We start from the raw sequence: 72,089 nt of genomic DNA on the forward strand, positions 1-72,089 counted from the left end.
TGCCAGTTACAAACCAACCCGTGAACAAGGAGCAGGAGCTCCGAAATGCGTAGGGTCAGAGAATGAAATGTCTGGAAGCAGTTGCTGGTTTTAAAATAAATACATGACCCTGCTGTGCAAGCCAGGTTGCATGTCAGCGTGTGCGCCTTCAATTTGTGGACAACCTTTGGGTGATATATACTATCAATATCTTTGATCTACATATACTTACCTCCTTTATGTATCTATATTCTTTCAATGTACTTATGGACCGATATATTTATCACTTTCGTCTAATTTAGCATTTCCAATGCACTACCCTATTTGTCAGCCTATACTTCACTCAATATATCTTCTAGCCCAACCATCTCACTCATCTCAAACTTCTTTCCACTACTTTTTCCAATACACTACTCTATCTCTCATCCTATACATCTATCAATATATCCTCTACATTCACTCTCTCTTTTATCCCAAACCCCATGCCAGTACTATGATCGCCAACATAACGCTTTCTAGACTCCCTCCTACCTTACCCCTCCTTGCATCATCTGACACCTCTTTTTACTATACCGTTTTCCTAAAACAAACCTTTCTAAACTCTTGCCTCTGACTCCTCCCCTTCAAAACACCTTTTTACTCATTCAAAAGCCTCCTCCTACTGCTAAGACATAAAAAAATCATTCACTCTTTTATTCCTACACTATCCTTTTTAATCAAGATTAACAGAATAACATGTTCACTTCTCAAATTCCATATTTAACTATACTAATTCACCACTAATCCTTTATTGGGACCCAGAGTTGCGTGCTACTCGCCAATAAAGAGTCTCAACACCCCATCAGGGTTACAAGTGCTATATAAATGCAAACCTTTCCTTTTCTACCTCTCCCCAACCCTCATGTTTTACCATACTAATTCAATACTAATCCTGATGGGTTCCAGAGTAGCGTGCTACTTGCGCTTCAAAACTCCATCAGGGGTAGCAAGCGCTATATAATTATAAACCTCTTTCCCTCTTCTATCCTGCCACCTACCATTTATTACCCAAATAACTGAATAACATATCCACTACTCAAATTACTTAATATTTTACTATACTAATTTTCAACACTAATCCTTTATGGGTTCCAGAGTGGCGTGCTACTCGCCAGAAAAGCGCTTCAACATCCATAAGGGGTAACAAGTGCTATATGAATGCATACCTTTCTTCCCCTTTTATCCCTCCGCTATCCTTCTCACTCTAAATAATCTGACTAAATATCCACCACTGAAATTACTTCATATTTCACCATATTAATTCACCACTAATTCTTTATGGGCTTCCTGAATAGCGTGCGTCAAAAGCGCTATATAAATAAAACCTTTTTCCTCCTCTATCCTTCTGCTATCATTCCAAAACCAAATAACTGACTAACCTATCCACCACTTAAAACGTACTTGCATGTTTCACAATAATAATTCAACACGAATCCTCTATGGGTCCCGAAGTAGCGTGCAACTCGCCGAAAAAGCGCTTTGACGCCTCGTCAAGGGTAGTAAGCACTATATAAATGCAATTACATACAATACAATACAATACTTTTGCCTGAATGAGGAATATGCACAAGTCGCGGAAGATAGATAAGGAAGTTCTACTACTGAAGGCTGAATGATGTATATAGTTCATAACAATGAACTGTTTAAACTGAAGACATGTCAAGAGTGGTGAGATTCAGATACCCCTTGTTTTAGCCAATAAAATGCTTTCTCTATGGGGGGTGGATAGAATAGGGGTTGGACTCGTAGTGATTTTTTTTTGGGGATAATTAACTGTACAAAGGGGAAGGAAGTGTGAGCGCGTTTCCTACAGTGCGAGAGGAGAGAGCTGTGACACTGTTTCCCATATTCTATGTTCTGGCTACAGTTCTGCTTACCCTGACTCTTTAACTCTGCTCCTTAAATCCTCTTGAGGGGCCTAGCTTACTCTCATGGCCACCGGGTAGATTTTCAGATTTCTTGAACCTTGTATTATCAGTTAGTAAGATATTCTGAATTTGCATAACTTATTTGCAAATGACGTATTCTTTATTCTTTTGTCTTTATGCCTATTCACTCACTCTTTGCTCTGGCATCTCTCCAGGGCTCACGTCCTTACCGATGATATACCTTGGAAGTCACTCACTTCCAAAAGTGATTGCAGCTCCCCTTAGAGCCTCATTAAACTCTGCAGCAAGACTCATCACTGGCTCGAAAAGAAGTTCCCACATCTCCCCTGATTTAAAATCCCTGAACTGGCTCCCGCTTGAAGCAAGAATTCATCTAAAAATAGCTTGCATGACACATAAGGCCTTACACCACAAGGCACCTAACTACCTCCCACAGAAATTGACAATATCTGGTGGCTCAAGGTCCTCTAGAGGTGCAGACAACCTACTTCTGAAACCTCAAAGATTCAATAAAAAGAAAACATATAAACGAACCTTCTCCGGGGTGGCGCCTAGGATTTGGAATACTCTTCCCTCAGAAACCAGACTGAATTCCTCTACCGTCTCTTTCAAAAAGGAAGTAAAAGCGATTCTCACGGCACAAATTTACTTGACTACTTTACTCTGCCCGGGACTTTATTCAATCGAGACGCTCCTGTTATGTTTTTCGACGACTTTTCTGAGTTTTTGTCCTGTTATCCCATGCTTCTCTACCTTAGGACTTTTCCTGTGTATTCGTATTTATATCCCATGCTTGTTCTTTCCCTCATATTCCTACATGGATAATGTGTCATGCTATTCATTATGTATAATCAGCTTTGATCATTGTAAAGCACTCTGATATCTGTTAGGATCTTGTTCGCGCTCTATAAAACCTTTAAAAAAAACAACATTAAAAAAACTGAATCGCTGAACGGAATTACACCAAATTTGGCAGAAAAATATAGAAGTTGGTCCAGAGAAGTGCCTTTTTCTGATTTGGTGTAAATCTGTTCAGTCGTTGTGGCTCCTCCTCAGATTTGCATATCTACACACTAACAGCAATGCCATGATTGGCTGGCTGCAACCTGAGAAGAAAGTTGTGGCCACAATTTTATTTATTGGGACTCGGTTCCCTGCATGCCAAATAAACTTAAAAAGTGATAGAAGGGATCAGGGTAGAGGTACCCAGAGCCCACGGGAAAAATAGAGGGGTCTGTTAGGGACCCCTTGTGGGTAAGAAAGTCGTAAAAAAAAAAATTATTTACCACACCAGTCACAGATCCTCCCCGGATCCTCATGGATTCGGAGAGGAGCTGGGTATCAAAAACCCAATTTAAAAAAGCATACTCACACACAGATCCACTCACCTACTCACACACTCACACCCACCTACACACCCACACAACCCCCTTACACCCACTCATACACCCATACATCCACTCCCACTCCCACTCACATACACACAACACCACTCACACACCCACTCACAGCCTCACACACCTACTCAAACACTTACAAAACTACTTAAATACCTACACAGCCACTCACACACCCATACAGACTCACACACCCATGCAGCCACTCATACACTCACTCACAGACCCATACAGCTTTCACCCACCCACTTACACACCCTCAAAACCACTCACATACCCACTCACAGACCCACATAGCTTTCACACACCCACACAACCACTCACACACCCATATAGCAACTCACACACCCACTCACAGCTCCTCAAAACCACTCACATAACCACTCACAGACCCACACAGCTTTCACACACCCTCTCCCACACCTACTTACATAACCACACAACCACTCACACAGCTACTCAAACAGCCAACCAACCACTCACACACCCACTCACAGACCCACAAAACCACTCACGCACCAACACAGAAACTAACACACCTATACAGTCACTCCCACAACCACTGAGATACCCATGCAACCACTCACAAACCCACTCACACACACCCTCACACACCCAGGTTGCAGTTAGGAAATAGCATTAAAAAACATAGAACTTTATTGGGGAAAAACAATGGTTACAGGGATGTGACAGTTAGGAAATACAATTTAAAAAACCTTAGTAAGTCACTGAAAAAAACAAAGATTACAGGGACATTATAGTAAGGCTCAGATTTCACTCATACCAAACCACTGAAATTCAGCAGATAGAGTCATTACCTCAAGTAACTATAACTCGTGCCCTAAGGTAACTATAACTCAGGCCCTCACCATGCGTTGCTTATTACCCCACATATTTTATCAGTCATGACATCTTCTATTACATCCTTGAAATTGAATTGTCCTTGAAATTGTTTTAAAATTATTGATGAGAAAACTGTGCATGGCGAGGGCATGAGTTATAGTTACCTTAGGGCATGAGGGCAGGGGAAGAGATGAAACGATTGCTCCTCCATGGAGGGAGCTGCCTTTCCAGCAGCTCCCTCTGTTCAGCAGAAATGCTGGATCCCACAGGAGACTGGGGCTGGCTGGGATCGTGGGGGCCTTGAGGCTCCCCCATAGTACCAGGGGGAAAAGAGCAGCAAGAGGCAGAATAAAGGTAAAAAACGAGCGGAAAGAAGCAGAATAAATGTCAGCAAAGAGCGGATAGAGGCAAGATAAAGGTCAGAAATGAGCATAAAGAAGCAGAATAAAAGTCAGTAACGAGCAGAAAGAGGCAAACTAAAGTTGAGCAACGAGCAGAAAGAGGCAAAATAAGGGTCAGCAACGAGCAGAAAGAGGCAAAATAAATATGTGAAACGAGCAGTAAGAGGCAAAACAAAGGTCAGCAATGAGCAGAGAGAGGTAAAATAAGAAATATCAGATGGGAGCACAAAGAGGCAAAATAGAGGTCAGAAACCAACAGCAGGAGGCAAAATAAAGTGATAAACGAGCAGAAAGAGGCAAAATAATGACCTGTAATGAGCAGAGAGGGGCAAAATAAAGGTGAGAAACGAGCAGAAAAGGCAGAATAAAGGTCACATGGGGGCAGAAAGAGGCAGAATAAAGGTCAGAAACGAGCAGAAAGAGGCAGACTAAATAAAACAATCAGAAAGAGGCAAAACAGAGGGCAGGAAAAACAAGCAGAAAAAGAAAAACAGAGGCAGAAAAACAAGCAGAAAGGCAAAACAGAGCAGATGAGGGCAAAACAGAGAGTGCGTAGACACTCACACACCCACTCACAGACCCACTCAGACTCTCTCACACTGACTCACATACCCACTCAGAGACTCACACACCCACTACAGACTTACAGAGACACCCATGCACTCACTCACACACTGACTATCAAATGTTAGTGGTTACATTTGGGAAATGCATTTTTAAAAACCTTTGACATTCACTTAAAAAACCAAAGGTTACAGGGATATTATAGTTAGGAAACAACATTAAAAAAGCTTTATAAATTCACTGAAAAAGACCAAAGGTTACAGGTACGTTATAGTTAGGAAATAGAATTTAAGAAATCTTAGAAATTCACTGAAAAATACAAAGATTACAGGGATGTTACAGTTAGGCTCCCATTTCACTCATACAAAACCAGTGAAATTCAGCAGTTATAGTTAGCTGAGAAGTGTGACACAGGGTGTAATTCGGAACATTAGGGAAAATGCAGACTTTGGTGAAATAAGGTATAGCTGATGTTTCGCCATAGAGGGCCAATAGTTGTCAGTTTATTCCTTTTTCTGCACAAAGCGTGGCAACCTTTATCTGCCGAGCCGATAGTGACAAACTATCAGGCTCACTTAGCTCTGCGTAATACATGGAGCATCCCCTCTCCTTGCGCCTTATGCGCTAGGAGGGAGCAAAACGTTTTTGGAACAAAGTCAATGTTTTTCTGCCAATCTCTTTCTCTCTTAGCCTCTTTTAGATTGTTTTCTATTTTTACCCATTTGTTGATGTTTTGGTGCTGTGAAATTTTGAAATGTACTGCATGTTTAAATGTTATGTCATGTTAGTAAGTCCCTGTTTTATGAAATAAGGTTTATTGCTACAAATCAACTCATACTGCTCTGAACTAACAATTGCGTTCTGTTTCAGGTTGTTACTATTTCATTGCATTTGTCTTTTGTTTATAGAGCTTATAACCAGTATATTGTTTTTGTTCCCACCCCATATATACTGTTCCCCAATATTAGAGTAGAATTTGTAATTATTTGAAGAATCTTGAGTCAACCCTAATTAGCAGAATCCTGAAAACAAGCTCTCCAATCCATCATGGGGACTCCACTAAGCCTCATGCAAGCGTAGTTCCCCAAACAGGCTTGGAGCCTAGAAAGACACTGCCTCAAGTGGCACAACCATTCCAAAGCCCACACATTTCCTTGACCATTCAATATCAATATCATAGAAAACACCAAAAATGTATATTCAGGCCAGACATGTGGGCCAAGAAAGAGATATGAAAATATCCCTGTTAAAACTATGGGCTGACCGCAGGTGGCCCCGTCACACAACAGGTACAGACCTTGCAATATCCTGAAGAGAGATTCCTCAGAATCTTACAGTGAGGGCGAAAGCATTGTGTGAGTCCCGCAAAAACAGGGAAAGGCAGTGTGCGCACACCATGGACCGCCCAGGTACTTAGAGAGGTGCTCACCTCGCTGACAGTCCAGGATGACCATGAGGAGGGTCCGTTGGTCACAATGCCAATAAGTGAAGCACCATACCACTTTCTGGTGGATACAAATGCAGCAGGATCAGGCTAACGAGAAGGAGCAGCCCATATATCGAAGACCACCATCAAAGTGCAGAGAATCTCGGGTTCCGTGTCCCAGGTCCCCCTTACTTAACCCCTCGAGCTGGAAGAACTAGGGAATAAGAATCGGGAACAGCTGCTGTAATACCCATCCTGCCTGACTAATATATTGGGACAGTATCTATTGTCCAAACTCAGGCTGTCCATCCACTTCCCTGAACATGGAACTTTTGCCTATTCTTCCCCTGGAGCCTTCACTCTAGGGCACAACCCAGCAACATCCTCCCACGCCACATGAAGGCTGGCCAGAGTGGTCCCGGGCTGTCGAGCTCCTGTCAAGAAGGTAGTCCTGGACTACACAGTAATCCTCTTAGAATTGTATGAACTAGCGCAGCAGTGGACCATGCATGCACACCATCTTTCCCAGAAAGCTGGAAACACGCCGAACTCAGCGCCCTTCTGAAGAAACCCACAGCTGACCCCACCGAACTCAAAAACTACCGCCCCATCTCGCTCCTCCCATTCCCTGCCAAAGTCATTGAGAAAGCCATCAACAATCAACTCGCCGCCTTCCTCGAAACCAACAAATCACTCGACTCCTCACAATCTGGCTTCCAAGCCAAACACAGCACCGAGACCGCCCTCATCGCAGCAACAGACGACATCCGAACTCTACTGGACAACGGAGACACAGTCGCCCTCATCCTCCTTGACCTCTCTGCAGCCTTCAACACAGTCTGCCATAGCACCCTGATACAATGCCTCAGAAACATCGGAGTTCAAGGAAAAGCATTGGACTGGATCATCTCGTTCCTCGCTGGAAGAACTCAGAGAGTCCGCCTCCCCCCTTTTAAATCAGAGGCCTCCGCAGTCATCTGCGGCGTCCCGCAAGGATCATCACTCAGCCCCACCCTCTTCAACGTCTACATGAGCCCCCTCGCAACCATCGCACGTCAACACAACCTCAACATCATCTCCTACGCTGATGACACTCAGCTGATCCTCTCACTCACCAAAGACCCAAACACCGCCAGAACCAACCTACATGAAGGGATGAAAGAAGTAGCCGAATGGATGAAGCACAGCCGTCTGAAACTGAACTCGGACAAAACGGAAGTCCTCATCTTAGGTGCATCCCCTTCCGCCTGGGACGACTCTTGGTGGCCAACGACCCTAGGAAAAGCCCCCATACCGACTGACCACGCACGGAACCTGGGCATCGTCCTGGACTCCTCACTCTCGATGACCAGACAAGTCAACGCCGTCTCATCATCATGCTTCAACATCCTACGCATGCTCAAAAAAACATTTCGCTGGATCCCCATCGAACCAAGAAAAACGGTCACCCACGCACTGATCACTAGCCGTCTAGACTACGGAAACACCCTTTACGCCGGTACCACCGCAAAACTGCAGAAAAAACTCCAACGCATCCAAAATGGTTCAGCCAGACTCATACTAGACATCCCTTGCAAAGACCACATCTCCGATCACCTGAAAGACCTGCACTGGCTCCCCGTCAACAAAAGGATAACGTTCCGTCTCCTCACCCACGCACACAAAGCCCTCTACGAACTTGGACCGGATTGCCTCAACACGCGCCTTTCCTTTTACACCCCCACCCGCCAGCTGCGGTCGTCCAACCAAGCCCTCTCCGCCGTCCCGCGCATCCACAAAGCCACCATGGGGGGAAGATCCTTCTCCTACTTAGCGGCCAAAACCTGGAATTCCCTTCCCATACACCTCCGCCTTACTCAAAACCACCTATCCTTCAGAAAACAGCTTAAAACCTGGATATTCGATAAATAACCCCCCCCCCCCTTCCTCAAGCGCCTTGAGACCCTCTGGGTATGTAGTGCGCTATATAAATTCTGACTTGACTTGACTTGACATCTCTAGGTAGAAATGACCCAACGAGTAGCAGGTAGGATGTGTAGGAAACTGGAGACTTACGAATACGACACCCACAAACTCACTACACACGCTGAGGATGAGTGGGATACTGGGCCAAGGTGTAAAGTGGCAATGGGGGTAGCAACAGGAGCATGCAAACCCCTCCCAGCCTACCTGGTCTAGCCTTTGTCACCACACTGGCACCTGTTTGAGGAAGTGGTATGAGTCAGGTGGTACTGTGGGGTGGTCAGCATTGGGAGCCCCTACCCCCTGTCACCAAGCATGACGCCCAGGTGAGTGGCTGCAGTAAGCAAAACGTCATGCCCGACTGACATAGCAACTTCCCAAGGAAGTATCCTAGTCTGCCACTTGGGGATAGACCCTGGGGTTAGGATGGACAAGCTACCGACTCAATTTTCTATGCCAGGACTACCTTGGAGAGACCTAGGAAAAAATGAGAGCTCCCCCAAAGAGGCTGAAGTAATCCATGATGTATAAGGGGTGCCCAGCTGGGTGAGAACTCAAACACAAGACCCCAAAGGGATCCAACCGAGTATCCGCACCAAGAAGCCAAAGACTGGCAAACTCCAAATGCTCAAGAATGTTACTATTGTCACCAAAGAAATCACAAGCATTGTCGCCTAAAAATATACCATGAACAGAATAGAATATTATCAAGAAAGTTTCCACAGAATACCTACCCACCAGAGCTGAGCTGCGTGTGGGGAGAGCTCACCGTGACCTTGCCAGGCGACCACAGAGGTCCTGCTACTGTCCTGTCCTGTCTCCCTCCCGCCGCCGCAACTACCAACGCGGCTGCCGAGCGGAGGGAGACTACGTTTCCCAGGTGCCCCAGGTCCAGGAAGTGAAGGAGGAGCGCCCGGAGGCGCGTTGAAAAGTCACCGGCTGTGTCGGTGGAGCGGGGGCTGAGCTGCGTGTGGGGAGAGCTCACCGTGACCTTGCCAGGCGACCACAGAGGTCCTGCTACTGTCCTGTCCTGTCTCCCTCCCGCCGCCGCAACTACCAACGCGGCTGCCGAGCGGAGGGAGACTACGTTTCCCAGGTGCCCCAGGTCCAGGAAGTGAAGGAGGAGCGCCCGGAGGCGCGTTGAAAAGTCACCGGCTGTGTCGGTGGAGCGGGGGCTGAGCTGCGTGTGGGGAGAGCTCACCGTGACCTTGCCAGGCGACCACAGAGGTCCTGCTACTGTCCTGTCCTGTCTCCCTCCCGCCGCCGCAACTACCAACGCGGCTGCCGAGCGGAGGGAGACTACGTTTCCCAGGTGCCCCAGGTCCAGGAAGTGAAGGAGGAGCGCCCGGAGGCGCGTTGAAAAGTCACCGGCTGTGTCGGTGGAGCGGGGGCTGAGCTGCGTGTGGGGAGAGCTCACCGTGACCTTGCCAGGCGACCACAGAGGTCCTGCTACTGTCCTGTCCTGTCTCCCTCCCGCCGCCGCAACTACCAACGCGGCTGCCGAGCGGAGGGAGACTACGTTTCCCAGGTGCCCCAGGTCCAGGAAGTGAAGGAGGAGCGCCCGGAGGCGCGTTGAAAAGTCACCGGCTGTATCCGCGTCGCGGGAGCGCGCGGGGCAGCGCCGGGCTAAGCCCGGGCAAAGGGCGGGCCCTCTGTGGCCCTCAGAGGCACAAAGAGGACGGGACGGGCCACCACTCTTGGTTCCATCATAGGATAAGGTATAGTTAGGTTCTATTCTTTTAACCTCTAGCGCTTTGAACTAATTACTGTTGTCGTCCGGATCCAGACTACAAACTATAATGTCCATCTGGGAAGAGCTGAACGATCTGTGTGGCACAAACTATATCCCAGATGCATTAACACCCCCTATAGTGGCCAGAGACACTGATTTAGTATATTTCTCTCCCCAGGCATCTCCCGATATAACCCTCTCTCTATCCAATAAATGCAGCTCCTCTCTACTTGCTCCCACCCCAGCCACATCTACGTTGGATAAAGCAGAGACTCGTCCAAATGACTCTTCATCCCCCCTACAAGTGACCCTCCTGGCCCAAATAGAGCGACTGCTCATCACTGCTCTATCTCCACTGGTAGCAAAAGTAAATGACTTGGGGGACAGGCTGGCCAGAATCGAAAAAACTGTAATTGGGTCATACCCAGTAACTGGTAATACTGTTATACCCACACGTTCTACCGCTTCTAATATCCACCATAACACCCGAGAAAGGTCTAACAATGGTCCCAGGATAATTCAAACTTGCAACTCCCCTCTGATACCACCCACTCACACTGTTCAAAAAGCGACTTGTAATTCTGAACATGCCCCACATAGAGCTCATATGATCCCCCTAGAAAGAAGACATCGTATTGATCTACCCCCCGAAGCCGCCCCATACGTCACTGTTCTCTCTGGGGTCCCTCCTCTCAGTCCGGGCAAACGCGAGCTACACCAGGACCTACTGAACAAAGTCATCTTTTGGCTCAAAAACAATAGATCATTACCACCTACGTTAGACGGCGGGATAATGAGCGTCAGAAGAGTGGGGTGGCTTGGTCATCTACCCAAAAATGTTTCGGGGGACTTGATCTTAATTAAATTTAAATACAGGAATATTGCCCCCTATTTGAGATCTACCAAACCCAAACCTGGAGATGGTCCCATCTGTATCTGGGACCTGCACGATTTCTATCCTGGTCTCCGACCACCGATTCACCATAACATCGGGTGAAATAGGGGGGATTTTGTGTATCTTGGGTTATTACTTTGAATAGTAGTTTTTGTTAAACTATTTTAGTTGGGTTCAAATTATTTCCTATTTTAATTATGAAATGTATTGTTGAGATATTTTTGTATGAAATGCACTTCATTTTGCTGCTTTTATGGTTTTTAAAATTCAAAAGCCGAATAAAGCTTATTTTGATCCTTTGATCCTACCTACCCACCATACGAACCCTAGCATAGGTAATGCATACAGTGAATCCAAGACCTCAGTACAGCACCCTCTCCAGACCCACTCGAGAATGGTCAGTACAACAATAAGACCGGGCGACACAGCAGTAGTAAGGACTCAAACTTTTATTTATGTGCAAGAAAACCTCATGGCAGATGTACCATGTCGACCAGGAATCCATGCTAGAGCTCGCCATCCAGATGCCCAAAAGGGCCAGGTGCTTCCACTGCTGTTGATCCCCCGGGGAGAGGTTGGCTGAACAGGTTTCCAGGGAGAGGGAATTCTAACGAGGGAGCAGGGGGCCCCCAGCTGGTACATAGAAGCAGGCACCCAGGCCCCTTCGCCCAAGTCACTAGGGCATGCCCCTGATAGAAAGAACTTTATTCTTTAACACTCGAGGCAGACTCTCTGGTGAAGGAAAACAGGGGTCCAACGCACTTGGGAAGCAGGGGTTTAAATGACCACAGAGCCCCGTCGGCCATGCAAAAACTTTGCACCAAGTCAATACAGAAGATTCACCAGGGTGATCAGTCAGTTTTAGGTCTCCCACACACAGCACTCCCCAGTGGCACACCTGATCCCCTTGGTGAGCTGGAAACTCAAAAGCAGTGAGAATAATGTCCCATTGGACAAATCACCCCTGATCTCGGCCGAAGGCAACAAGTCCGAAATATCAGAGACTTCAGGAAGAGGATATCCCTCGATGACCTTCACGACCTGGGCACCAATTGCAGGGATAGACAGAACAACCGCATCCCCACTGATCAATTGATATTCCTGGTTCTTATAAAACATCGTCCTAGGAAGCGAGAGGCCGTGCCCCAGTCATGAGGAACATCCTTTACAACGCAACCGCTACAACGCGGTTGCGTTACGACGCAGCTTTAACAACGAAAGTCGTTAAAACGACTTTCGCTGGAGGGCGCTCTAGGATAGGGGATAGTTTAATTTACTATCCAACACCTTCCCTACTATCCACGGGGACTGGTGTTGGAATAGTAAATTAAACTATTCACTATCAGCGCCCCCCAACGCAAGTCGTTGTAACGACTTGCGTTGTTAAAACTGCGTGGTAAAGGGACGCGTTGTAATGGTTCGCGCTGTACCGTCATACATCCCCCAGTCATAGCCGATCCAGATCACAGGAGCCACAGAACAGCTTTCCGGCAATCACATGACCCCAGTCCATAGCACAGTCCATTGAATTAATTAAAGCCACTACTATCAGGCCAAGCACATAAAGTCCCAATGAGGCCCCTAACTCTTGCCAGGAAAACACTGCAAACAAACCCAGTTCCAACCATTTCCCTGCAGGTTATAATGGGGGTCCGCACACAACCTTCTAACCACCTCCAGTATCGTTTGTTAAAATTAGCAAACGCCCAAAAACACAGGTAACCGCCCACCATGGACCCGCACAAACCAGCCTTAAAAACAGTCCAAAGATTGTCAATCTTTCCATAAGAAGGGCGAAACCCAGTAAATCAGCTCATTTAGAGAAAAACCTTGTTCTCTGCCATGTGCTGAGGCCCAAGGGACATACCTGTGTCAACGAAAGCATTAACCTAAAATCCAAACACCCACTACCCTTCACAATTGCACGCAGCACATGCAAGTCAATAGGACACCCCTGCCCCAATCGAAGCGTCACACCTTTAAATGGAGCAGCCCACAGGAAAAGAGTACTGACCCCAACTAGGAGAGGGGGAACCCAGAATACAAAGAGCATTAAAACAGTTTTATACTCACTGCTCCCCTAAAATTCGAGCACTTCTTAAAACAGTTTAAAACTCAATATCCCCCCAAAACCTTAGTACTTCCTATTCAGTAACCCACAAAGAAATGTTTGCTCACAGTTAAATCATCAAGCGCATCTGTAAAATGTAAACGCCGGCATTTTCCAGACAACTGCCTAATTATGTGCTTTTCCAAGCTAACCTATAAACCACAGCTCTTTTCCTACAGATCCATGGTTGAACTGAATGTGCACCAACACTGTAGTTGCCCGCCATTACTTCGACTAAAGCTCTCAAAATAGACATTCTTTCATAAGGACAATGGCTCAAGTAATACAGGATACAGTGACTTTTGCAACAACCCCTTGGAAGACATTGTTTGCACTGCATCAAGACAAGACACACCTGGCTCCCAAAAGACAGACACCTCATCTGAAGTATGCCTAATCTTGCAAATTCTGCTTCTACATTCTTTCAACGCGCATGCGCAGAGACTTCTCTCCCCTCCCATACACCTGCACTGAACCAAACGCTAGTATCCTTCATGCACCACACAGTGCACTCCTAACCAGCACCTGGTTTCAACACATGACCACAGTAGGCACACAGACTATGAACAGGTTATGTTATATATGTTAATTAAAACCCCACACTGTAGGAGCAGACAGGCTTTACCTATCCCAGAAAATAGCCCATGAAAGAGCAAAATGCCTCGTCCATCTGTATGTTTGTAGAGTCAGGGTGAAGATCCAAACCCATTGAGTAGAACCCCGTAGGACACTAGTAAATATCACCTGATATGAGATCAACCCCACTGCATTGTATCTCTTCACCAAGCCTAGCTAATCCATTCTGAGATAGACAGGATGCACAGAAGGGGCACCATAGGGAAGGACACTGGCCATGGAACTTTGTAGAAAAGAGGTTCCTGGAGGTAACAAGACCACTGTACCAGTGCACAAATACATCCACTCATGCATCCGTCTGTGGTCCCAGGGTGGCCCTTCTCTTCTTTGGGGCCACCTTTATTAATGACAAGTGAACCCTGGACATGGAATTCCAGTGCAGGTCTACTCATCTCAATCACAAAGGGGGGAAAGGAGTCCCAGGGGAGGGGTTACAATGCTAGCATAGACAACCCATGCCAGGAAATCTGGGATACCAAGATTAATAGTTATACATATGGTTGAAGGGGAAGGGGCAGCCCCTAATTGTATGGAAACTTATACTGTACTCTTTATGTTTCAAAGGCAAAGGAACCATACAACTGGGCAATATTGAGAATTGCGACACAATACTGTACGTACCGGACATGCAATGAGGGACCTCCACATTGATCGGTTTCTACTGGCAATGTGGTGACCTTGCCTATACCCAGCTCGTCCCCATGCAAATAACCAGACAGGAGTTGCTGAAGATGATTAATGATACTGAGCTCTGCCTAAACGCTATTTAGGCAGTTCACAGAGACTCAAGTAAATGCTGGAGGATCAATAACCTTCTTCACCATGTAAACAAAGGCAGACACCCGCTGGTTGCAAATAACCAGACGGGAGTTGCTGAAGATGATTAATGATACTGAGCTCTGCCTAAACACTATCAAGGAAGAACTGGAAGCTATCCGTCTTATGGTGAAGCAATATTGGTACTTTTGGACTTGATGACCGTGTGGCAAGATTGGTGTTTCCTGTTGTACTTTAATTCCCAGAAATGACATGGACAATGGGACATTAGCTTGTGTCATCCAAGAACTGCATCGTCTGCAAGCTGGCATGTAGAAGGAGGGAGATCTACATGCATAGTATTTTTTCGTGGAACACCTATGAGTGTCCAAACTATTCACGTCACTGATGCTCATTATTGTATTTCTGTTATGTGGTTTCCTGTTGTAAGAATGCAGTCCCCAAATTAGGTAGTATGCACATAGCTAGGGAAAAAGTAACAGACACTACAGAAACACACACATGTTCGAATAATTTAGCTGACAAGGCTTATGAGGAGGATAGAGTAGTTGAATCATCAATTAAGGGGGAGTGTTGGAATGGGTAAATACATTGTTAATGAGTACCAAGATATGTGCAGGCCCAACAATGGCAAAACCAATAAATGCGAAGTCGTCATATGCCACAACCTGTGCCTGCATAATAATGTGAATACCCATAAATGCAATCTCAATGCATGTCATAATCTATGCCTGCACAACTGGGACGATAGTGGCAGTGGCAATGTCAATGTATGCCATAATCTATTCACAAATGACAATTTTGTTTGTCAGTAAATGCAATATTGATGTACACCATGATTTAGGAATGCATGACTATGTTAATATAAGTAAAGAAAATATGTGTGTACGCTATGACAACTGTACGTACAATGTTGAGAAAGTTGATAACAATGATACCAGTGACTGCCATATTATTTTCAGTAGTTCCAGTGAACTCGCATCATTGCTTTCGGATTTACCCAAGGTGACCCCCCATCAACTCCTTGTCAGATATAGTGGTCGGACAGGTCCTATGACCCACGCCTATTGAATAACAGGTCACAGGTGGGGTCTCTCTTAACACAAAGACAATCACGTGTCCAGGGAAAAACCTGTTTGATCCCACAGATAGATAGTTGCACCACAAACGGGTCGAGGCAAATGGCCCCAATAAAACATGTTTGGCTAAAGGCTTGTGTTCCCCTAAACTACCACAAAGCTAGATACCACTTGTCGATAGAAAGACTCAGCCAACCAGGGCACAACATGCACACCACACATAGTGATCATGCGCTTCTCATGCCGGACATCTGGACAAATGCTATCCCCGAGGTCCAAAGCCATCTGTGTCCTTATCTTATGCCCGAGCTTGTTAATTTATGACTGAGATGCTTTTCAGGAATGCAGAAATTACTTTATTGTACCACACGAGATGTATATAATACCAGCCAAAACTTTATACATGAGACTTTTCTCAGAAGCATTCTGTTGAGACTCTCCCAGTTGCTGCGATTGTAAAACAATGTAGAATGTAGCGGTGTCCCACTTATAGGTGGTTTATCACACACTGGCATTGTAAGCATATCTCTAAATGTGTATGCCATTGTGCCATCTCACACAGAGTTTGAAAGAAAATCTCCCATAGAGGCAGTTACTGCGAATTAGGAGAAACTGCACGGAGTTATCAGACTATGAAAATCACGCGACATCCTTTTGTAATAAAATGATCAAGAGAGGTTATCCTAAGAAATTACTTAAGCACTCTAAAAACGTGCTAGATTTACACCACGAGAGAACCTGTTACAGGTTAAAGAAAAGAAAGAATTGGAAAGATTAGTGTGTGTCACGACATTTGGCCCTGAAACGAATACATTTAGACAGATTATTCTCAAAAATTGGCATCTTCTTGAACATCTTGAATATCTTTTCCAAAAGCCAATATTTGCCATGAGAAAAAATCCAAGCATTGGCCGACAGATTATTCGCGCTGACATCTCATTACCAAAACCAAAAAGTTACCTACTTTCGCAATAGAATTTAAAACCAATACAGGGTCACTATAGGTGTGGCAATTGTGTGGCTTGTAAGAACACCATAACACCATTGAAGGCACTGAATTCAATCACAATGGAGTAAAGTGGAAACAAGCTAACTTTACCAATTGCACTAGAAATTTAATTTATGCCGTATTGTGCCCCTGCAAAAAAATATATATAGGCAAAACGAACCAACAGGCAAATACTAGAATCAGACAGCACAGGTCCAGAATTAAAAGGAAGGTAATTACAGCACCGATGGTGGAACATTTTCTTAAGAAATCTCATGGTGAGAATGATTTCCAATGGACTATTTTAGCGGTAATACATGCCACAAATAGACCCATTGACTTAGAAAACGCACTGCTTCAAAAGGAAGCTTACTTGATAATGAAGTTCAACAGCATTAGCACTGGATTGAACAGTATGAGCGAGCTTAATAGGATATGGCACTACATACTCCAGAATGCACCAGTCAGGAGCTAAAAACATGCATGTCCACAATTGGTGACTTTAAATACTGATTTATCGATTAGTGAAGCTTTCTGTCATTTAAGGAAGTTCACTTGACAATGTAGCTCAACATCATTAATACAAGAAGACATCTTTTTAATAAGCGGCAGTGGTGAGTACTTTTCCATAAGTATTGATGCATGTGTGAGTATTTCGACTAAATATGTGTTGAATGCATACATACGCATGATACATGTGGAAAAACACCACCTACCCACTGCCGGAGTCGGACCTATATGTGGCCAGTCCTGGCAATGGGTATGCGGTACAAGAAGGACTTTCCTGTAGATCGCCGCAGACAGGGTCCAATTCCTCTGGGTGAAGATGCTGCTGTGAAGGGGGAACCTGCAGAAAGGCATCCAAATTGTAATAAGTTCCATAGTGCAGATTGTTGGAGGTGTCTCCATGTGCTTTGATTAAAATGATAGTAGCAGCCTTGTATGGCTGTGTGGGGGTACATTTCTAAAATCGTTTGATTAATGGCTTGCTCAAAGTTTATGATTATTTTTTGGGAGAGTACTTATTTGTTTTATGTTTAATGTGATTTAACATGGCGTAGTAAGTGCAGATTTTTTTTCTGGAAGTAGGACATATATAAATCAGATATTTGTATTTTGAGGTATTTTGATATTCACCATATATGGTGTATATCTGAGTGAATGGTTAGGGACACATTTTGAAGGTCCCATCAATCACCCACATTTGACATTGGATACGTTTTAGTAAATTATTTGCTGTAGAGAATATTAGGATTCTTTTCTCATTATTTAGGTCGTCATGTGAAAGGAAAGGTTCTTCAATATATGTTATTGTTAAATGTCCTGGGATTTGTATGCTTTGGTATCTTCTAGGGGCGGGAGGAATATTCCTGGTGGCTTTTTTATTTTCTGCAATTAAACATTGTAAAGTGGGTATAAGTTATGGTTGGCATGTGATGTGTTCAGGGACTTTAGGTAGTATATCTTTAAAGATTTTGGTAGTGGGTTCCTGAGAGCTACTGCTTTTTGCTCTTCTATCATGCAATATCTCCATTGCTTTTATTTCTGTCACATGTGGGGAGTGTTTGTTTTCTCTTACATGAATTACAACATCATCTTTTTTAGTTGCATGATTTAGAATAATATGTGGTACATTTCCAATTTAATTTTTCTGTTGATGCACTTTCTTGTCTATAGGTGTAGCAGATGTGATTTAGGAACTGCTTTCCTTTCTGTGAAGTGATATACTTTACTGCCTCTCTCATTGTATCTAAAGGTAGTGCAATAATATAAATATATACAATATTTTAAAGTTTCTACATTTGTTACTTACATGTAAAATTAAGCAACTATTTAGTTTACTTACAGGCATGTTCTGTTTAGATGTTTCACAATGTTTTGCACGGTTCACGGGTGAGTAGTCTTGCTTTCTAAGAACCCTGATTGATTGATTAAGGTGGGGTAGGTGCTTTATTTTAAATATTTATTTGTTAGTAGTTTGTAGAAGTTAAGGTTGTTGGGGTTACTTTTACTTGCTATTTGGTTTATACTTTCTAAATCATTTATGTATATTTGCATTTTATATCTTCTTGATGGGCTGTGGTAGTTGTTGTGTCTGGCAGTGTATTGCTTCTTCAAGTCATAGTGTTGTCTTTCAGGGAGTCTATATAAAAGAGAGAGGGAAGTTTGAGAGAGTGTCTTATTATTTGTTATTTTACATGTTTAGGTTTATTAACAAGTATGTTTTAGATGAAATATACGTTTTAGTTACTTGGTTAGGTAGTTGTTGAGATCTACATATTTTTTCTTTAATGGTCTGCTGAGAGAGTCTGGCAGATTTTCCTCATCTTGCATTATTTGTCATTTTTGAAGTATTTAGTTGTTTACATTTGTGTGCCTTTTATATTGTTGATTTAATTGTTTGCCTGAATTTATTGGTTAAAGTTTATACTTGTATTTTCTTGGTTGGTTTAGTTTTAGTTAAAATGTTTTTATGAGTTATGTCCTTCTATGGTAAAGGCTTATTTTGTTTTTGTTTTTAATGTATGATATATAGTTTGATAGTTTTAAATATAAATGTATTTATATATATGTATGCATTATAATTTAGGTTGTTGTTTAGATGTTTGTAGCTAATGGTAAATTTTTTTGGGTTGTATTGGTATGATTTTAGGTATATAATTTTTTAGGGTGAATTATAAAATGTTTGTTGATGTAATATATTTTTATTTAGGAGTCGATTACGATGTTGTGCAGAAACTTTCTGCCCGACTCTGTCTCGAAATCAGAACTGACTGACCTGCGGTTGGTGGTTCCACCCAACTGATTAATATGCAACCGAACACTGTTCGGTCGTAATCCCATCCCATTGACTTCTATTGGAGCCCGTGTTCCGCCCGACAACACAGGCTCCTATGGGGAGATCGGTGTGTGCAGAAAACCCTGCACCCTGTTGCAAGCACCCCAGTGTACCTGCCAAACAGTGCAGGGTTTAACAGGGGGGTCCCCTAGGTACTCCCAAAACCCCAAACCTGACGCCACAGGATGAAGGGAGGGTCCTGTCATGGGCCCCCACAGTAAGTTTCTGACAGCCTTTCTGTATCAGATGGGCTGACTTGGAAAGATAGTTGGAAAACGGCATTGTAAATGCTCGGTTGTAAACGCTGTTCATAGAGCTGTACAATGCGGTTCCCACCGACACAAATTCTCCGAGAGCCGTTCAGAACCGATTTGTAAAAACCATGCGTTTTACAATCCGACCACGAACATCGTAATCGGTCGGGCGGATTGTAAACTGACTGAGTCGGTCGGAAGCGTTCTGACACAGCCTAGGGGAATCTGACTGTCTGAAGGAAGCTTTCCACCCGACATCGTAATCGGCCCCTTAGTTTAAACATGTGGATAAAAAGTGTTAAGTTTATTTCCAATGATTGGTTTATGTAAAAAAAATTTTTTTTTACATTGATTGATAATTATTTAATAACTTTGGCACTAATATTGTAGTCAATATTCTGTATTTTCGTTTTGACATATTATGTTTATTTAAAAGTAACAATATTTATGATTTTTATATTTGTGTTCGTGTTGTTTGTGATTTTAGTAATTAAGTAGAGGAAGTCGATATTTTTGTTATTGATATTTAATTTCCAACATTTTTGTGTTTCGATATTGTATGCATAATATTATGTCAGTGATCCGATCTAGGCACCATCTTTAACACACTACATGATGAGACCCTCCTTCTTAGTCTAGAAGAGATGGGCTTCCAAGGATGCCCCCTGGACTGGATATCCACCTATTTTTAAGGAAAATCGAGCATCATCTTGCTGTCCCCTTGTTGACCTCATTCTTGTTGCCTACTTTCACCACTGACTGTGGTGTACCTTAAGGTACCATCTCCTTTTCAACTTCTACCTAACCACCTCATTAAGTTATTCAGACCTCATTAAGTTATTCAACATAATCTACAGCAACTGCACTGAGGTTACACATATTATTATGAAAAGAGGTATTCCAAAGTTGCTAGACTCATCAGGACTTGAAGACTGCCTCCAGGTCATCAATGAATAAATGAGGAGTAACAACCTTAAACTGAACGCTTGAACTGAATTTGTGGAGAATGAATCCACTACCAACCATCATATTTCTGGCGCTATTCACTTTACACCCCAATATTGACATTACATGAAATAGGAAATCTGTGAGGGGTCATAAACTCCATTCTTTCTATGATCTCTTACGTGAAACAGGTCATAGGATGTGCTTTCTACACCATGCAGACCATCAACACAAATATCCTCATCTGGGCCACCCACAGCAACCGCAGCCCACTATCTCTCTTATAATGTCTCAAGTTGACAATGCAATAGTCTTCATTCAATGGCCCTAATGTCTCTAGCCTAAAAACTCAAAGCATCCAAAACAGTGCAGCAACACAACTCAGCACCTTCACCCATTGAAGCACATCACACCTGTGTTCTGAGTGTTAAACTGGCTCCCTAAAGCTAGTGACTCTGCCAGTAGGGTACTCTTCATCTGTCTTCTGAGGTAGCCAAAGTAACTGCAAATTGCTCATCTAAGCAATGTTTGCAAAAGATACACAAAACATAAAAGTTCTAAACCAATATATGAATGTGTATTATTTATCACTCCATTTGACTTCACTACCCACTTATGTGCAGCCACCAGTGTCAGGATGACAGTATCACCCTGGTCATCATGCAAAATAACAAAACCCCGCTGGGTTTTATCCCCTATTTGAAGGGGCCGACTCATGCTAAGGGGCATACGTTGGACCAGGTTTTTTCCACTTCACCTTTGGTGGTGAAAGAGATTCTTCCGGTCTTGTGGTCGGATCACTGCCTCGCCAAATTTGTTATCAGTGGCACGGTCAGGCCGTCCATCCCTGTCCCTCAGCAACGGGTTTGTGCTGCTAGAGCTTTTAATAGAGTGACCCCTGAGATGTTGGCTCAGGCCGCTTTGGATCACCCCTGTCCTCTTGCCGGTGAGCTGGAGAGTGATTTGGAGTCCCTGCAGGAATGGCTTGTGGATAGGCTTAATGACCTGGCCCCGGTGCTGCCCCCCCGCTTAACATCTAAGCGGGCCTCGCCCCCTTGGTTTACTGCTGCACTGTGGGCTACGCGGCAGCAGTGCAAGGTAGCCGAAAGGGCCTGGCGGGCACACTATGACAGCGGGGATAGGTCCGCCTATAAGGCCGTGGTGAATGCTTACCATCGGGATATCCGCCTCGCAAAGAAAACCTATCTCGCGGGCAGAATTGAAGCAGCCTCTAACTCTAGTAAGGAGATCTTTACTATTGTTAGAGAATTCATTGCTCCTCGGACCTTCACGTCAGATGAGGTGCCCTCAGAGTCCTGGGCGGCGGATCTTGCCGGTTTTTTTACGGGCAAGATAAAACTTATACAGGACTCTTTTCCATCGGGTGCACCTGAGGTAACATCGCTTACTTCCGAGGCTGGCCTGTCCCCTCCTGCCCGGCAGGGTGCCATCTTGGCCGAGTTTCCATCTTTGCCTGCCTCTGCCTCCTTAGCGCTTATGGGCAATTTAAAATCTGGGTCTCCACTTGACCCCTGCCCAGCTAAGCTTTTGGGCAAGTTGGCGGAGGTGGTCAACCCACTGGCGAACCCTCTTCTCAATCTTTCGTTGAGTCAGGGAGTGGTTCCGCCAGTGTGGAAGCAGGCAATGGTTATTCCATTGCTTAAAAAACCGGGGCTTGACCCGAAGGTCCCAGCCAATCATAGACCGATTTCGCTGTTGCCGGCCCTCGTTAAAATCTTGGAGAAGCACGTTCAGTCGGTGCTCTCCAATTTCTTGGAGTCTCATGAGATCCTACACGACTCCCAGTCTGGCTTCCGTACAAATCGTAGCACCGAAACCGCGCTCCTTGAGGTTTCTGAAACCATCAAAGGAGTGTTGGACACCGGGGGTAAAGTCATGCTGGTGTTGTTGGACTTGTCGGCGGCTTTTGACACCGTCCCCCATGATGGCCTCCTTGCAAGACTCTATGAGATTGGCCTGCGGGGGACGGTGCTCAAATGGTTTTCATCTTTTCTTGCCGGCCGCCGGCAAACGATCTGGACGCCGCCTGACACCGCAGTGATGCCGCCATTGGGAGTCGGGGTCCCTCAGGGCTCTATTTTGAGTCCGACCCTCTTTAACATCTTTATGACCCCCTTGGCGGCGGTCGCGGAGTCTTTTGGTGTCCGGATCGTGTCGTATGCCGACGACACCCAGCTCCTCTTCTCTTGCGAGAGAGGGGCTGACTTTGACGGGGAGAGTATCCGGAATTGCCTTGGGGCGGTGTTCTCATGGTTCCAGCTGAACAGCCTCAAGTGAAATTCCGATAAGTCCGAGGTACTCTTCTTCGGGTGCGATACGGAGCCTAGCTGGCAGGCCTGGTGGCCCATCGATATGTTCCCTCCGTCCGGCTCTTCCCCTATGGCCAAGAACTTGGGGGTTAAGATGGACAGGGGACTGTCGATGAAAGCCCAGGTCTTTGGGGTGACCGGCACCTGCTTCGGTCTTCTAAAAATGCTGCGGAGGTTCCTGCCGCTCTTGTCGGAGGAGCATAGGAGGCTGACAGTGCAGGCCCTGATAGGCTCCAGGTTGGATTATGCCAACATTCTTTACCTGGGCCTACCAGAGTACCTGCTGCAGCGGCTTCAAGTTGCGCAGAATGCGGCGGCAAGGGCCATATTTGGTCTGAACAGACGCACTAGCGCCTCGGGGCTAATGCGGACTCTGCACTGGTTACCGATCCGTAAACGGATCGCTTTTAAAGCCATGATATTGGCCTATAAGGCACTCCACGCAGTGGGAGCAAAGCATCTCCAAAAGAGATTGGTCTTTTACCAGCCGGGCCGCTCTCTGCGGTCTGAATCTTTGCTTCTGGCGGCTGTCCCTCGTGTCAAGCGAGCTCGCTTGGGCGGCCGCTCTTTCAGTCTGCTGGCCCCACAGATGTGGAATTCGCTCCCACTTTTACTTCGGGGAGCTACTACTCTTTTGGATTTTAGGAGAGGTCTTAAAACTTGGTTGTTTACCCAGTAGGCCTCCCTAGCAGTCCCTCTCTGGTTTTGTGTGTGTTGTGCTTTCTTTTTAATTGTGTTATGTTACTCCGAATTAGTTCCCCTTACCCAAAGCGCCGGGACACTCTTTTTGAGTATCCGTTGCGCTATATAAAAGTATAAATAACATAACATAACATAACATAACTTCCTGCACAGGTCACAAGGCAGCTAAACATTCGTACACCCAAGCACACCAAACGATGGAGACAGGCATTCTTTTGGTAAAGCGATTTGGCACCTTGTCAGGGGTATAAAGCTATGTAAATGCAAATACAACAGAATGTACTGTGGCATTCTCCAGTGGCAGTGTGGGTAGCATACCTCTACATTTCCCTGCGAGTCAGCAGAGTTACTTGATGGATTGCATGGCAGGATTTGAGTGACAGTTATTTAGAGTAGGAGTTTGGTTGGTCAGGGCGATGAAACATTACAATGATCTTTATGCCCTTAGCATTGGCATTGGTCTGACAGAGATGCCACAGGGTCCAGGAGTCAGAGTACTATGGTGTGAAAGCAACCCAAGGGAGCAGTCCCTTGTCTCGTTAACCTAGTCACGTGCGCACAGAGACTATGGGACCAGTACAGATGATTTCTGGGTGTGGATATTTATTTTGCCTGACAATCAACAAATTTCAGAAGATCTTGGTAGGCCTCATCTCCCTCCGAATATGTTTTTTTCTGGGGGAGTGTAATGTCCTGCTCCCCTCTAGTAATTCCCCTGGAAAAGCAATTGACAAATAGAACAGGTGTCCTTGGTCCTGGGGGTGGGGGAATTATGTTTTGAGTCTGTTGCGATGCAGGTAGAGCCGCTAGACTTGGTCACTGGAGTCACGGGAGACAATGCCCATGGCATACTTCCATCTACCAAGAAATTCACTTCTCCTTGTCAGCGCAGGTGGCACTACCTTTCATATCACCTAGCAGAAAGAGGTCTACCTGAAGATGTCATGCAGAGGACAGGTTTTATGATAATCTTTCCCACAAGAAGTGTGTTTGGTTAATGTAAAACACATATATCAAAAACCATTTTCCTACATCATTTGGAAATGCACTCAAATGTCATCTCACTCCTCTCTATGATATCGCAGTTATTCGACCCTTTGCCCGCCATGATTTCTAGCGGTTGCCTTCATTTTTGGCACTCAGTCTCACAAACACTGGCCGAGGCACACTCTAGTGCAAACAATAACCCACTTCTCTATATTGTGCCTTCAGCAGGATTCAGAGAGTCCAGCCCATATTAAATATTTAGTAGCAGCTCTTCCACAATTGCATTATGTCTGAGGTCTTGTCGCTTATAAATGGTGGGATTGTGGTGAATACAAACACTTAGATGGCAAATGGGGCTCATGCATTATTGAGGATCTATACTTCATTTCTGCTTTTGACTCTTTATTGTTATTCCTTATTTCTGAAGACCACGTAGATTTTAATAGAAAGTATGTGTGTGTGCGCGTGCACACGGGTGTTTGCGTGAGCGTGCTTGTAATGTATCTGGAGCCATTGCTCCTTGTAAAATGACAAATATTCGATTGACACCATTGAATACTACCATTTAAGACTGACTACCATTTAAGACTGCTCATAACGAAACATTTTATTTTTGGCATGCACAGAAATGTTAAATGGTTTGGAAATGTATTACCAAGTCAATACTTAACTTTCATTTAGTTGTGTAGTGTTTTACTTCCTTGAACAGCAAATGCAAAGAGAACTACAGTAATGGCAACCCTGTAAACGAAGTGTGCAGTACAAGCAACCTTTTATAAAACAATTACCAATATTAAAGTGAATAATGTATTATTTGGTCCTCTTCACGGAATAAACAAGTAGCTTGAAGAAGACTAGGCGGCATAGCTCTTCAATAACAGTCAACATAATCACTAAATATGTGCATCCATTAGGGGGGAAAAATCAATGTTTTCTAAGATTACTCGATTTGTGTATACAGTTGTAGTTTTCAGTCATCCTGATGGTTCAACTTGATACAAATACAATTTTGCATTAATTGGTTATAGATATATATATATATATATATATATATATATATATATTACCTACTGGCGGTCGCCAGTAGGTATATATAGTTAGGATTTTTTCTCTATGGGATTTTTGAAAATTCTATGTCTAATAACTTTGGCGTTTGTGGACGGAATTGGCTGAAATTTTCAGGAAAATGGAACATTTTGTTTCTGAGCAGCCCTTGAAAATTTGGGGGGTGTTCGTCAAGGGGGGGCTGAGAAAAAAGGGGGGTCCCAAAACGTGTTTTTAACATTGAGTTTTCCATAGGGCGGTTGGCCTCACTTTTAGCCCGAACGGCTGAATGGATTTGCATGAAACTTGGCAAAATTGTAGGGACTGGTAGCCCGATGTGCCTTTTGTAGGTCTCAATATATGTGCTACAGTGGATTTTGAGAAATTAACGTTTAAAAAAAGATATATATCTGTAACAGCGGACCGGGCAGCGCTCCAGGACGCGTACTTTTTGCGCAACGGAGCTTTGTGAAGCGAAGCTGATTGGTTCTCCGGCGTCTGTCAACATTCCAAACAGTCCGTAGCGGCCGCCATCTTGTCTCTCGGTAGGATTGAGAGACAAGAGGAGGCCAAAGCGAAGGGGCAAATGACCATAAGGGGGAATAGTAGATCCTCGCTGACCCCGTAGGTTTGATGTGGAGGTTTTAAAAGTGCCCCGCGGGGCAAAAAAATAAAATAATAATAATAATCGAACGGCTGAATGGATTTGCACGAAACTTGGCAAAATTGTAGGGACTGGTAGCCCGATGTGCCTTTGCTAGGTCTCAATATATGTGCTTCAGTGGATTTTGAGAAATTAACGTTCAAAAAAAGATATATATCTGTAACAGCGCACCGCTTCGCGTACTTTTCGCGTTACGGAGCTTTGCGAAGCGAAGCTGATTGGCTCTCCGGTGTCTGTAAACATTCCAAACAGTACGTAGCGGCCGCCATCTTGTCTCTCGGTAGGATCGAGAGACAAGAGGAGGCCAAAGCGAAGGGGCAAATGACCATAAGGGGGCATAGTAGATCCTCGCTGACCTCCTAAGTTTGATGTGGAGGTTTTAAAAGGGCCCCGCGGGGCAAAAAATAATAATAATAATAATAATCGAACGGCTGAATGGATTTGCACGAAACTTGGTAAAATATTAGGGACTGGTAGCCCGATGTGCCTTTCGTAGGTCTCAATATATGTGCTTCAGTGCATTTTGAGAAATTAACGTTCAAAAACAAGATATATATCTGTAACAGCGCTCCGCTTCGCGGAGATAAAATTATATCTGTATTACCTAGCTGTTGCTAACACCAGTTAGCGACGGCTAGTAGGAGATAGCGACCATCTTGGGCCCCACTTTGCATGTGAGTGATGTTTATCACTAATGACATGCAAAGTGGGCATGCCAAGATGTTAGCGACTGGAAACAGTCGCTAACATCGCTATCTCCTATTATCAACTTTTGGAAATATTCGAGATAAGCGCGAATATCTCCAAAAAGTAACAGCTGCCCTGAGCAGTTCTTAGCCATGTTATCCAATGGGAGGTGGATAACATGGCTAAGAGCATTAGCTCGGTAATGCATGAATATCGCGGAGTTTTCAGCGATATTAATGCATTGCGGTCGTTTTTTATCGTATTTGCGATAAACCTTGATAATAGCAAGGTTTATCTGCGATAATTTCTGACGGTAAAAAAATCTTTGCAATGCATCGTTAGGGATAAATATCGTTTAACTTTGGTAATATGCCCCAACGTCTGTTAACGTTCGATTCGAAGGAAATCAGGAAGTGTTGAAAAACATTGTCTGCGCCATCTTGTCTTTTTTCAAATGCCACACTTTTGTCGTGCACGGCAGCCATTTTAGATGCCTTGACCAGACCCACTCTGTGCACGCTGTCGATCCTTAGCATGGCTCCCCACCCTCGCAAGCATCTCACCCAGGCAGTGGTCACCCCCGCTGTCTGTGTTATGCATGGGTAATAAACCTCCCCCCATCTGCGCTGCTCTTCCCTGAGAATCACACCCTGTGCCCGCCCGACACCTCCCTTTCGCCCTATTCACTACCGCACCCTCTGACACTCCTTTTCCTCTGTGTCCGATTGTCCAGGCCGGTCCTAGGCTATCAGCTAGCCCTGCAGATGTAGTTTATGGCCACAGCTGTAAAGAATCACCCCTCTTCAAAGGAGTTATAGTAGATCAAGGTCCACACTCGATGAGATCCGTCACAGCAGAAGCGTTGCTATTATCTGAAAACCATCCTGTATTGTGATTGGGGAGGGGACCGAGCGTGAAGCGGAAGATTCCAGGGATGACTCTTTGTACATCAAAGTTTTTACAATTATGTGTCACATTAAAAATATATAGCACTCCGACAAAGTAGTAAGATTATAAAACTTTAATAATTTATAAATATATACAAGAAAACAAAAATAGTAATAACATATAAACATTTTTAGGGAAAAACAACGAAGTAGCGTTCGGCTGTGCGAATAGTCCCAACGCAGCACAACGTCCAGATTTCCGGCGTGGGGCGTCGCGGGGGGTGGGTCATCAGTAGCAAACTGTTGTGCGAATAGTTCCAAGGCAGCAGAACGCGCCGAAATCTAGATGACACGAAAGTGATGTCTAGTAAGTTGCCACCCAGCAAATAACGGCGTGGGGCGTCGCGGGGGGTGGGTCATCAGTAGCAAACTGTTGTGCGAATAGTTCCAAGGCAGCAGAACGATGGCACCAAGGTGATGTCCAGTAAGTTGCCGCACTGGTTTTGGTATCCTACAATGCTGCTCCGAATAACGGCGTGGGGCGCCCCGGGGGAGGCGGCGTGAACGGGCCTCTCCAGGTGGAGTCTCATCTGTTGTAGTGGGGCGCCCCTTTACCGTTTCAGTTGCCATTCCGTCCGTTTTTGGTCCACTGTGTCAAAAGCCGCAATTCAGCTGAGTTGCGCCCACTCTTGCGGTGCAGCGATAGGCGGCTGTCACAGGACTCTCAAAATGGCGGCAGGCTCTTTCCTTTTTGGGCCTGGTGCACTGAAATGGCCCTGGGACACCTTGGAAATCGGACGCTTGTCTGCTAGGTCTTGGACCCCATTCTCGAAAGCGTCCCCTCCGCCTTGAGAATTCATCAAAAGTTTTGGGGGCCCCGACTCCTGCAGGCTTCTGGTGGGGAGCGGCTGCCATGATTGCTCGCGGAATGACCACGACGGAGCTACGAGATGGTGGTGCTCTCATGCTGACGCCAGTTTAGTCTGAAACATCCAGAAACAAGGTGGGGCTTTCATCGTTTGGGGAAAAAAAAAAGTTTTCATCCAATGAAAAGTGTTGTTTTTAGGTCATATGATCAAGCCTTCCATCATTAGGAAACCAAAAGTAAAATGAACCAATGAAAAGTTTTATAAACAAGTCACATGACCTGTTATGCGGCATAGGGTATAAAATGCGGAGAAAATACGTTGGCACGTCAGGCGGCGTCAGTAGCGGACCGATGTGCGAATAGGCCGAAGGCAATACAACGCGTCAAGATCCGGATGGCACCGAGGTGGTGTCCAGCAAGTTGCAGCACTGGTGTGGCCATCCTACAATGCTGAAAGTCGGCGTGGGGCGCCCCGTTGGCCTGTGAGTTTGCGTCAGTAGCGGACCGATGTGCGAATAGGCCGAAGGCAGCACAACGCGCCAAGATCCGGATGGCACCGAGGTGGTGTCTAGTAAGTTGCCGCACTGGTGTGGCCATCCTACAATGTTGAAAGTCGGCGTGGGGCGCCCCGTTGGCCTGTGAGATGGCGTCAGTAGCGGACCGATGTGCGAATGGGGCCAAAGGCAGCGCAACAATATTTTCTGACTGACACCACAAGGCGCTGAGATGCCAAGATCCGGATGGCACCGAGGTGGTGTCTAGCAAGTTGTGGCACTGGTGTGGCCATCCTACAATGGTAAAAGTCGGCGTGGGGCGCCCTGTTGGCCTGTGAGATGGTGTCAGTAGCGGACTGATGTGCGAATGGGGCCAAAGGCAGCGCAACAATATTTTCTACAATATTTTCGGAGTAGAAGACATCACAAGGCGCTGAGATGCCAAGATCCGGATGGCACCGAGGTGATGTCTAAGTTGCGGACTGATGTGCGAATGGGGCCAAAGGCAGCGTAACAATATTTTTTGTATGGAAGATACCACTAGGCGTTGAGATGCCAAGATTCGGATGGCACCGAGGTGATGTCTAGCAAGTTGCTGTACTGGTGTGGTCATCCTACAATGCTGAAACTCGGCGTGGGTCGCCCCATTAGCCTGTGAGATGGCGTCAGTAGCGGACCGATGTGCGAATAGGCCGAAGGCAGCACAACGCGCCAAGATCCGGATGTCACCGTGGTGGTTTCATAGTTGAGAGGCACTTCATCTGCAGTGGGGCGCCGAGATCCGGATGGCACCGAGGTGATGTCTAGCAAGTTGCTGTACTGGTGTGGTCATTCTACAATGCTGAAAGTCGGCGTGGGGCGCCCCATTAGCCTGTGAGATGGCGTCAGTAGCGGACTGATGTGCGAATGGGGCCAAAGGCAGCGCAACAATATTTTCTGAAGAGAAGACACCAAAAGGTGCTGACATTCCAAGATCCGGATGGCACCGAGGTGGTGTCTAGCAAGCTATGCAGTTGAGTTGTGTGCGCACTTGCGGAGAATAGGTCGAAGGCAGCATAACAATGTTTTCTGAATAGAAGACACCACAAGGCGTTGAGATTCGGTTACCACCGAGGTGATGTCTAGCAAGTTGCCGCACTGATGTGGCCATCCTACAATACTGCTCCGAATAACGGCGTGGGGTGCCCGAAGGGGGGGGGAGCCGGCGTGAATGGGCCTTCCTAGGTGGAGGCTCGTCTGCTGTAGTGGGGCGCCCCTTTACCGTTTCAGTTGCCATTCAGCTGAGTTTTGGCTGCTCTTGATGCTACAGCGACAGGCGGCTGCAAGAGGACTCTCAAAATGGCGGCCTGTTCTTTGGATTTGGGCCTGGTCCACTAAAATGGCCCTGGGACACCTTAGAACTCGGACGCTCGATTTTTTTTCCTTTCCTGTACATGCAAAAAAAGGTAAATGCCCGGTACGTTACACGCTTCATCTGCCACGATGAACTCTCCAGAGGAACCGAAAAAAAGATATAGTTGTGGTAACTATAACATGCATCGTCATATGGAGAGGTGGCACCAATTAATTATAGTGCTGCATAAAAGAGAGATTTGGAGGAGAACCCCTGACCTGCTAGTACATTCATCAAAGAAGTGGCACTGAGAGCTTCAGAGGCAAGGGAAACGGTCCCAAATATTTAGAAGAACTTTGGAAAGATTAAAATGACATGTTTAGATTGTGGCAAATTAATTTCATGTGGACAGATGAGTGTTACTCTAATAAATACAGCATATGAACATCATCATAGTCGATGGTTGGTAGAGACATTTTGACTATATCCTGGACCTGCCCGTCCTCGCCCAAAATGGCGCCGGAATAAATGGGACTCGTAACTCCTTGTTGTGTACTGGTTGCAGAACCTTGAAATCACGAGATACGTATGCAGTTTTGAAGCACATGGCGGGCGGGGACGAGAATTGATTGAATATTTCGACATCCCTATTGATATTAAGTTCTGATGTGTTATTGATTACTGTACTGTTGAAAGTTCGAATTAACGTCACCCATGGTACTTGCCCGCAAATGTATATCTAGATAATTTTATTGTAACTGGCCCTGTCGTATTTTAATTATAAAATGTACGTCCACCGATTCCGTAACTGTTAGACACCTTAGTTCTTGCAACCTAATGGCCCGCCCGTTACGTTCCTCTACAGTGTAAATGTCTATTCATCATATACGATTACAGTTTGCTCTGTGGCAGGCCCACGTGGTTATAGGCAAGTATTTGTATAATGAAATTTTCACAATAAAGGTTTTTAAAAGAAAACATGGTAGTAGTATATACATTGGTAAAGTTTTTAATAATAGTGACTGTTTTAGAATCATTAAAAGGCAAGTGAAATAAAGCAGACCAATTACATGAAGGGTAAAAGGTATAATACGAAGGAACGCAGTAAAGATAAATGGTCAAGGGCTGTTGTGTTTTCTATTCCTGCAACATAAAGTGATCGATAAGAATCTCATATTCAGGCGTATCGGCGACTAAGACAGCAGGTCGACCCTCTTTTGCTCAACGGCTCCGTCACGGGACGAAGAAACGCTCTTTTTCTCGAAAAAAGAATATATTTTACTTGCAGGACAGTTGTAAAATTTCCGGGAAAGTACATTAGCCTGGAACATTATAACATATATTTAAGAAAAAATAATGTTCGGAAGTAATGAAAAGCGTAATTTTTAGGTCATATGACCAAGCCTTTCATCATTACAATAAGAAAAGTAAAATGAACCAATGAAAAGTTTTATTAACAAGTCACATGACTTGTTATGCTTACGTTACGCGCTGCGCGCCCCGGATGACTTCCGGATGCGCTAACGCGGCGCGTCATATGACGCATTACGCGACAACGCAGGTACAGAATATAGTCAAAATGTCTCCACCAACCAGCGGTCGGAACACAACCCCTTTCAGCAGGCTAAATAGTTCTGTTAAATGACAACAGAAGGGACAGGCAACAAGAACCATCAGTCAAAGAGGGGAGGGCTAGTTCTTCTCTACCGGGTTACATTGGGGCGCTACCGGAACTGATCGAATTGGTAGTCTACAGTGTTTCTGGATGTTTCAGACTGAAGCTGGGGTTAGCATGAGAGCAGCACCATTTTGTAGCTCCGTCGTGGTCATTCCGCAACCAATCATGGCAGCCGTTCTTTATCGTTATTTTGGGCGGGGTGGGTGGCGGAGCCGAGCTGTTTTGCAGCCATCATTGTGTGGAGTTCAGTTCATCTCACTAGTTTTGTATTTGTCATGAGGGGTTGTTCCTAATGTTTCTATTTTAGCGAGGTCAAAAAGAGATCCCATTAGTGGCCTACTGATTTTGCTCGATTCCTTTTCTTTTTTTTTACACGATTTTTCGTTATCTGCAAAGACTAAACAGAGTATTGCGACTCTGTGTTTGTTTGTAAATAGAGAATGAACCAAAGAGAACTAATTCTAAAACAGTAAATACTTGGATAACAATCAATCAAATGGAGAGAGAAGCAGGCACAACGGATTACAACGGGGGCAAAGGCCTGCGTTAACTACCTTTCACTATCTGCAAAGAGAGAGTACTCCTAATAGAAATGAGGGGGGGGGGCACCATTCAAAGCAGATCAGTGTGCATAAACGCGAAAATGTTTTCACTTACCACGTACTTGACATTCGACAGCTTATGATATTTGCTATTAAAAAACCATTGAAATTCACTGAAAAAACCATAGGTTATAGACCATATATAGTTAGGAATTAGCATTTACAAAACCTTGAAAATTCACTGAAAAAACCATAGGTTATAGACCATATATAGTTAGGAATTAGCATTTAAAAAACCTTATTTTACTCACACAAAACCATTGAAATTCCATATATAGTTAGTTGCACTAACTATATATCGCGCACCCGCAATCCACTGCTGATCATGTCACATATTACATCATTCATGACATGGTCAGTGACATCACTGATGACATCTCAAATGACATCATTCTTGTGCTAATACGATAAACCTCTTCAGACTCTAATATAACCTTAGATACACTCAGTGTATACAGACACTCACACACTGCCACTCATCCATGGAGTTACTCACACACCCAGTCAGTCATGCAAAGAAACAATCTCACCTCCATTTCTTCAACTATACAGTTAAACACACCTTACTTATTGAAACATATACTAACACATATTTACTCTCTTATACAATCCCTGATACAAGTTCACAATGATCGATACAACCACTCACTCATTCAGTGGCTCTCATGCACAGTTATTTATATATGCCAACTCTCACATGTACTGTGTTTTACATATGTACTTACTATGACATGTAGCATTGAGATATCCATTCACTCATGCACACAGTCAACTGCCTATGTAGCTGTTTCCACATGCACTCTTGAACTCATACACCTAGTGAATAAACTGCTCACACATCTATGCATAGAGTCACACACCTTCCAGCCACCCCCACACAAACTCAATCTCCCATATAAATACTTGGGCAACCAATTAATAACACATATAGCCTCTCGTATAGCTAATGATCAACACATGCAGCAGTTTACAGAACAACAGACATAATGATGCACAAATTAAGACAGTTTAGTCACTAACCCATGCATTCAGTGAGACACATTTAATCACTCACTCATACAGTCAGTCACGCACCTACTAAATCCTTCATCCAGACACTTATACATCCACTCATTCTTCAATATGTAAGACATATTTTAACTTTACAGAAACATACAGTCACTGGATGTTGTCATCAGTGATGTCATCAGTGATGTCATTTGAGATGTCATCAGTGATGTCATCAGTGATGTCACTGACCATGTCATGAATGATGTAATATGTGACATGATCAGCAGTGGATTGCGGGTGCGCGATATATAGTTAGTGCAACTAACTATATATGGAATTTCAATGGTTTTGTGTGAGTAAAATAAGGTTTTTTAAATGCTAATTCCTAACTATATATGGTCTATAACCTATGGTTTTTTCAGTGAATTTTCAAGGTTTTGTAAATGCTAATTCCTAACTATATATGGTCTATAACCTATGGTTTTTTCAGTGAATTTTCAAGGTTTTGTAAATGCTAATTCCTAACTATATATGGTCTATAACCTATGGTTTTTTCAGTGAATATATATATATATTCACTGAAAAAACCATAGGTTATAGACCATATATAGTTAGGAATTAGCATTTACAAAACCTTGAAAATTCACTGAAAAAACCATAGGTTATAGACCATATATAGTTAGGAATTAGCATTTAAAAAACCTTATTTTACTCACACAAAACCATTGAAATTCCATATATAGTTAGTTGCACTAACTATATATCGCGCACCCGCAATCCACTGCTGATCATGTCACATATTACATCATTCATGACATGGTCAGTGACATCACTGATGACATCATCCAGTGACTGTGTGTTTCTGTAAAGTTTAAATATGTTTTACATATTGAAGAATGAGTAGATGTATAAGTGTCTGGACGAAGGATTTAGTAGGTGCATGACTGAATGTATGAGTGAGTGATTAAATGTGTCTCACTGAGTGCATGGGTTAGTGACTAAACTGTCTTAATTTGTGCATCATTATGTCTGTTGTTCTGTAAACTGCTGCATGTGTTGATCAGTAGCTATATGATTAACTATATGGGTTATTGATTGATTCTCCAAGTATTTGTATAGGAGACTGAGTGTGTGTGTGGCTGGCTGGGAGGTGTGTGACTCTGTGCAGATCAATGTGTACTTGTATCAATGATTGTATAAGAAAGTAAGTATGTGTTAGTATATGTTTGAAAATGTAAGGTGCTCTATGTTTAACTGTATAGACAAGAAAATGGAAGTGTGATTGATTCTTTACAGGACTGACTAGGTGTGTGAGTAACTCCATGGATGAGTGGCAGAGTGTAAGTGTCTGTATAGGTGTATGAGTGCATATGATAGTGTTGTAAAGATGAGTGATTGTATGTATGAATGATTGTATGGGTGAATGAGTGAATGTGTGTGTAGACGTAGGAATCAGTGAGTACGTATGTAGTAACTAGTATTGGTGTGTCAATGGTTTCAAAAATTATACTCTGTATTTAACACTGGGTGAAACAGAGGTTATATTAAAACGTGAGGAGATGCATTGTATTGTCACATGAATGATATCATCAGTGATGTGGTCATTGATGTCAAATGAGATGTCATCAGTGATCTCATCAGTGATGTCATTTGAGATGTCATCAGTGATGTCACTGACCATGTCATGAATGATGTAATATGTGACATGATCAGCAGTGGATTGCGGGTGCGCGATATATAGTTAGTGCAACTAACTATATATGGAATTTCAATGGTTTTGTGTGAGTAAAATAAGGTTTTTTAAATGCTAATTCCTAACTATATATGGTGTATAACCTATGGTTTTTTCAGTGAATTTTCAAGGTTTTGTAAATGCTAATTCCTAACTATATATGGTCTATAACCTATGGTTTTTTCAGTGAATTTCAATGGTTTTTTAATAGCAAATATCATAAGCTGTCGAATGTCAAGTACGTGGTAAGTAAAAACATTTTCGTGTTTATGCACACTGATCTGCTTTGAATGCTGCCCCCCACCCCTCATTTCTATTAGGAGTACTCTCTCTTTGCAGATAGTGAAGGGTAGTTAACGCAGCCCTTTGCCCCCTTTGTAATCCGTCGTGCCTGCTTCTCTCTCCATTTGACTGATTGTTCTCTTTGGTTCATTCTCTATTTACAAACAAGCACAGAGTCGCAATACTCTGTTTAGTCTTTGCAGATAGCGAAAAATCGTGTAAAAAAACAAAAGGAATCGAGCAAAATCAGTAGGCCACTAATGGGATCTCTTTTTGACCTCGCTAAAATAGAAACATTAGGAACAACCTGTTGAAAATAGCAATGCGTATGTACATAAGCGGCGTTCATTTCTGTTCACAGTACCCCTTGTTGATTGTTTGAATCGAGCATTGAATTGTTCGAAGTTAATTCTCTTAAGGATCTTCTCTGCCTGCAAACGAGGAAGAATAGGAATATTCTCTCTCCCTTTGCAGATAGTGAAGGGTAGGTAACGCAAGCCTTTAACACGTCGTACCTATTTCATTCCTCATTGATTGATTGATTGTCCTAACATTGACTGTTTGGGAATTAGTTCTTTTTGGAGGTATTCCCTGTTTGCAAATAAATGTAGGAAAATCTTTGCAAGTAGTGAAAGGGTACGTAATGCGGACCTTTCTCCCCCGTTGTAATCTGTCATGCCTATCTACTCCCCACTGATTGATGCACCTGTTTCACCCGGACCATTTACTAGAGATACGTCATCTGGCCCGACCAGAGAGCACCCCTAGTGAAAAGGACATATGCAATAATAACGAAGTGATCACTGTATCCTGTTAACAGAAACTTTAGCATGAAACAACCTGGAAAGAAAAGAATAGGAAAACGAAAATCAGTAGGCCACTGATGAACATGAACTTTTATTAAACAACGAACAAAGAAACGATAACATAACGTAATGATAAAACCTATTAATGTCCTAGAAACAAGAAAACGTTAAAATATGCCAGTGGTGAGAGACCAGAAAAACAGTAAGAGAAACCAAATCACCCCTCGCTGTCCCACCGCCTGCCACGCCAAAAAAATCGATAGACTACGGAAAATGCAAGTCAGTAGAACATCCGCCCCCACTCTGGAAACTTCCAAGGTGGGGCAGGGTTCCGACTACGCCCAGCCGGGAGCAGCCCATATAAGGCAGGTCCTGCTGCCACGCCTCGGCCAGGAGATCCTAACGTAGGGTGTAGCCGGAGGAGAGGCCGAGGCCAGCGGGACCCGGCCAGGGGATTGCCTTTACAACGCTGAACAGTTGCAGGGGGGGGGAATGTCTCCTCGACCCTCCCCTCTCTCTCCCAGTCCGGCCGCGGTGGCCCTTGAGAGTTGCAGGTAGTCCCGCCACATGCTCTTCCGGTCCGGCCACCAACGGTCGGGGGGCCGAGGCCGACGGGATCCGGCTGCAGCCGATAAACCAAGAAACCCGTTCATGGGGCCAGAGCCAGGGGCGTCCGGCCGACATCTACCGGAAGCCCGGCCCGAAGACGGACGGGACACTTCTTCTTTCTTGAATAATGGCTGCGACAACACTGGGGGGGGATGTCTTGCACATGCCTCCGACCCCCCCCCCCTCGTCCTCATCGCCTGGTCCGGCCATAACAAATCTCAAGCGAGACGCCGTGGGGTGCACTGGGAGGGAGAGACGGTGCGAACAGGCCTCTCCCGCCTCCCCAGGTGGAGGCTTCCCAGCTGCACCCTCAGCGCTCCAGGCGCCCGGAAAAGGGTTCTTCCACTGTGGCCATGCTGCAACGTCTCGCCCGGCAGGGTGGAGCCCGTCCGCTCATGTGACCCCGCGATCGCCGGTAGCTGCCGAACTCTCAAAATGGCGGTCGACCTGGCAAGAGCGGGCCCAGCATAAAGAAATGGCCCGGTCACTGGTTGACTCCACCACCGTAGTCCTCCACGACCTTGAAGATTCTAGAGGAGCCGCGGGAGTCTCCGACCCCCGATGGGGAATGACTGCCATGATCGCCCGTGGAGTGACGAAACTGTATCCGCGGGACGTCGGCGCTCCCATGCTGGCGCCAACCTCACTTTGAATTACTAGAATCCTGCAGACCTCACTTCCGGTGAAAGCACAGTGTGACCCGGTAGGAAAAATTATTGCACCCCCTCCCCTTTTTGACTGATAGTTCAAACCACCGATCCTTTCCTTTGCCCTTTTAACGGAACTTTGGACTGCCTCCCCCTCTTTTACATTTTCTAGAGAAAACAAAACATTAACCACTACATTAGCATAGCAGTTGACACCAGAACTGTTTTCAAATTGAAAACCAACAACATCTTCAACAGAATCCTTTTTGTTTCTGCTGTGACCCTGCTACAGCACAGGCATTGTCCCCAGCAGTAATTCTGCAATGCCGGTAAGAATAGCTGTGGTGCCTACTGGACTCACTCACCCCCGCGGCGCCCCACGCCGTTATTTGCTGGGCGGCAACTTACTAGACATCACCTTCGTGCCATCTAGATTTCAGCGCGTTCTGCTGCCTTGGAACTATTCGCACAACAGACCGCTACTGACAAGAATATTTCATTATTGGTGCTGTCAATTTCAATAAATCTATTGGATAATTCAAAAGAAATTGCCACGGTCTCTTCGTTGTTTAAATGTTTTTACTGTTTTTGTTTTGTTGTATATATTTATATGTTATTAAAGTTTTATATTCCTACTACTTTGTTGGAGTGCTATATATTTTTAATGTGACACATAATTGTAAAAACTTTGATGTACAAAGAGTCATTCCTGGAATCTTCCGCTTCAGGCTCGGTCCCCTCCCCAATCACAATACAGGATGGTTTTCAGATAGTAGGAACACGTGTGGTGTGACGGATCTCATCGGGTGTGGGCCTTGATCTACTATAACTCCTTTGAAGAGGGGTGATTCTTTACAGCTGGGGCCATAAACTACATCTGCAGGGCTAGCTGATAGCCTGGACAATCGGACACAGAGGAAGAGGAGTGTCAGAGGGTGCGGTAGTGAATAGAGCGAAAGGGAGGTGTCGGGCGGGCACAGAGTGTGATTCTCAGGGAAGAGCAGCGCAGATGGGGGGAGGTTTATTGCCCATGCATAAGACAGAGAGCGGTGGTGACCAGTGCCTGGGGAAGATGCTTGCGTGGGTGAGGAGCCATGCTACGAATCGACAGCGTGCAGAGAGTGGGTCTGGTCAAGACATCTAAAATGGCTGCCGTGCACGACAAAAGTGTGGCATTTCAAAAAAGGCAAGATGGCGCAGACAATGTTTTTCAACACTTCCTCATTTCCTTCGAATCGAACGTTAACAGACGTTGGGGCATATTACCAAAGTTAAGCGATATTTATCGCTAACAATGCTTACCAACGAATTTTTTACCACTAAGCATCGTCAGAAATTATCGAAGATAAACCTTGCTATTATCAAGGTTTATCGCAAATGCGATAATAAACGGCCGCAATGCATGAATATCGCTAAAAACTCAGCGATATTCATGCATTACCGAGCTAATGCTCTTAGCCATGTTATCCACCTCCCATTGGATAACATGGCTAAGAACTGCTCAGGGCAGGTGTTACTTTTTGGAGATATTCGCGCTTAGCGCGAATATCTCCAAAAGTTGGTAATAGGAGATAGATATCTTGCATGTTGTAATGCAAGTTATTGTGGTATATGGAACTCATACCATAATCTCTCAGGAAAGCAGAAACTGATCCTTTTGGGACCGCCTAAAAAGGCCTAGGGGGTGAGGAGTACTCTACTTTGCCCCCTTTTCACGTTCCGAACTATTTTATTTTACTCTCTTCTGTAATTACACAAAATAGCAGCGATAAGATGCATCGGAGACACACAGTGAGAGAAAGGAGGCCGGAGATGAAGAAGAGATGTCAAATACACATTGGAGATAATATAGTGGCAGAAGGGAAGTAAATATGAGTAAACTTACCATGTAACATAAAAATGTTGCACTCTATACTATAAGTCTCATTTTATACTACAATCACTTCGCTACAACCTCATAAATTAAAAATAAAAATGAATAATGTCTCAAACAATTTTTGATTTCTAAATATAAATTTATTCTTCAGAATTTTCTAAATTTGAAAGAACTAGTAACATGTCCTCATCAGCAATGTCCTCATGAAAAGTCTCCAATGATGATTCTTGTAACTCTATGGTCTCCAAACACTCGATAAGTTCGCCATCAAGAGATTGATCAAAAAAATCATTCAAGTCATCTCCTCCTTGTGACAATATTTCATTATTGGTGCTGTCAATTTCAATCAATGTAGTGGAATCATTCAAGTCATCTCCTCGTGACAATATTTCATTATTGGTGCTCTCAATTTCAATCAATGTAGTGGAATCATTCAAGTCATCTCCTCCTTGTGACAATATTTCATTATTGGAGCTGTCCATTTCAATCAATCTAATGGAATCATACAAGTCATCTCCTCCTTGTGACAATATTTCATTATTGGTGCTCTCAATTTCAATCAATGTAGTGGAATCATTCAAGTCATCTCCTTGTGACAATATTTCATTCTTGGTGCTGTCCATTTCAATCAATCTAATGGAATCATAAAAGTCATGTCCTCCTTGTGACAATATTTCATTATTGGTGCTCTCAATTTCAATCAATGTAGTGGACAATTCAAAAGAAATTGCCACGGTCTCTTCATTGTGAGCCATTTTATTTTGAAATTGCTTGCTGTAAATTGCAGAAAAAAATAATCACTTTCATTTATCGTTTTTAGTAATACATAATATAAAACTAACTTTATCAAGTATTTAGTATAACAGAAGGACTGCAAATAAATAACAGAAAACATTTTTCAAATTATCTTCAAGTGTACAACATAGTTCCCCTTACAAATTAACAACTCACCTTTTTAAAAGTAGGAGAAGTGTTAGTACTGTGTAAATCAAACACCAGAAATTCACCACCAAAAATTCCTCACAAATGTACCTCAGACAGTAGTATCACAAAATGGCTGTGGTTTCCTCTCATTTGAAATATATACATAACCAATTAACTTTCATCACACACAAATACAAAACCAAAGTAACATTTTAATTGGTTCTAAATTTCAACACTTTCAAATGTGTTTTCCCCATGCAATTTTCCATAGGACATTTACATACGTCTACAGCCTGAATGGCTGAACGGAATTACACCAAACTTGGCAAAATGGTACATCAAACCTAAGAGGTCAGGAAGGATCTACTATGCCCCCTTATGGTCATTTCCCCCTTCGCTTTGGCCTCCTCTTGTCTCTCAATCCTACCGAGAGACAAGATGGCGGCCGCTACGGACTGTTTGGAATGTTGACAGACGCCGGAGAACCAATCAGCTTCGCAAAACTCCGTAACGCGGAAAGTACGCGAAGCGGAGCGCTGTTACAGATATATATCTTTTTTTGAACGTTAATTTCTCAAAATCCACTGGAGCACATATATTGAGACCTAGCAAAGGCACATCGGGCTACCAGTCCCTAATATTTTGCCAAGTTTCGTGCAAATCCATTCAGCCGTTCGATTATTATTATTAGTTTTTTTTTTGCCCCGCGGGGCCCTTTTAAAACCTCCACATCAAACGTAGGGGGTCAGCGAGGATCTACTATTCCCCCTTATGGTCATTTGCCCCTTCGCTTTGGCCTCCTCTTGTCTCTCGATCCTACCGAGAGACAAGATGGCGGCCGCTACGGACTGTTTGGAATGTTGACAGACGCCGGAGAACCAATCAGCTTCGCTTCACAAAGCTCCGTTGCGCGAAAAGTACGCGTCCTGGACCGCTGCCCGGTCCGCTGTTACAGATATATATCTTTTTTTAAACGTTAATTTCTCAAAATCCACTGGAGCACATATATTGAGACCTACAAAAGGCACATCGGGCTACCAGTCCCTACAATTTTGCCAAGTTTCGTGCAGATCCATTCAGCCGTTCGGGCTAAAAGTGAGGCCAACCGCCCTATGGAAAACTCAATGTTAAAAACACGTTTTGGGACCCCCCTTTTTTCTCAGCCCCCCCTTGACGAACCCCCCCCAAATTTTCAAGGGCTGCTCAGAAACAAAATGTGCCATTTTCCTGAAAATTTCAGCCAATTCCGTCCACAAACGCCAAAGTTATTAGACATAGAATTTTCAAAAAACCCATAGAGAAAAAATCCTAACTATATATACCTACTGGCGACCGCCAGTAGGTAATATATATATATATATATATATATATATATATATATATATATATATATATATATATATACATATATATATATATATCCATCGCAGCAGGAAACCATTTGAAATGAAGCCACAGGGAGGTAAGTTAATACAACTAATTTAATGGCAGCAGGCAAGCAGATGAAAATCACGAGACCCACAGCAAAGTACATGTAAACGCCAGACGCGTTTTGGGAGAAAAAATAGTCCCTTCTTCATTGGCGTGTTGTTGCAAAAATGAGAAGCGCTGTTACCTGGCGCACTGTTATATATAAAAATGTGCATTCTTACAGTCACAAATAATGTATAGTTAATGAAATGAAAGACTCCTCTAGGTTCCGGTAATGCTGTATACTGTTTGTTTAATGTCCTGCTTGTCTCAATATTGACTTACTGCCTTTACTCAGTATTTTTGCACTTGTACTTAGCTAAGCACAGCACATTTTCTTACTGATGTATGCGTTGTGATCCACCGGTGTGCTTCCAAAATTCCAACACACATGATTTGCAAAGTCTTCCTATCCACCTGTGCTTAATTCGAAACCTAACAGACAGCGCAGCTGCTTGGTTGTGAAAAGACTTTTGTAGACATTCTAAAAGCTTCCCTGGGAATGTATTTCACCTATTGCTTACCATTGGCTTTGTGGTTTGTAACTCACATATTCTGACTTTCTATTTACTGGTTTTATTTACTTTAGGCTGTCCAGCATGTCTTTGTCCCTCCAGTGGCAAAGCTTGTTCACCTGTGTTCCTTGTATTCATTATTGTTTATTTGCTGTATAGTTTTATCAGTAAAACTGTGTGTGCAAATGTAGAGTTCACTTCAGTTGAACTCTAATAGCAGTAAGAAAATACACCATGCATACTCACTCTACGACACCCTTCTCCATTATACAACACTTCACTCTATGCCACAACATTCCATGCCAACTCACTCAAGGTCACTCTTCTCCACTCTATGACACTCCATGATACTCTACACCACTTCACTCTATACCACTCTACTCAATGACACTTTACTTCACTCTACACTATGACACTTTCCTTCACTCTATACTATGCCGCTCCACTCTACGCCAATCCACTCCATGACACTGTACGACACTCCACTTTATGACCCTTCACTCTTTGACACTCCACAATCTCTGACTCTCCATTATATTCCACTCTACTCTACTCTACTCCACTATTCGCCACTTCTACTACACTCTTCACAGCAACACTCCATGCCCCTCTATGCCACTTCACTCAAGGGCACTGTACTCCACTCTATGCCACTCCACACGACTCTACGCCATGCCACTCTACACCACTCCACTCTATGCCATTCCACTCTATGACACTTTACTTACCACTATGTCAAGCCACTCCATGTTACTCCACATCTTGACTCTCTGCGACATGCTACTCTTCGACACTCCACACTGTATGACACTCCACTCTATGCCACTCTACTTTTTTTTTTTTTGCAGAGTTTTATATAGCGCGAACTAGACCCGAACCGAATCAGGTATCAGAGCGCTTTACATATTTTCCAGTTACGTTACATGGGGACACACTTTCATTTTAAGCACGGGGAGATTAAGTGATTTGCCCAGAATCACAGGAGGTTTTGGCGTCGTTACCGAGATTCGAACCCAGATCCCCAGGTCCGTGGTCAAGCGCCCTAGCCGTTAGGCCAACTCCTCTCCCTTCACTCTTCACCACTCTGCTACACTCTTCGACACTTTACTTCACTCTTCACCACTCCACTCCATTCTTTGCCTCTCCACTCTAATCCATTCGACTATCCTTTACTCCACTAACTTTTATCCATGCTGAACTGCAGCCCCTCTGGTGTACAACAAGGATAAAACACATTAGCAAAACCAATAGCTCTTGCATATGTAAAACCTGATGGCTTTGCCAATGCTTGTTATATTTTGGCATTTGCCTAATTTTAAACTTTGCTCCTGATTTTGGCAATTATGTCTTTTCAGCCTGTACATTTAACTTGCACTCTTAAATTTGCAGCCTAGCTTTTGCAGCCTAGCGTATTTTATGTTTAGAACTGTGCACCTGTGTAATACATATTACAAAAGTATCTGCAGTCCCCGCTGTAATACCCAAGTTGCCCAAAAGTGAAAAAACACACTCCAGAAACATTTCCTTAACAGGTCCTGTAAATCACAAGGTGTGCAAGGAGCAACACAAACGGATCAACAGCCAGACCTAGAAACTCTAGCTTCAGCTGTAATAATGAGGTAACTAATATGCCACATGTCTTGTTATATTAATAATAAAAATACGTTTAAAAAATATATATATATATTATGTTGTGAGGTACTTATTGTCTACATGAGTTTTGGGGGAAGTGGGACAGTGAACATCGGTGCCGTACTACTGTATAGATTGAAGTTGTCAGTGTGAGCCCTCTCCTCCTGTGACCTATATGGATTATTTATTATTCTCCTTTACACTTGGCGATTGTGCTTCTATTGTGCCCAATCAGACGTTAACGGATTTTCGACCTGATTCACAAGGCTTTTTTCAAGGTATAATGTATGCTTAGGTCTACAAAATGCCCCATTACAGATATGCTTACCCTCCAACTGATTCACAAACTAGTAAACATGAGTCAGAAAACCACAGGCCATGCCAGTGTTGGCAGTGTTCTCCTGATATGAGGTCTGCATCACTGGCATAAAGAAACGTGAGGGGGCCACCCTGCATGGTACATGGAGGGCCCCCCTCCGGACTAAATCGGGAGCTCTCCTGCCAGAGTACTGTGCTGAGGGGGCCCCATGGAGCTTGGGGGCCCGCACACTGCGGGAGCTGCGGGTTCCTGTGTTATGCTACAGGTCTACACGACTCTTCTCTTGCCATACCACTGATTTACTCTGAGGCCAGTGGCGTAACAAAACCTGAGGGTTCTCCCCAGCAAAGTACATGCAGGGGGGGGCCATGCTCTGGACCCAGTTTGGAGCTCTCAGGCCAGAGACATGCCAGTGCTGTAGGGGGCCCCCGAAGCTCAGGCCCCTCCACACCCCCGGGGCCTTTTTTGATCACCACTATCTGAGGCTCTGGAAGGCTGGTGCAGACTTCCTGGAAACACGGGCACTCCTCCACGGTTCTATTTTGTTTGCGGCAGCCTTGTGGTGACATTAATCGGTACCACTAACTGTAGAAGGGAACATCACTGCGGCTTCCTACCGAAATAAGAGGCATTAATCGGGGGTCATTCGTTCAATCCTTGTTCCTGAGCTCCCAACATTTTAAAAGAACATCATGTAGTTATTCTTCTCACACAAGCGGCACCGTTGTGAAGGAAGGTTTAGTCATTCAACCCTATCTAAGATGCAGTAGCGTTCACTTACATTTTCAAATAGTGGGGCAACATTTTTGACCCTTTTACAGGCACTATGACAAAACAGCACAGATCTCAATTTTGGTCCGTTATGAACAGTGTTTATAAGGGGCCACGATTGGGGGCTCTGGAGACTGTTCAGTCTCCAGAGCCCCCCGAGCAGTCCGAGTTTCTCGCACCGCCTGCAAGTGGGTATGAAAGCAATAGTATTAAAAAATAAAATAATGACTTACCCACTACCTCGTCCTTGTGTTCCTCTTTGGTCCTGCATTCTGAGGCTCCAAGTCAGCAAGGAGTCTTTGAGCCACTCCTCTACAGGGCCGGACTGGCCATAGCGGGCACCGGGCATTTCCCCGGTAGGCATCTAGGGTGGGGGTCGGTTTTGGGCCCCTGGGGGCCATTTTTGTTACCCGGGGTCGGCAATATCGGCCCCCGTTAACAAAATTGGCCGAAACCGGCCCTGGAAAACTGCTCAGTTGCACTTCCCCCTCACCCCAGGGGGAGGGCAGCTGAACAGTTTGCCAGGGCCGGTTTCTGTTCCAAGTCCAGCCCTGCTCCACTAACTAATCCTAATGCTGCTCTCATGCTGCTAATAATGTTAGGTCTCATGAGAGCAGCACCAGGATTGGTTGGAGCAGGCTGCCTCGATGCTCCTGCATGCTCTGGAGGCCTATGCATGTTCTACACCCATCTGTCTAAGACAGCTGAGTGGAGAGGTTTAGAATGTGCATGTCAGGATGGCCGTCGCATTACAGCAGGCCAAAATGATATGCGCAGTTTCAACTGGAGAGGCCAGCAACACTGTTCTCTGCTGCCAATCAACAGCTATAGCCCCATCCAGCGCTGCCACTCGGCTTGATTAAACTGAAAATTAAATGATAATGATATCTCTTCATTACCATTTTATTTTTCATGCTTTCTCCACTGTTAGCGGAGGTGTTGAGGGAGAAGGTGACGCTCCTCCGCTCCAATGAAGGAAGCACCACTGCTAAGATGACACCCACATCATTGCCTTCTGCAAGTGGTTTCCAATCCAACAAGGCAAAACTGCTTTCTGAATACCCTGACTTACTCTTTGTCCTGATTTCTCAGGAACAGTATGTCACAAATGATTTTAGTTGCTTTTTGCTGGTGGGCTCATCGCCCCCTATTTCAAATTTTTGTCCCTGCAAGTTTTGTTCTTTTTTCCTTCAGATTTGAATTCATCTTTCCTGTAGCACTACTTGTGCTCTCTGTGTTATCTTCTCTAAGCCAAACTTCATCTCTGGTGTTTTTTGTTGTTGTTGTTTTTAAACCAAGTGGCATTTTCCTCCATTTTACTATGATTCTTTTGGACGATACCTTTCAGACTGTAAGGCACAACTCAGTAGCTGGAAACATGGCTATTGCAAGGCATCACTCTTATCTTGCGGTCAGGAGTTTTCAGTTCAAGGAGTAAACACTGCATCTTTTACTCCACAAAAACTAGTGGGCTTGTGTTTTCACAAATGAATACGAAGAGGGGGAGGATGTGGCCTAACAGCCAGAGCTGATGGTTTTTGCGCTGGGGAACCAGGTTCGAGTCTTGGCGTCGGCTCAACGATTCAGGGCAAATCACTTAATCTCCCGTGCCTACCATAAAATGAATGTGTCCTTGCACAACGTAACTGGTGCTCATGTAAAGTGCTCCAATACCTTCAGGTTGTTCTGGCGCTATATCAAACTACAAAAAAAAATCTCACATAAACAGAACCATAGTCCTAGAAGTGGCCAGGAAAAATTAAAAGGGGGGACTAAAAAGGTGCTTAAGGTCTGGAACTCTCTACGATTTCCCCAATCCCAATAATAAAGCCAAAGTGGTATCAATGGTTAAATTAAATCAGCACATAACAGTATTTCTTGAAAGGGTTTGTGATTGCCTCTTATTCTTTGACCACAGCAAAAGAGACCATCCTACCCCCTGATAATCAGAATGGGCGAATTTATGATTTAGTCAAATGCACTGGTGACTGTTTATGCCACTTTAGTGCTAAACCTAATATGCCTCTGTCCTAAATTACATTGCATAGTTATTGAAGCAAACTAAAGTTCCAAATAAATGCCAGTAACACAGAGAGAGTGGCTTGCATGTTGCACGAGGAGGGAGAGGCTGGTGAAAAGGGTAACCTCTCATCTAACACAATATAGGCTTCTTTGGAGGTTGTACAGTACAGACTAATTGGCCATGGCCTTTGAATGCTTTAGAGTTTTGTGGAAGTAAAGACCAAGAAACACTTTACTGTATACCGTATACTGCCCTTTACAAATTTAGAATTGTTCATAGGCATGAAGAAATGGGATGTTTTCTACTTAGGGCCCAGAGTGATTTGCTCAACAGGTTCTTCGCTCTTCTTGGCAATGGTATACATGTTTGTTAAAGGTCAGGCTACCAACCAGATTAAAAGATCCTTAAGTATTGCCCGGCGGTGTCGCCTCTTATACCCACAAGATATTAACCAATGAAGAGGCAGGCGCTGGAGACTGGAAGGCAGGAAACAAGGGTTTTTATTCTCTCCGGAGGAGAACACATCAGTTCGGACAGCAAGTATCGTCACGAGGTGCTCTAACCGCATCTCTGAGGCCTGGCCTCTTATACACAGGTTTATTGCTTTATTACATTCAACACATTCTTGGCAATGCTTTGATGTACGGAAAGACATTCTCGGGATCCCCACTCCAAGCCCGTTCCCACACACATATACAGTAGAAGTCCCCACCCCGGTCGCAACAGGTGATGATTATCGCGCAGCTGGACATTCCGCCGATTCACGGAATGTGGGGGGTTTGATCGGATCTCATAGGGTGGGGGCTTTGATCAACTCGGGGGTCTTTTAATGAGGGAAGCTTCCTACTGCACGGGGGGGCAATAAACAGTATCCGCAGAGCTTAGGTGGTGGCCTGGGAACGAGGAAGACAAACGGGCACGCAGGAAAAGGGGTTTGCATCAAAGGGCCTGGGACCATGAAAGGAATGAAGGGAAGTGTCGCGCTGGGAACAGTATGGGGTTCCGCGGCAGAGCTGCGCTGAAGAGGGGTTTATGATCCAAGACATGTGAGAGCGGGGGGGGGGGTTGTCAGCGCGCGGGGGTTTGTCTGTGAGGTCGAGAGAGAGAGAGAGAGACGCTGGCTATCGGCGAAGGGCAGGGAGGCCATGGTGCACAAAATGGCTGCCGCTTACGCGCACGAATGGGTCCAAGGAGAGCGAGATGGTGCCGATAATGTTGACATTTTCAGTCTAACCTTTAACAGTCCCCCCTTTTCAACATATCTAGCCAACTTGCCTACTCAATGTCAATCTTCATCAAATTCCCAACCTCGGCATCATATAATGCTCCCATGCGTTCGTTTCCAAAGTCCACGGCCTTAGGGCAAATACAGTTTGCACATAGTGAACACAGGGGTGGCAGACATTGAATTCCTAAGCATAGGCCACATATTACTACTACAGGAATCAGGATAATGGTGAACAGTCTCCAGCCCCAGCTCTTAACGGTGTTCCAGAACCAACCACCAAGCGACCATTCTTCCTGCTCCTGGTGGACTTCTGAAGAGAGTCTGTGAAGATGTTCGATGGCTTTGTACACTGAGGGTGAGTTGTCCGGTATGTATGTACAGCAGCTGGACCCAATAATGCGGCATGCTCCACCACGGTCCGCAAGAACCACATCTAGGACAAGGCGGTTCTGTAGGGCCACCAAGCGGACCGCTTGGAGTTCGGCGGTGTTGTTGGCGAAGATACCAGCTGTGATGTTCATTGTTGTCTCAACTGCCTGAGTCAAATGTCGGATGGCCCGGCTGTTTGCCATCGGGCCCCAAAGAGGAACAAGTCCCTTCATAGCATCGAGGAACTGCGCTCCTGTTGAGTCGGCTTGCTCGATGTCCTTGGCTCGTTTTTGTCTATGATGATTCGCTGGGGCCACATAAGTCGGAGGAAGGATGAAGGAGATGAAACAAGTGCCCCCCCAGCCTTTGGGGAGCCAGGTGTAGGCTTTGGTGCCGCAGACGAAATACATGTTTGGGGACGACACAAAGGAAGGTGGATCCGTGGAGTCCAAAGTTCTGGTGAAACGACAAGCACTGCGGCACACCAGCTGTGTCCCATGCCCTTCTATGCACATGTGGCCTGTGACGTTGATGACTGACAGGGCCACAGTCAGAGTGGCAGCCGTTCGTTTCCGCAGGTAGGAGAAGGTGGGTCTGGTTGGATTGTTGAACACCTGCATTTCAATTCGTTCTTTAGCAGGGATGTCCATGTGGATTGAGTCATTGGAGGTCTGCGGGCAGAAGTGTACCTTTGTTTTGTTTCGCCAGACCCCGTGGAAGAAGTGCGTTACGGTTTTGCCGGAGGTGGCATTGTCCTTATAGCTTTCTTGCAGGAGGATCAGCCAAGCAAGGCAGGAGCCATGAACTGAGAAGGGTGAGGGGATGAATGGTATCGAGTGTCCAGCGGCGTGGGGTAGCAACCCACAGATCCAACAGTTGGTGGCATTGGTGGCGAGATTGTGCTGGTGAAGGAGCTGTACGAAAGAGTTATTCCAAAACTCCTTACGCCTCTCTCTGAGTTGAGGAGAGAGCGAAATCAGATAATGTTCCTTCATGGTGGTAGGCTGAGCAGTGGTCAGGAATGTTTCGTGAGCAGGTGCATTTTCTTCCACAATCCAGAGTGTGGTCATGAGGAGAAAGCAGAAAAGAATTGTGATGAAGAGTGCAATCGTCTTTGAGCTGTGGAGTCTGTCTGTTCCTGGGTTTCTGTATTGGGTATTTCCTGTTGTCTCCATCATCTTCTTATTTGGCGCTTCCATCATCTTCTTATCTGGCGCTTCCATCATCTTCATCTTCAAGGTGCTCGGTAGTGGGCAGAACCACAGACTTAGTTTGGCTTCTCTCCAGGTAACCCTTGGTTGCTTTGGGTCACCGTTCTGAGATTCAACTTAGTTCGTGGTCTACTTAGCCGAAGCTCCCTCCTTTCGACGCAGGAAATACCCTTCTCTGGATGGCACAGTGGGATCAGAGAATTTTGAAACTTCAAGTGCTTCAGTATCAGGATAGCAGGTTAGCGACGGTCGGTCCTTGTTCAGGAGCTCTTCTTGGTCGTCGATGTTTTCTGTCGTGGCCAGGGTCGAGGAGACCTTCTTACAGTGGTGTGCGTGCAGCCAATGCCTTTTCCCCTCCACACGAAGAGCCGTCCGGGTGGTGATCAACACTTGCCAGGGGCCCGTCCACCGGGGTTCCAAACTCTTCGACCGCTGGAAGTTCCGGATCAGCACGAAATCCCCAGGTTGGATGGCGTGACCCGGACCCCTGGAAGCATCGGGGATGGCCTGCTGCACCTGCTGATGAATGACAGACAGAGTTTCAGTCAATTTGTACAGATAATCAGACATTAGGACGTCCGGGACGTCATGAAGGGAAGTTGGTTTCGGTGCGGACCAGATACTCATGGGTCGACCGAAAACAACTTCGTAAGTTGTTAAGTGATGTCTGGTGGGGGTGGAACGCATCGATAGCAATGCCAGTGGGAGGGCGTCTGGCCATTTCAGACCCGTGGTAGCTACTATCTTGGCCAGTTTAAGCTTTAGTGTGGCATTGTGTCGCTCGACTAGTCCAGCAGACTGGGGGTGGAAGACTGCGTGAAATTTCTGCTTAATGCCCAACCCCTTCAAGATGAACTGGATGATTTCGGCTATGAAGTGGGGGCCATTATCACTCCATAAAATACGACAAAGGCCGTAACGGGGGAAAAACTCCTTTAACAGTACTTTTGCAGTGGCCATAGCAGTGTTGTCACGGGTTGGGTATGCTTCCACCCACTTCCTAAATGCGCACACCACGACAAGTACATATTTCAGGCCTTGGCACCTATCTAGCTGGATGTAGTCCATTTGCAGAACCTCAAATGGGTGGTTTGGGACCCCAAATCCTCCCCGGGGTACTACAGTTCCTTTCCCGGGGTTGTGTTGCAGGCATATCAAGCATTGTTGGGCCAGACGTTTGGCGGAATCTGTGATTTTATCATTGTGCCAAACTCTGGAGACAAGTTCAATCATGGGGGCTGATCCTATGTGGGCAGGGGAGTGTGCCATAGCCAGTATGGGAATCAGGTACGAGTCAGGTAGCAACCATTTGTTTGTGTCTCTTGTCCGCCAGCAGCCTTCATCATCTTTTAATCCCACCCGTGTCCATTCAGTCAACTCGTGTTGTGTGCTAGCCGTTTGAATGTCTCTAATAGTGTCTCTAGCGTCAGTCCATTTTTCTGCTTGTGACCTGGTCACGTACATATGTGTTGTCGTCCTATTTTCAGCTGTCGTTCGGGCAGTGATGTCGGCTAGCGCATTTCCCTGCCCAATGGTGTCTGTCACCTTTTTGTGTGCCTGGCATTTGACGACTGCAAGCTTGTTGGGGAGAAGGACGGCCTCGATCAAGGCGGAGACTAGATCCCCGTGTAAAATGGGGGTGCCGTGTGAGGTCAAGAATCCCCTTTCCCTCCAAAGGAGCCCAAAATGGTGAACCACCCCAAAGGCATACTGGCTGTCGGTGTAAATGTTCGTTGTAGTTCCTGTTGCCAGGATGCAGGCTCGGGTCAGGGCAATCAGTTCCGCTGCCTGGGCAGATCGTTGCGTGATGCGGGCGGTCTCGACTACAGTTCGAGCCGTGGTGACTGCATAGGCGGCGGAAGTGGTGCCGTCGGGGAGTTTGATGCAGGAACCGTCCACCCACAGCTCCCCGTCAGGGTCAGGGAAAGCCGTGTCTCTGAGGTCAACCCTACTTCTAGTCTGTTCGTCCGTAAGAGTCACGCAGTCATGTACAGGGTGCACATTGGGATCGTTCTCTGGCAAGGGTAACAGAGTTGCCGGGTTCAGTGTGGTGCATCTTTTCAGGGCGATATGGGGTGCAAGCAAAGTCAGTTCGTATCCAGTCAGTCGTGCACTCGTCAGGTGTTGCGTCTTGGTTTGGTTCAGGAGGGTGTCAACTGCATGGGGTACCAGTACCGTGAGGGAATTCGAGAGCACGATCCCCTCACTCTGTCGGATAGAGATTGCAGCAGCAGCTACAGCTCGAAGGCAGGCAGGCAAGGCTCTGGCTACAGGGTCAAGAGTGGCAGAGAAGTAAGCGCACGGTCGTTGCTTAGGGCCAATGGCCTGGGTCAGGACAGATAAAGCGCACCCCTCCCTTTCGTGAGTGTAAAGGGAGAAGGGCTTTTTGTAGTCAGGGGTACCTAGGACAGGGGCTGAACAAAGGGCATCTCGTAGTTCCGTGAAGGAGGTTTGACACTCAGGGGTCCAAGGGAGTGGGAAGGGGACGTCTTTACCTAGCAGAGAAAGCAGTGGCTTCACAACGAGGCTAAAGTTTGGTAACCACTGTCGGCAGAAGGAGGTGAGGCCTAATAGGGAGCGAACCTGCTTCTGGGTCTTAGGGACAGGAGTTTCGAGAATGGTTTGGATTCGATCAGGAGTGAGTTTCCTTCCGTCTTTGGACAAAAGGTGGCCTAGGTAAGTGACCTGGGGTTGGCAGAATTGCAATTTCTTCTTGGAGACCTTGTGGCCATTTTCCCCAAGGAAGTGCAGGAGTTGAATGGTAGCTGTAACTGCTAATGGAGTGGTGTTGGCTGCCAAAAGGATGTCATCGACGTATTGCACTAACACCACTCCATCCGGTAACTGGACTTGATCCAGTTGTCTCTTGAGGGCCTGGCTGTAGATGCTAGGGCTTTCTGTGTAGCCCTGGGGTGCTCGGCAGAACCTATATGAGCGTTTTTTTAGGGTGAAGCCGAAGAGATATCGGCTGTCTGGGTGGATGGGGATGGAAAAGAATGCGTTTTTGAGGTCAATGACAGTGAAGGTGGTGGCAGTAGAAGGAATCAAAGTCAGGATGGTGGTGATGTCCGAGACCACAGGGTACTGGGGTACCACCACTTTGTTGATCTCTCGAAGGTCAATGATAAAACGGTATGCTTTCTCGTCTCCCTCTCCCTGTTTCTTGATGATGGGCAGGATAGGGCTGTTGCAAATGTTGCTAACCACTTCCTCTACCACTCCTGCGTCTATCAGTGACTGGATAATCTTAGCTAATGCCTTCTCGCCCTCGGGCGATATCCGATATTGTGGAAGTTTTGGGAGAGTTGCGTCTGGTCGGACAGTAATGTGCACTGGGTCAATCAGCATGCGCCCTACGTCCGAATCCGCCTTGGCCCACAGATACGGAGGCAGAGTGTCAAGTAGGGATGTGTCAGCGTCGGAGATGGAAAACATGCGTCGGGGAGGGCAATGTCTAAGCAGAACGGGGTTGTCGTAAAGGAAAACTCGAACTCCGTCTTGAGAGCATCTGATCGTCGCTCGGAAGTGTTTCAATAAGTCAAGTCCCATAATGGCGTCAGGGCTATTGGAGGAAAGCAAAAAGGTGGTGTCAGTGGTGTTGTTTTCTACGTCAAAGAGGATCGGGGCGGACAAAGGGTTAGTGGAGGGCGTTCCATCGAAACCTGTCGATGTTATAAGTGAGCCAGACAAGGGTGCCCCCGGAATCAGTCGTTTAGATAACGCGCTACGTGTTGCGCCAGTGTCTACCAGAAATGGAGACTTGGTACCCAGGACCTTAGCAATGACGTAAGGGCCTTGCTGGTCAACATAGAGCTCGACTGGATCCCTCCCTTGCCCTTGGCAGTCCTATGCAAAGTTGTGGGTGTCATCATAGTCAGATTGCTGGTATTGGTTCTGTCTGGGTCGATCAAATGTATTTAGTCTGCCTGCTCTGTCGTTAGTCGTGTCATTTGGGGGCCCTCGCTGTTGTCCCTTATTTCTTGGCCCATTTGCTATGTCCTTGGGGTCTTTGTTTCTGATTATGTCCAGAAGAACTGGGCACTGGGATTTCCAATGGCCAGTTCCTTTACAGAAAGCGCACTGGTCCTCTCTAAGGTCTGTACGTCCACTGTGGGGAGTCGAAGTACGGTCCTGGGACTTAGGGGCATTCGTCTGATAGTTTCCCCGGTATTGGTCTCGTCCTATAGTCACCCCTTGCAGCTGGGCCATCATCACCCTCTCATTCAAGTCCTTCTTCTTTCTCTCTGTTGCCCTATCGTTTTCATTTTTCTGATGTTCATAATATTGGGCCATCTGGAGGATAGCCGTAGGTTTGGAGGCTGCCCAACTACTCTCGCTAGCCTGCAGTTTCTAGGAGACCTCGGATGACAGACCCTTAACATAATTCTGGACAAACAGATGGTGTCCGGTTGCAGTGGTCATGTCCTGGCCGCTGTAATCGGAGAACACCGTTTCGAACCGGGAGAAGTATTCCGATACATCCTCCTGGGGTTTCTGGCGACAGGCCGTTACTATCGACCAGTCCACTTTCTTTTCTGGAATCAGGGTTTTTAATTTCTGTACGATTTTATCTGGAAGGTCTAAAATGGATTTCAAAGGCTTTTGTCCAGGTCCTCGTTGTTTGTCAATGTTATCGAGTTGTGACCAGGTATTTCCGAACAGCTCAAGGTGGTCGACCTTCCGTATTTGCTTCCACACATCAGCTGGTAGACATAACCCGAAAAACAAGTCGATGTCAGCCAGGGTCATAATCGTTGAACCTAGGGCTGTACCTAATTCAGTGTAGAAGGCAGTGGGGTTTTTGCGTAGATCAGGCAGAGATTTCCGGAATGTCAGAATCTCTTGCCGATCCCATGGCTGGTAGACCCAGTTGTACACTACCCTTCCTTTTGCATCTTGGTGGTTCGCGTCATCGTTAGTCCCTGTACCTCGCGGAGGAACCCAGTAAGGGGCAGCCTCTCGTATCGGCATCATGGTGTTAGATTGCTCAGTTTGTGGTTCGGTCGCCACGGATGTCGTGGGTTTAGTTCCCGATTCTCGTTCAGTGAGGTGGCGGAAAACATCAAGCGTACGCGTAAGGAGGTCCGTCACATCACACTCGCCCTCATCCCCGATATCGACCTTCCGGTACAGAGTCGTTAGGCTCTCGGGACCTTTGTCTCGATATCGGTCCTCGTATGCGTTCAAGACATGGTAACACAGTCGTACAGTAAAGTGTCGTCTGTGACTCCCGGTATACGATTTAAATATATCCGTGATGTACTCTTCACCTTCCTTCCTTTCTACCAGTGTTCTTACTATCTTGTCGATCCCTGTTCGCTCATCTTTGCTTAGTCTGTTTATTCTTGCGGAACCAGCCCCTCGGGTCTCAGGGTCGCCTAACGTTGTCGTTTGCGGAGTATTTGGTACAAGGGGTTCGGCCGGCACAGAGACCATGGGGGCCGAAGCGGTGGCACTACCCTCGTTTCCACCTGGGGGTGGTGGGTGTTGTGCTAAGGGTTGGGAAGGGGCATATGGAGGGGGCATGTAGATGGTCGGAGGGCCTAACAGTAGATCATCGTTCGTTCGTTTTTGTCTCGAGGATAAATCAGGGTAGAGCATGGGGGGCGTTCTAACCGGGCACTGGCTTGATGTTTCCATTTCTAGTTTCTGTTTGGCTTTCTCTCTTTCCTTTATCTCTCCTTCCAGTTTCTGAGCAGCTAGGTGGGCTGCTTTTCGCAGCTCTTTTTCCAACCTACTCTCAATTTTCCTTTTACGTTGTTCAGTTTCTTTGCGCCACATGCCGAAACTATCAAGCATAGTGGGCGTTGTCTTATTTTTACCTAGGGCTGTTTCTAGCGCGTTTATTTTGTCATCATCGAAGGATCCTATCAGTGGCCACTGACTTTCTCCATTCTTTTTCGTATATTTATGCCACAGTTTGTTATAGGCTATAGCGATCAATCCATGCTTCATGAACATGTCCTTATTAGGGGTGCCTTCCGGTGGAGCCGGATGGTTCATCTCTAATAAGCGGTCCGGGCTAAACAGGCTACCGATCAGTGGGGAGAAGACAGACATGACGGCTCGCAACGAGGGACAAAAAGTCAGCACTGCCTATCTTATCACTGCGTGCAAAGACTGGACAGAATATTTCTATTCTACGTTGTTTGCAGGCAGCGAATACCTCATGAACCAATATCAAAATAAAAAAACAATTCAGTGGGGAGAATAGGTAGGCTCACAAAGGTCTGCGTTACCTACCCTTTCACTATCTGTAAAAAGGGGGGGGAGAGGGGCTCTTTCCTGTTTTCAGACAGAGAATCTCCAGAAAACAGTCTGCGAACAATAGTTCAGTTTCAGGTAATTAATCAGTGGGGGAGAAAGATAGACACGACAGTTGCATTACCTATCCTCCACTGTTTGCAAAGGGAGAGCCTGTTGTTTCTCCGTTTGCAGACAGAGGATCTCCAAATAAATTAACAAAGAGTAATACTAGTATTTTCTAGACAATTCAAATAACCATTTCGCAATTCGTCGTGTTTACACGACCTTACCCGGACCGCATGGACAGTTTCTTGTCTTCCGAATCCAGCGCCCGATCGTCCTCTTTTCCTCGTATTCCTCGCGGCACTCCTGATGGTTCCCAGTCAGGACCGTAGATCACTCGAGAGAGGTCTGTTCGGAACCGGTGAAGTTCGGATGATCGGCTGTCAGACGAGGGTCTATCGGACAGGCGCGCTCCCGATCGTTGCAGTCGTTCACTCTGTCGTCAGGACCTCTCCCACTGGATCCACGAGTCACTGATGGGCCCCACGTTTGGGACGCCAATTGTTAAAGGTCAGGCTACCAACCAGATTAAAAGATCCTTAAGTATTGCCCGGCGGTGTCGCCTCTTATACCCACAAGATATTAACCAATGAAGAGGCAGGCGCTGGAGACTGGAAGGCAGGAAACAAGGGTTTTTATTGTCTCCGGAGGAGAACACATCAGTTCGGACAGCAAGTATCGTCACGAGGTGCTCTAACCGCATCTCTGAGGCCTGGCCTCTTATACACAGGTTTATTGCTTTATTACATACAACACATTCTTGGCAATGCTTTGATGTACCGAAAGACATTCTCGGGATCCCCACTCCAAGCCCGTTCCCACACACATATACAGTAGAAGTCCCCACCCCGGTCGCAACAGGTGATGATTATCGCGCAGCTGGACATTCCGCCGATTCACGGAATGTGGGGGGTTTGATCGGATCTCATAGGGTGGGGGCTTTGATCAACTCGGGGGTCTTTTAATGAGGGAAGCTTCCTACTGCACGGGGGGGCAATAAACAGTATCCGCAGAGCTTAGGTGGTGGCCTGGGAACGAGGAAGACAAACGGGCACGCAGGAAAAGGGGTTTGCATCAAAGGGCCTGGGACCATGAAAGGAATGAAGGGAAGTGTCGCGCTGGGAACAGGATGGGGTTCCGCGGCAGAGCTGCGCTGAAGAGGGGTTTATGATCCAAGACATGTGAGAGCGGGGGGGGGGTTGTCAGCGCGCGGGGGTTTGTCTGTGAGGTCGAGAGAGAGAGAGAGAGACGCTGGCTATCGGCGAAGGGCAGGGAGGCCATGGTGCACAAAATGGCTGCCGCTTACGCGCACGAATGGGTCCAAGGAGAGCGAGATGGTGCCGATAATGTTGACATTTTCAGTCTAACCTTTAACATGTTCACCCATGGGAAAAAGCATCCATAGGTTAATAACTACCTATGTACAATCATACATGTTTTCAGGTCAGTACAGGATTTGCCCCCACATGCATCAATCTAGGATTTTGCATTTCTTAAATAGCGAAAATTAAGGAATCGCTATTTAGGAAATGCAAAATCCTATGCATCAAGAAATCCTAAAAGTTTTTAGGATTTCCTAATTTTCGGAAATTGCGATTCCTTAATTGCGAATCGCAATTAAGGAATGGCATTACATTGATTCCTATGGGCCTATAGGCCTATAGGCCCATAGGAATCAATGCCGTTTTGCATTTTTTTTTTTTGCACTCGCAATTTGTTGATGCATTGCAAGGGTGCAGAGGGGGGTCCAAAGGACCCCCCCTGCACCCCTGAAATGTATTTTCAAGTGCATGTTTCACACACACATGTCCTAAGGACATGTGTGTCTGTAACATGCAAGTTTAAAAAATGCATTTTTTTGCTTTTTTTTAAAATTTCGCAAATTAACACGAGGGTCAACCTCGTGTTAATTTGCACTTCCAATTTCAAAATTCGCAATTTAAAAAAAAATGATGCATTGCATTTAAGGAATCGCACAACTGCGATTCCTTAATTGCATTTGCATTTTTAAGAAATGCAAAAAATAGCGAATGTTTGATGCATCCCAAAAACGTATTTAGGAAGTGCAAACGGCCGAATTTACCGATTCGCACCGTTTGCACTTCCTAAATAGGTTGATGCATGTGGGGGTAAGTGCCTGATTACTACTTTAGCAGTGTGGGAGCGGGCCGCCACGCCAACCCCCTGCTCCCATACTGCCAAAGTCGACCACCGCCCACCAGATTGCGAGTAATTTCGTGGTCTGGAGGGCGGCAGTCCTGCAGCATTGAAGGTCAAAGGTTCATATGTGAACCTTTGAACTGCAGCATCAAAGAAGCACCAAAGCAAGTTCTTGCATGACATGGACTTTGTTTGCAGTCCATGACATGCAGGAACTGGGGTGCTTGCATACAGGGGGGAACAACATGTACCCCCCTGCATGTATCCCCAGGCTCCGAGGGCCCTCTTAGTTTCCTCAATGCCACCCTTTTCATGGCGGGCTCAGCGCTATGTTAAGGGTAGCAGTGAGGAAATATGTAATATGCTTGGCAGTACCACAGCGGCACCGCCAGAATATTGCGATCCTCAGACCGCGACACCACCAACGAGGGATCACGGTCCCCGGCCGATGCGGCGATCCATTGGCAGTCTGACTGGCAAACTCAGTATACGGTGGTCAGGCCGCCGGTGCACACCGCCACCTCTGAGCAACCCCAGATTTGGCAGTCCACAGACAGCCAAACTCAGAATCAGGACCTAAATATTTGCCTGTGTTTACTTTCCCTAGACTCTATAGTATTCGAAGTTTGTGGCCAATCATTTTACAGTTGATATTTCCATGAATGATTTATCATTCGAAGAAAAAGCACTTCTGTATTACCATAGATATCTGACAAAGATATATAAAATGTATAAAAACTTGGGAGCACAGAAGCAAAAGCGTGGGCATTGTTTTACTATCAACTAGCTATGACTTTTTTTGTAATGCTTAGAAAAAATGATTACTCTACATGTTAGCTAATCAAACTGTGTATGGGGTTATGAAATGGTTGTTCAAAACTCGGCATGCAGTAGTAGTTTTTGGCCCAGGGCCTCGTTCAGCCTCTTCCAGCTCTACTGATCTAACATTGTTGTCTGGTAGGTGATGATTAATGGACTCAGGCAGGGAGGGTGCACAGTCTTGGCAGGTACAGAAGCAGAACCACTTCGGGCTTGGGAAACACCCCTTTTATTATTCTTGGTACATTACGCCTAGGATTTCTGGGGCATACGTGCAAAATACAGGGAAAATATAAACTAGCAGCCCAACTAGTCCAGCCAGCCTGGCTTCTCAGACAAAATATCAACACACCAAAGCAAAATGCAAATCAACAGCGTCTCCCCGGCCATTAATCATTGTACACAACATGTCCAACAGGTAGCAGCGTCTCTATGGCAGTGGGCTCTTTAGGGTGTGGCTGCTGTCCATGAACACTGTGTTCTCCCAAGGTGGGGGCGGCACTTCTCTCCCTGGTTGAGAGAATGGTTCTGGAGTGGTGGTAAGTTAGGTTTGTGCAATAAAGTGTCATGGATGCGAGCTCAGTGCTTTATGAATCTTTGTATGAGTCTATGTGCTTCATGGTATGAGCAGCTACCCATAAGTCTTCCACCGTTAGGACTCAACTGGTCATGGCTCCTCAGAACTGTATTTTCAATGTATTGTAATTTGAATGGAGTAGAAACTAAGGACTAATTATGAGTTTGGCGGTCCTTTGGATCACCAAACCCACGGTGGCAGTGCGGCCACGACCACCGTATTACGAGTTTGGTGGTCAGACAGCCATAGGACAGCTGCCACCACCAGGGCTCAATGATCCCTCAGAGGTGTTGCAGCAGTATGAGGTCTCTATCGGCTGACTGCGGCACTAAAAAGCATGTTACAAATTTCCTCAGTGCCACAATTTTCATGGCTGTGAGTCCACCATTAAAAGTGTGGCAGTGAGGAAACTGTTGCCTCTGGGCCAGGGCATGCATGTAGGGGGGAACATGGTGTGCCCCCCTGTATGCATACACCCCCAGTTTCAGCACGGCATAGGCTTCACGGTCCATGACATACAGGACTATCTTACGGCAATGCCTTACAAAGGCTCACATATGAGCCTTAGCTCAGCACCGCCGTGGGACTGCCAAAACACAGCCCGCCAGGCCAGGAGACAACTAGGAAGAAGGAGGTCCATGCCCTTATTACATCTCAGCTGCACTATGCTAAGGTCCTATATTTGGGTCCCACTGGCTATTTGATCGCTAGACTTCAGGTTGTGCACAATGCTGCCGCCAGGCCCTTTCTTAGGCTTCAGCGTCAGACAGCCTTTCTTCTCAATTGTGCTCCTTACATTAGTTACCTGCAAAGAAAATAATTCCATGCAATAATTCTATGCAAATCCATGGTCAACCCTCAGTATCTGACAGAAAGTCTACATCTTTACTTTACGGCTAGGGCTTTACGCTCCTCTGAGTCATTTTTGACTGTAGTTTGTAGGATGAGACAGGTCAGGAGGGGTGGACGCTCCTTCTTTCTGGCTGCGAAATCCTGGAATCAAATTTCCCTCAAACTCTGCTCTCTAGGGGGCATATTATCAAGGGGGTTTATCTCCGCTTTTTTGGCTTTAAAAGCCAAGAAAGCAGAGATACAATTATCTCCCTATTACCTAGCTGTCGCTAACACCAGTTAGCGACAGCTAGTAGGAGATAGCGACCATATTGGGCCCCACTTTGCATGTCAGTGATATTTATCACTAATGACATGCAAAGTGGGCGTGCCAAGATGTTAGCGACTGGGAACAGTCGCTAACATCGCTATCTCCTATTACCACCTTTTGGAGATATTCGCGCTAAGCGCGAATATCTCCAAAAGCTAACACCTGCCCTGAGCAGTTCTTCGCCATGTTATCCAATGGGAGGTGGATAACATGGCTAAGAGCATTACCTCGGTAATGCATGAATATCGCTGACTTTCCAGCGATATTCATGCATTGCGGCCGTTTTTTATCACATTTGCGATAAACCTTGGTAATACCAAGGTTTATCTGTGATAAAAATCACCGCAGCTCTGCGGTAAATTTTTGTCTCTAACCAAGCAATAGCGATAATTATCGCTATTGCTTGGTAATATGCCCCTAGGTTCGGAGTCTATTTTAAGAAAAAGCATAAAACCTGGTTATTTGCACTGGCTTAACTGTCTTCTTGCAGTTAGTGATTAGCACCAGGCACTCTTAAGGAGTAGCTGTGCACTTTACCAAATCTTTTTCATTCATTCATTCACTCATTCATTCATTCATTTCATTGAGTCCATTCCCAGCAGGCAGGACTCAGGCCTTTATAATAATACATTCTGCTGGTCGCTTTACTTCAGTTCATGGGAGCTGAAAAAAGTATGTTGGACTTGACTGTAAACATAGATGGACCAATACTATTGTGCACATGTAAGCAAGAACCGAGCAGGACATCTGCATGCTTCCACGTCTTTGCTCAATTACAGCCACTTCTGTTCCATTCTTATGAATTATTCAAGGAGATGGCCAGACAAAATCCATTAGTGGAAATGGCAGCACAGTCTGTGCAGTGCAGTCTTCCCAATAGTTTCTTATACAGAATTTCTTTACATGAGATTTTTCATTTCGAACAATACGCAATAACTCACATTAAACATGTTCTGTATACTTTAAATGAAATGTGCTTAGTTTTTTAGTCCTTGCTCAGCAAGCCCATCCAACAGAGCTTTACACAGAAACATGGTGGTGTGTATACATATTACTGCTTATTCAATGTGATTCTATCATAATTTATGAGTGAGAGTGATTTAGGAATGAGTACTTATGTATGAGCATTTTTATTGCACAAGCCTAGCTCGGAAGAAGCGGATCACTATGGGAGTAGTAATTCTCAGCAATTTATAGAAAGAAACAGACTGCAGTGTCCGTTTCTGTCGGTAGAAAGTGATTGCTTTCTCTTATTTATTTTTTTGCATTTTTATATAGCTCGATCTCGACGGTATTGGAGCGCTTTACACGAGCACCAGTTACATCACACATGGATATATTCATTTCCTTTTGGTAAGCACGGGCGAATAAGTGAGTTGCCCAGAATCACAGGATGTTAAGACCATGCTGAGAATCGAACGTGGTTCTTCAGTTCCAAAGTCGGTAGCTCTGACCATTATGCCTGCAGCATTACCAAACAGCAGGTTGGTGCAGTAACGGAGTCTACAAAGCATCTTGAATAATGCTTCCGATATTGGGCTTAAAGCAAGGATACATTTGAACAGGGTGCAGAGCTGAACACAAGCCCCCTGCTGCTGTGCTGGGCTCCAGAGTTACTCCGAGCTGACACTGTTTAGATTCACTCAGAAGGTCTCTCGCAGCCATGCTTTCATCCTGTACAGTGGGGGCAGGTAGAACCTGGCATAAATTATGAGGGCAAAACAAAAATGTTAGCTGCGCAGGCGTTGGAATTCTATTAGCAGTTTTCACGTTCTCACCCATTCCATGGTCCGTAACCCGGATTATAAAGTAATTGTGTACCTGCTAGTGAACAACAGCCCATGGTATTACAAAGTGGGCAGAGTTGGACTAACCCCCATTTAGGGGGATATCCTCCATCTTGGAGATCTTGTTATCACACCTTCAGCACTTCACCAAATATTATACGATTTTGGGACAAATTAACTTCATTAGCCCATCTCACAAATTGTGAGATTATGTATACAAAGTAGGGTAAAACGCATCTGATGATACATAATCTCCTTGTGTTTGCCTTGTTCGCCCTAAGTTGGCAGGGTATGCCCAGATGTGGGTCCCTTGCTCACTTTGCCACTGGATTCAAGCTAGCCTGGCTGATGAGGGGTGTTTCCCCGAAACTGGTCCGAGGATGCTTGTTTCTGGTCCAGGGAAGACCTGGGTTGGCAGTTCTGGCTGGACTGTTCCCATGAGGAACACGCCCAAGACTGATTTGCATATGACTGGGTCTGAATTCGGGTGGCAAAGTGATCTAAAGAATGATGATGGATTCCCCCCAGATCTGTGGCTGGGGATGAATGTCTGAAAAGTTTCAGCGCTCCGCCCATCATCTCCTTGTGTTTGTCTTGTTCGCCCAAAGTTGGCAGGGTATGCCCAGACATGGGTTCTTTGCTCACTTTGCCACTGGATTCAAGCTAGCCTGGCTGATGAGGGGTGTTATTCCGAAGCGGGTCACAGGATGCCTATTTTCCGATCCAGGGAAGACATGACTTGGTAGTTTGGGCTGGACTTTTACCATGAGGAATACCGCCATTACTGCTTTGCATAAGGCTGGTTTTGAATTGGGGCGGCGAAGTGAGCTAAAGAATGATAATGGATTCAACACAGATCTGTGACTTGGGGTGAGTGTTTGAAAAGATTCAGAGCTCTGTCCATCATCTACTTGTGTTTGCTGTGTTCGCTCTAAGTTGGCACGGTATGCCCAGACGTGGGTCCCTTGCTTACTTTGCCACTGGATTGAAGCAAGAATGGCTGATGAGGGGTGTTCCACCGACACCGGTCCCAGGATGCTAGTTTCCAGTCCAGGGAAAGCCTAGTTTGGTAGTTTGGGCTGGACTGTTCCCATGAGGAACAGGGTCAAGACTGATTTGCATATGGCTGGGTCTGAACTGGGGTGACGAAGTGAGCTAAAGAACAATGATGGATTCAACCCAGATCTGTGACTGGGGGTGAGTGTCTGAAAAGTTTCAGCGCTCCATCCATTATCTCATTGTGTTTGCTTTGTTGACCCTTGCTCACTTTGCCACTGGACTCAAGCTAGTCTGGCTGATGAGGGGTGTTACCCAGAAACCGGTCCCAGGACCACTACTACTGGTGGAGATGGCGTGTGAGGCCTCCCTGACAGATTTCATTGGGTCCATGGGGGCGAATGCCAGGAACTTCACCCTGGAGTTGCCCTGATGGTTCCTTGTGCTCCAGGATAGACTTCATCTTTACCTCTCGAACAGTGAAGCTCAGGCAACATTCAGTGGTGACAGTGTATTTCTCTGATCACAGAGCTATCCAGGCAAGTTCCTAAAAGGTCAAGGCACTTGGAAACTGAAAAGCTCTCTTCTGGAGAAAGAGGGGGTGAAGGAGGAGCTGAGGGAGACATACATCCAGTGGCAAGCCATGAAAGACACCTTCCAGTCCACAGGGGAATGGTGGGAATGGGTCAAAGGCAGGATCCAGTGTAGTGTAGTTCCTATTATCCCAATAGGCTCTGCGCATTGGAATAATATCTTCAATAGTATAGACCTAGGGCAGAGGTTAACTAGGTCTTCTACCGACGATATTAGACTTAAAGGTTTGTGTTTGCCAGCTAGCTCAGAGTTCACTAGAAACTTTCTCAAATAGACAAGGAGGATTTTAACCTCCCTGGATAGACAAGAAGGGATTTAGTTTCTGACAACCATAGAACATGACAACTTTTCTCTCCCCTAATCAAGAGTGTATCTCTAGAGTCGTGTGAAAACAATAGACAACTTATTTTACTCAGTCAGTACGTGCATTCTTAGTTTCACCAGTTTGTAGAGAAATAAGAGATGGGCGTGGTTCAATAAAAAATGTTATTTATTGATCAGTCTCTTTTCTCATACAAGAGAAATGAATCGCTATTATTGCAATACTTGTAGTTAAGTAAAGTGCATACAGTAGAGACAGAATTATAAAATAATACTGTAAAAGCATTGATATGGTTTCTGAGCCATATGATACTTTAAAATGGATAAAATAGATACATACATATATACATTTGACTAATCGTACTCAACTGGTGCTTCTAACCACGCCTACCCCAATGTACCTGACCTAAGCCTAATACGTGGGCGGGAGTAGATAAGTAGCAGTTTAAGTTAAGTTTGTTTTGCCAAGGGACTGATTCGAGAATTCTCTGCAAGGGGTTATTCAGTTCTGTACCTGAGATCTAGAATGATGGAGGGCTGGTATCTCTTATCCCAGGTCTTGATATTCCAGCTGCCTGCGAGGGCTGCATGGAAGCGCCGGAGCTGGATTTCTCGGCAGGAGAAAGACAGCGTCTCGTTCTCAGCGCGTCAGGAAGGCGGGGCAGCGCCTGTGGGCTTCGCTCTCTGCTGGGCTCCTCAGCACGTCTCGCTGCTCCTATCTCGTCACCACCGCATGTGTTTGCTTAAGGCAATGTCGGTAATATTTATACCTGAAAGGTGCCGAGATTGACGTAAGGATGGACATATATACGTCAATAAGGATGTCATATGAACGGGCTCGTTCGCACATTCTTTTGCTGAAGTTCTCGGTGAAATCAAAACAATGGTTATGGGAATTTCCCAGGTCGCTGTAGGTTTGATTTGTTTTGAGAACTCTGTATGCCTTATCAGGGGCTGGAGGAATATCGCTTGTCTAATTAGATGGCATGCGTTATGACCTAATCAGATAACGCGCTTCTGTGCCGTGGTGTGGCTTAATCAGATAACGGTTCTTGCACCGTTGGATGGCTGCTAGTTAATTATTAACCAAACCAGGGTCAGGAATAGGGGAATCGATACAGTACCTATAGGAATACATCACACCCACTCCACGTAGACTATGTCCATATTTACAAATCTAGGCATAGTGAAACCAGTAGCATTTGTTTATACCATACCACCCCAAAATACAATCATATGTATTCAGAAAATTGGAATTATAAAATATATGAAACACAATCACATGTACTATATGCACAAGCAGTCTAATAATGCTAAACATATAATGCATATTTTTAAATTCAGCATGAATAAATGCGAAAACCACACATGAAATGGCTCTTAATACAGAAAAAAGAATGCGAGACCATTTCATCACAATCATAAAGTTATGTATTATAGTGCTAGAGGATAGCGTATGTCTCGTGACTACCTAAAATAGAAATTTAGTTCTCTAAGAATAATGTAAATGTAAATGTAGTTGAGCTTATATAGCGCACAGCTACCCGCAGTGGGTTTCCCGGCGCTTGCTTAGGGAACCCTTCCTGGTATTCCCCTGTGAGATAGCAGGGTATCCACAAGGTGAAAGTCAGGCATCTACTTTAAGCAGAAGATAAGTGTCCCAAAAATCGTAAATATTTTGGAATTGGGGAAAAAGTTCTCGCAGTCTGAAAAAATGATGAGAACATTTTTCATATCGCTTTTCTTTAAAAAGTTGAAGGCCAAATTCAGGATGTGAGGAACTCCGAGTGCTAGTTTGCTCAAAGTTATTCCTGCTGCTCCGGTGAAAACATCATATCATTTAGACTGTTGAAAAAACTGTCAACAGCTTCTTGCGTAAGTTCCACTAATTCGGAAAAAGTTGTTACCATGCATTCATGAGCCTGAGCATGATTGCCTCCATTGATGTTTTGATCAGCATAGCTGACTGAAGGTCGTACCTGATTGATGCTGCTTTCATCTTGTACTTCACTACCCCTCAATCGTAGTGGTGAAGACTCCACGAATGCCATCATCAGGATTGGTAGCCGCTGGGGACAGCACAATGCATGAGCCGTTACCGGACCCAACAAGGTATCTGCGTCCATTGGCACATCCGATTGTAGTGCCAGACAGGTGTCCAACACGCATTCTTCGCCGCATAGCAAGCATCTTAATACAGGCATAACACAACTTTGCCACATTGGTCTAAATGAAAGAAACCAGGTCATGTTCAGGTCTCTAAGCCGGGATAGTCCAAGGATTTTAGTTACCCGGTCCCGGTAGCCAATGGCTAGGATCATTTCTTCCCTTGTCGCAGGTGTTTTGGCTGTGACATGGTTTGCCATAGCGAAATAATAGGATAAAAAATAGAATACCCGCTACTAGTCCTAAAAGGAGAGGAAGTCCGCCAAAAATGGAATGGACAAAGTCTGGAAAAATACCCAGGATGGCTTTGAATGGAGTTAAAGCACCCGAAAACACTGCTTTAAATACACTGGAGATACCAGTGGTATCAGAAATATTTAAGATTTCGTTCAGTATTTCTGCGAAATGTATGGGGGAATTAGTTGATAATAATGAATGAATCTCTTCTGTTGTCCTTGCAACTTGGAGATCATACGTTTCTTTTGATGACGTGAGCCTTGTCGGCGTCTGTAGGAGCACAGTCTTCATTCTGCTTAAAGTATCTATTCGAATAGAAGCAATTTTCAAATCGGGCCATAACCTTGCCTCCCTGTCTGGAGAATCGCTGGGGAACAATACATGTTCACAGCACATGACCTTCCTAGTCACAGTTATGAGATAAGGTTTTCCGGGCAGCAAACTACAACATCTGCGATCTACTATTAGAATGTAACTCCCGTTCGAGAGTCTCCTAAAGAATGGTTCTATTTGTGTTGCAGGTGTGCCTAGCTGGTAACATGAAAGGTTATTTGAAGTCCCTTCACAGGCTCCGTGCAAACTAATACCCTGACACAGAAGTGTACCACTTAGTGATCTTGCACAATTATCGCCACTGAGAAACACTTTCTGGCCTTTATTACTTACACATTCGTGAGTATAGGGCAAGTTCCATATTGACTTAATGTATCCTTTACCCAACCTTTCATACTGGCCTGCCTGTATATATTTTTGGCAGAATTGAAACTGGAAAGTAGTTATCGGAATATTTATTATCCCATGTATTATCCATTCAATGACAGGTCGTTCTGACATTGTCAATGGCAATCTCTCAAGTTTTTCAATGCTCAGAATTGTATAGTCAGAACCCTTCTGTGCCAAACTGATTTGTTTATCAGTGAGGTTAAAGATATTAAATAATGACGTTGTGTTGATTAAACGCCAGGGCACATAGCCAGAACGCAGATTTTGTAACGTCCAGCCAAGCTGTACAATAGAACGCAATTGGGACTGACCGTGTTGTAACATCAGTAAGTCTTGCGATATTATATCGATTGCTGAAGACACAATGCTGTCCAGAGAATATATTCTGGAGGACAGAGTCATTAACCCATTGTCCACCACAGAAAGTGATTTTTCCAAATTAATACTGTCAATTTCCCGTATTTTTTCTGCTGTCTCAATTTGAGTTACTTTCCAAACTTCGTTATAAGCTGCATATATAGAGGCCGCTATGAAACGTTTTCGACGCTGTTTGCGTGGTCCCAATATGAAATCACGCAAGTCAGCACCTTCTGTAAGTAAAGTTAGGTGTTGCTTAATTTCAGCCAGTGTGGACGTTTGTAGCCATTGAAGGCAGAGCTTGCCCACGCTGTAGGTGGTTACTATCCCTGGATGTTGTCTTTGGGAATATCTAGGGTCTGGCCTAGTCAATGTGAACCCCTGTATTTTGTTCAGGAATCTGTCTTGACAGTTATTTGTATCTGTGGGCCAGATCAACCATTTTTTCCATTCAGGATCTGTTCTGTTTTGGTTTAAAATATGGTTTACGTCTATCTCAACATCTTTAGAGCTATTACTGTTAACTGTTGGCTTTGGAATAGACGGTTTGTTCAAATCTTTGATTTTGGCTAAGCCAAGACAGGTAGTTTGTTGAATAGTGTCGTTCAAAAATATAATTTGTTCTGGGATCATGCAGGCTCTAAATAATGACTCTATACCTTGTACTTGCCAATCTCTTGTACCCCAAACAGTTTTGTCATGTATTCCTATAGGTTCTGAATCGATCCCCCTATTCCTGACCCTATTCTGGTTAAACTAACTATCAAGTTAACTAACAGTCAGCCCATGAGGCAAGAAAAGCCCCCATGATGCAGATACCGTTATCTGACGCAGTCACACTACGGCACAGGAACGTGTTATCTGATTAGGTCATAACGCTTGAGATCTAATTAGACAAGCGACATCCCTCCAGCCCCTGATAAGGCATACGACGTTCTCATAACAAATCAAACCTATGACAACCTGGAATATCCGTGCGGCCATTGTTTTGATTTCACAGAGAACTTCAGTAAAAGAATGTGCTAACGAGCAAGTCGTATGACATCTTTATTGACGCATCTATGTCCATCCTTACGTCAATCTCGGCACCTTTAAGGTATAAATATTGCCGATCTTGCCCTATGCACACACACGCGTGGTGACGAGACGGAGCAGCCATACTTGCCGAAGCCCAGAAGCAGAGCAGACCCCGCTGGCAGCAGCCCCGCCTTCCTGACGCGCTGAGAGACGCGCTGCTATCTCCTGCAGAGAGACCCAGCACTGGCGCTTTCGGGCAGCCCTCGCAGGCAGCCTGGAATATCGAGAGCAGAGAAAGAGATACCATTCCTCATTCATCCTAACTTCCAGGTACAGAACTGAATAACCCCTCACAGAGAATTCTTTAGCTATTCACTTGGCAAAAACAAACTTAACTTAAACTGTAACTTTCTATTCCCGCCCACGCATTAGACTTAGGTCAGGTACACGGGGTAGGCGTATTTAGAAACACCAGTTGAGTACGTTTAGTCAAATGTATATGTGTATGTAAATATATTTTAATCATTTTAAACATCATATGGCTCAGAAACCATATCAATGTTTTTACAGTATTATTTTATACTATTGCTTTTAACGTATGCACTTTACTTAACTATAAGTATTGCAATAATATCGATCCATTTCTCTTGTACGAGAAAAGAGACTGATCAATAAATAACACCTTTTTATTGAACACGCCCGTCTCTTCCTTTTCTCTACAATCTGATGAGACTAAGAATGCACGTACTGACTGAGTAAAATAATTGCCTTGTGCTCACACGACTCTGGAGATGTACTCTTGATTAGGGGAGAGCAAAGTTGTCATGTTCTATGGTTGTCAGAAACTAAATCCCTTCTTGTCTAATCAGGGGAGTTAATTCTTTCCTGAACATTCGAGAAAGTTTCTAGCGAACTCTGAGCTACGCTGGCAAACCCAAAACTTAAGTCTAGTATCGACAGTAGTAGACCTAGTTAACGTCTGGCCTAGGCCTTTACTGCTGTAGGTATTATTCCAATGCGCAGAGCCTATTGGGAAGATAGGAACTACACTACATGGCGCCCAACGCGTTTGGAAAGGGCGATAAAACTAACGTAAGACATTTAGAGTAACTCAGTCGTGCTTTCTCACTCAGACCCCTTTTCCCAAATACTCCAAAGACGTCTGGAGTGGGTGAAAGGTAATATCCTCCAAAACCTCGCAGGAGGGAACTCCTATGAATGGTTCTTGGTACAATCAACGTTGAAGGATACACTGTTCCAAAATATTGTGCATCTAATCTTTGTTCCATAAGAAACCTGATCTGCAAACAAACATAATACCATCCTGTCGGTAAAATGGGAGACAGTGATGAAGAAAGAGAGGCAGTTAGATTAGCAGCTGAAATAGTAGCAGCTGATACTGCAGCACTAGATGCGGACGGGGATATAATACTCATCCCGGTCGCCAAAAGGAAATCTATAACCTTAAAACTTATAGAAAATGGACTGACACCTAGAGGTGGCACAGTCATATTCGTAATTGAGGCACACGAATATCGGCAGACAGAGGTATACTATACATGGATACATTTTCCAGCAGCAAATGCTGTAACAAAGTACTTCCACTATTACAAAATAGAGGTTCCACCCGACATTTACACTCCTTTCGAGGAGGTGGAAGTACCACTCAAATTCCAAGAGCATTTGCTCTTATTTGATGGCGCCCTAATACATAACAATCACATTACAAGGCTCGGTCCTTTAGGTAGACCAGGAGCAACGTGGCCGGTCTTAGCCGGATACACACCACACCCAGACATCGAAGGGATGTCTACAGGAGAGCTGTTAATACAGCTAAAACAATTACTAAAAATTCATAGACAATTAGTCCAGTATGTAATGCGGACTTCAACAATTCAGCCAGCGATTAAACTTCCACAGCTGACCCCTCACCAGGGGAACACAAATAAAATTACACCACAGAACATCCAATCCTGCCTAGGTAAAGTTCCGGCTAAACGGGAACAAATACCATTCTGGTTGGCACAGAAAATCACCCAAATAGAGGCGGTGTTTCCTGACACCACCCCGCTAGAAAAACACAGGATTCTGACTATATGTCTCCCAATGGGAATCGCACCACACATAGAGGACTGTGACACTTGGGGTACAGTCTTTGCTTCAATCTACACAAAAACGCACGGTGTTCCATCCATTTCGGTAATACCAGATGTGCTAAAACAAATTCAAGATGAATACGGTCCAGAACCAGCTTTAACTCTTGGTATGAAATTACTGAAAGACTTCAAGCAGGTCTCGGCTATATTATTAGCCAATATAAAAGGTGAAGCAGCAAACGTGGCGATCCGCCAGAGGTTAAAAGAGACAGATATAGCAGACCAACCAGCTGAAATTGCCAGAATCATAGAAAAATCCTATGAAGAACTAGG

Source organism: Lissotriton helveticus, chromosome 6, assembly GCF_964261635.1.
Source record: "Lissotriton helveticus chromosome 6, aLisHel1.1, whole genome shotgun sequence".
Taxonomy (NCBI): Eukaryota; Metazoa; Chordata; class Amphibia; order Caudata; family Salamandridae; genus Lissotriton; species Lissotriton helveticus.